Source organism: Musa acuminata, chromosome BXJ2-2 (assembly GCF_036884655.1).
Source record: "Musa acuminata AAA Group cultivar baxijiao chromosome BXJ2-2, Cavendish_Baxijiao_AAA, whole genome shotgun sequence".
NCBI lineage: Eukaryota > Viridiplantae > Streptophyta > Magnoliopsida > Zingiberales > Musaceae > Musa > Musa acuminata.
The window spans coordinates 484,694-556,782 of record NC_088339.1 but is presented as its reverse complement, the minus strand read 5'-3'; the positions used below and the strand labels follow the sequence as shown (position 1 = coordinate 556,782).

General features: G+C 36.5%; 3 protein-coding genes and 1 long non-coding RNA gene across 5 annotated transcripts; 1 reads left to right on the top strand and 3 right to left on the bottom strand.

The window, feature by feature from the left end:
• Positions 1-28,326: 28,326 nt before the first annotated feature.
• Positions 28,327-37,983, bottom strand: LOC108952217 (uncharacterized). The gene is made up of 12 exons (XM_065094799.1): positions 37,731-37,983; positions 37,451-37,653; positions 37,223-37,340; positions 31,943-32,071; positions 31,750-31,818; positions 31,570-31,629; positions 31,319-31,442; positions 31,154-31,230; positions 30,247-30,310; positions 30,010-30,089; positions 29,111-29,162; positions 28,327-28,930 (listed from the first exon to the last, which is right to left on the bottom strand). The coding sequence occupies exons 1-12, from the start codon at positions 37,944-37,946 to the stop codon at positions 28,884-28,886; spliced, it is 1,239 nt and encodes a 412-aa protein (XP_064950871.1). The 5' UTR covers positions 37,947-37,983; the 3' UTR covers positions 28,327-28,883.
• A 6,833-nt stretch (positions 37,984-44,816) lies between these two features.
• On the bottom strand, positions 44,817-50,338 carry LOC135604877 (uncharacterized). 2 transcript variants are annotated; one of them, XR_010484255.1, is made up of 4 exons: positions 49,766-50,338; positions 49,206-49,291; positions 46,395-46,479; positions 44,817-45,947 (listed from the first exon to the last, which is right to left on the bottom strand). It is a non-coding gene; the product is annotated as an uncharacterized LOC135604877 (long non-coding RNA). The 2 variants fall into 2 exon arrangements; XR_010484254.1 differs by having other exon boundaries at positions 49,206-50,338.
• A 275-nt stretch (positions 50,339-50,613) lies between these two features.
• LOC135604732 (DNA repair protein UVH3-like) lies at positions 50,614-59,034 on the bottom strand. The gene is made up of 2 exons (XM_065094385.1): positions 58,994-59,034; positions 50,614-52,059 (listed from the first exon to the last, which is right to left on the bottom strand). The coding sequence occupies exons 1-2, from the start codon at positions 59,032-59,034 to the stop codon at positions 50,709-50,711; spliced, it is 1,392 nt and encodes a 463-aa protein (XP_064950457.1). The 3' UTR covers positions 50,614-50,708.
• Positions 59,035-64,446: 5,412 nt separating this feature from the next.
• On the top strand, positions 64,447-66,533 carry LOC135605103 (flavonoid 3',5'-hydroxylase-like). The gene is made up of 2 exons (XM_065094798.1): positions 64,447-65,348; positions 65,732-66,533. Exons 1-2 carry the CDS (start codon positions 64,461-64,463, stop codon positions 66,359-66,361), a joined length of 1,518 nt encoding a protein of 505 aa, XP_064950870.1. The 5' UTR covers positions 64,447-64,460; the 3' UTR covers positions 66,362-66,533.
• The last annotated feature ends 5,556 nt before the right edge of the window (positions 66,534-72,089 follow it).

Here is a 72,089-nt window from a genome sequence, read left to right as displayed (position 1 = left end):
TACGGATGTTTCGGAAGTGGATGCATTCAAGTTGCTAGTTGGAGAAGGGGTTTCATTTAAGTTTAAGGAATCAAAATTAACATCATCATCAAGATCATTTTTCTTAATTTCGGAAATCTCATTAAAAACAACATGAATGGATTCTTCAATAATTAAGGTTCTTTTATTGAAGATACGAAAAGCTTTAGAAACCGAAGAATAACCAAGAAAGATTCCTTCATCGGATTTAGGATCAAATTTTCCTAAGTTATCCTTTTCATTTAAGATAAAACACTTACACCCAAAGACTTTAAAATATGAAACATTGGGTTTTTTGTTATTCCACAACTCATAAGGAGTTTTGGTGAGTAAGGGTCTTACTAGTACTCTATTCAAAATATAGCATGCAGTGTTTACGGCTTCGGCCCAAAAGTATTTGGGTAGGCTGTGTTCATTCAACATGGTTCTTGCCATTTCTTGTAGATTTCGATTTTTTCTTTCTACTACCCCATTTTGTTGAGGATTTCTTGGAGTAGAGAAATTATGGTTATATCCATTGAGTTCACAGAATTCTTGGAAATCATGGTTTTGAAATTCTCCACCATGATCGCTTCTTATTGACGAAATCATAGAACCTTTCTCATTTTGAACAAGTTTACAAAACTTGGTAAAATATCTAAAGCATTCATTTTTTTGTTTTAAGAAGTAGGTCCATGTATATCTGCTATAGTCATCAACAATGACAAAGGCATATTTGCTACCTCCTAGACTTGATGAAGAGATTGGTCCAAACAAGTCCATATGGATCAATTGTAAGGGCCTAGAGGTGCTTATTTGATTTTTAGTCTTGAAACTACCCTTAATCTGTTTACCTAATTGGCAAGCATCACATACATTATCTTTGATGAACTTGATATGAGGAATTCCTCTTACAAGTTCTTTAGATGATATTTGAGTGATTAGTTTCATGCTAGCATGACCTAATCTCCTATGCCATAGCCAAGCATCTTCATTTAAAACTGAAAAACACATTTCATTACACAAGTCATTGATGTCAATAGTGTATACGTTATTTTGTTTTAATGCAATCATAGACATGTTTTTATGGGGTTTTTCAATAATACAAGCATTGGATTCGAATTTGACAATGTATCCTTTATCACATAATTGACTAATGCTCAAGAGGTTATGTTTTAAACCATCAACTAACAAGACATCTTCAATAAAAAAGTTGGATTTGTTACCTATGGTTCCTTTGCCAATTATTTTACCCTTGTTGTTGTCTCCGAAGGTAACATAGCCTTCATCTATGCTAGAGAGCTTAGAGAATTGAGATGGATCTCCGGTCATATGCCTTGAGCATCCACTATCAAGATACCATCTCTTGCTCCTAGCTTGGGATGGTGTGGGTTTCTACAAGAAAGGATAATTTTTAGGTACCCATTTGCTTTTGGGTGCCTCACAAATAGATCTATATTTTCTATCATGTTGCATAGAATTTGTCATGGTTCCTTTAGGAACCCAAATCAATTTGTTTGGACTTATATTCTTGAATGGACAACAATGTGTCTTGTGTCCAAATTTGCAACAAAAGTTGCATTTGTTTTGATGTTGAACATGTAAGATGGAGCCTTTTATGAAGGTGGTTGGATTTTGGTGAGAACTTCTCACGAATCCAATTCCACTTCTTTTGGGAACGTGACCCTTATTTGTAAGGATCATGTTCAATGACTTGCTACCAACCTCGAATTTTTTCAAGGTATCCTTGAGTAGCAGGTTTTCTTTTTGGAAAGTTTCTAAATCATGACATTTGGTACATGAATTTAAACTATTATGACTTTCAACTTTTAACTTGTCAAACTCACAAGTAAGACTATCATGCACCTTTTTCAGCAATTTATATTTTCTACTAATACTCTTGCATTCGTCAAATAAGTCATTGAAAGCATTTAATAATTCATCAAAAGATAAATCAGCATTTAATGAATTCGTTACCTCCTCTCCGATAGCCATTAAGGCGTAATGAGCAACTTGCTCGGTGTTGGACTCCTCTTCCTCAGATGCGCTCGAATCATCCCATGTTGCTTTGAGTGCTTTCTTCTTTGTTGTTTTCTTTTTGGCTTGGGGACAATCACTCTTGTAGTGTCCCGGCTTTTTGCACTCATAGCAAATAACTTGATCCTTCTTGGGTTCAAGTTTATTTTTAGTATCATTCTTAAACTTGTTTCTTTTAATGATTTTTTTAAATTTTCTAGTTAGAAGTGCCAAGTCGTCGTCACAGTCCTCATCACTTGAGTTTTCTCTCAAGTGATCTTCAGAAGTTTTGAGTGCCATATCCTTTCTGTTCTTTGGAAGGATGTCTTCTTGCTCTTCATGAGCTTTACAAGTCATTTCGTAGGTCATTAATGACCCGATTAATTCTTCAAGAGGGAAATTTCGCAGATCTTTTGCCTCTTGAATAGCCGTGACTTTAGGATCCCAACTCTTAGGAAGGGATCTTAGTATCTTATTAACAAGCTCAAAATCCGAAAAGCTCTTTCCGAGTCCTTTTAGATCGTTAACGACATCTGTGAAACGGGTAAACATGTCACCAATGGTTTCACTCGGTTTCATCCGAAAAAGTTCGAAAGAATGTAACAGCAAATTGATTTTTGACTCTTTTACTCTACTTGTGCCCTCATGGGTCACTTCGAGTGTGTGCCAAATATCAAATGCAGTTTCACAAGTTGAAACACGGTTGAACTCGTTTTTGTCAAGTGCACAAAATAAGGCATTCATAGCCTTTGCATTAAGAGCGAAAGCCTTCTTCTCCAATTCATTCCAATCGATCATTGGAAGAGAAGACTTTGAAAAACCGTTTTCGACAAGGTTCCACAGTTCAAAATCCATAGAAATAAGAAAGATCCTCATTCGGGTCTTCCAGTAGGTGTAGTCCGTCCCACTGAACATGGGTGGACGAGTAATAGAACGCCCCTCTTGGTTTCCGGCATATGCCATTTCTCTTTGGGTTTTAATCCGTTAGAGAGTTAACCTTGCTCTTATACCAATTGTTAGGATCGAGAGCACTAAGAGGGGGGGGTGAATTAGTGCAGCGGAAATCTTTTTGCGATTAAAAACAAAAGCTGCGTTCGTTCGATAAAAATCAGTTTTGAAGCAAAAGCCGACTCTAAGATAACTTATGATTAAGTGCAGTTTACGTCTAAACGTAGTTTACGTCTAAACACAATTTACGTTTAAATGCAGTTTGCGTCTAAACGCAGTTTTACGTCTAAACGCAGATTTACGTCTAAACGCAGATTTACGTCCAAACTCAGTTTACGTCTAAAACGCAGTTTTACGTCTAAACGCAGATTTACGTCTAAACGCAGATTTACGTCTAAACGCAGATTTACGTCTAAACTCAGATTTACGTCTAAACTTAGTTTACGTCTAAAACGTCTAAACACAGTTTGGATAGTTTTACGTCTAAACGCAATTTTACGTCTAGACGCAGTTTCAATGGAATCTAACTTAGAAACTCGTTCGTAAAAGCGCAGAAGACAGTTTTGCATAATCAAGGCGTAAACGTAAACTGCAATGTAAATATCGCACGAAAACACTGGTTTACGTCTGAAAACAGATTTGGAAGGATCAGCACTTAGAAACTTGTTCGTGAAGACGCAGAAGACAGTTTTGCAGAATCAAAACGTAAACGTAAACTATAATGTACGAAAACACCGATTTACGTCTGAATGCAGATTCTGAAAGAACAGCACTTAGAACTTGTTCGTAAAAGCACAGAAAGCAGTAGTTATGAAGGAGGTTTGCTGTAATGATAAAGTGCTCAAAATAAACGCAAACCAGAGATTTAGAGTGATTCGGTCAGTCTTGACCTACTCCACTTTTGGCTTCCTCCACCGACGAGGTCACCGACGTCAACTAGAGGCCTTCCTTCAATAGGCGAAGGCCAACTGCCCTTTTACAGTTTCTCTCCTTTTGACAGGCTCAGGAGACAACCTTTACAGACCTTTCTCTCCTCACTTTACAACTCAAGAACTTGAAGAACAGAAGGAGGAGACTTAAAGGCTTTACAACACTTTTGAGCTCTTAGAATCACAGAAAAGATCAAGATTTCGGTGTAGGTCTGTATCTTTTCAGTGCTGAATGGGTGGGGTATTTATAGGCCCCAACCCAATTCAAATTTCGAGCTCAAAACGATCAAATCCCGGAATTCCGGGATCAGGCGGTTGCACCTCTTGACTGGAGAGGTTGCACCGCCTGGCAGAGCTCGAAGACCGAGCACAGGCGGTGCCACCTCTTTGTCAGGGAGGTTGCACCGCCCAGTCTTGCTCGAAGACTGAGCTCAGGCGGTGCCACCTCTCTGTCAGGGAGGTTGCACCGCCCAGTCTTGCTCGAAGACTGAGCTCAGGTGGTGCCACCTCCCGGCTGGAGAGGTTGCACCGCCCAGTCTCGCTGGGAGGCTTAGCCCAGGCGGTGCCACCTCCTGGCCTAGGCGGTTGCACCTCCTGGTGCAATCAGGGTCCGAATGGTTAGTTCCATTCGGCCCAATTTCAGTCTTTCAGGGGCCCAATTGCCCCAAGATTAAGCCAAAGGGATCACCTCCCATTTTCTAACTTAATCAACCTGCTAACTACGATTAAATCTAAGACAATTTCTGCAGCTTTGCTTCGATGCGTCAATCGCTTCTTCTGGCGAGTTTCCGGCGAACTTCCGTCGATCATCCGATGAACCCTCGGTGATGCTCCTGCGGACTTCCGGCAAACTCCTGGACTTTGCGATGATCCACTTGGCAAGTTCCGACGAGCTTCGCTTGGCAAGCTTCTGGACTTCTCGGATCTGTTCTCGCAGAACCTCCGACGACCGTCCGAACTTCCGTCGAACTCTCGAACTTCCAATGTGATCATGAACTTGACTCCGGCGCAACTCCTGCTGCTTGTCTAACTTTCATCGTAGATAATTCTGCACACTTATCTCAACACATAGATTAGACAACAAATGACAATTGACTTCATCATCAAAATCCGAGATTCAACAATGAGAAGAGAGGAAAAACGATGGTAGATGGGAGAAGGTAGGAGGGGAGACAAGGAGAGAGGTAGAAGGGAGGAGAGGAGAAGAGATGAGAGACGATGCGAAGAGAAGGAAAGGAGATGGAAAGAGAAGAGGGGGGAGAAGAAGCGAAGAGAAAGAATGGAGATGAAAGAGAAGAGGGGGGAGAGGAGAAGAAAGAAGCAGAAAGAGAGGGTAGTAGAGGAAAAGAGAATCCATGCATATGGTGATTAGCAATGGTCGACGGCGTTGACAGCAGTTCATTGTGAGTGGCAGCAATGGCGAAGGCTCATCTCCTCAATGCTCCTACGGGCTACAGGAAAGAAGCATTGATCCATGACAAAGAATGGCCAACCAGAAGATTCGCAACACTCTCTCCTCGTGAGGGATCAGGGCTCACACTCGTCTCCTCGCTCCTTTTTTGGCACCGCATATCAATTCGCCTTTGAAGATGAGTGTTCTTATATCCTGGGTTGACTAGACAAACTTGACTTGACTCGTCCGATGCAACCGATCTTACATAGTTGACTCATAAGTCGAGTCGATTCCACCCAGTTATGTTGATCCGATCAGAATCGTCAGGCATGATCTGGAGTGTAAGATTGCATGATCCTACAACTCAAATTAAGTGTTTGACAACCTTGATTCTGAGGCAACTTTAGCATTTTCTTCTTCAACCAAAAAACAAAGTTTAGATTCTCATGATTTGAAGCTAGCACTAAAGATAATATTGTTAGCCAAAGAACTTTTTTTATAGATTTCAAATCCCCAACTTAAAAAGAATGGTGTGCAGCTTTGTGAAACTATCTGCTATATTCTATATACAGTCCAAGGAATCAAAATTTTCTTTATTACCTAACATATAATGAAACAACCTGGACATTGTTTAAGGATTAAACCAGATGAACAAAAAGGTAATATACAATTCTAGTGATACCTTATTATGAGTTATAAGTTCCCAAAAATCTTCAATTATCACTTCCCATGTATAACTAACACTATGAGTTATAAGTTTCTACCTAAGAATCTTCACTAAACCTTTTCATCTACTTGTCAAGTCAAAGTTTCCCATGAACTATGAACTCGAAGAATGTGACAAGATTAACACCTTTGACTAGACTTTTTTGACGTGGACCAGTCAGTTCAAATGTTCTCAACTCAAAAAAATGTCATTCATTACTATTTCTCTAACCTAGCTGTATGTGGTCCAACTCTGAAACAACCAAGCTAACAAGAAGTTTGTATTCATGCTGAATCTTGAACTAACTGGTTCAAGATGGAGGGATATGCCCATTCTTCCTCACATTTCTTGCATTTCAATGTAAGATATTTAAGAACCTAAAACTGAACATTTACTTCAGAGATAAAATATAACAGATAAAAATATCAGGGCAACCATAGGAGTATTGAAGCTCACGTGCTTATCAATAAAGATGTCTTTAATTGCCTCATTGCCGGTAGGTTTTTTATCATCATGACCCCTTGAAATTGACTCTTCAGATGCATCTTCCTGAGAAATTCTTTTTATTGCATCAGCACCATTATTGTTTTCTTTCAATGATATGTTTGAATGACTACCACTAACAAGTTTTCTTAATATAGCTGGATCTGGGGACTCAACCCATTGTCTAAATTTCTGGAGGCCATCTTCCTCAGAAAATGCTTGTATAACTTCAATTGCATTAACAATTCCAATCCCATTGCACTAGAAAGATTAAATGATTTAGATCTGCAAATACACAGCAATTCTATATTTCCAGTTAACTTGACAAAGCAATATATTAATCCTCAAAAACTATCTAAAGATAATCTAATAATCTCCAGAGATGTAGAACTGGCAAAGATCCAAAAGAAATTTGATTTCATTGATTCCAACAGAAAGCATAATACAATTAATATTTACCAATTACAGCCAAAAAAATGCATAACCAACAATTCATACTTATCAAACCACACACATCATTCTATTCACAGTTCATCTGGGCATTCACAAGATGCATTAGAACTTAAGGGACAGATTCACAAATCAATTGAATTATATGTTAGACAGATAATATAGCAAACGATCTTCTTAGTGGTTTCTCATCTCAACTATTAGAAAAGGAAAGCACACACCACCTCAATAAAGCAGATACGTTCAGTAATTTGCTTTTCCCTATCTTTGACGCAATAAGAGATTATTTAAGGGTAAACCTGAAGCGCATAAATAAGATTAGCTTTAAGTATTTATTTATGTCCACTAGGTCCTACTACGGGTTGACAACAGTTCAAAAACTAAAGGAGTGAAAATAAATTAGCACAGTTTCCTTTTCAGTGTTCATCAGTCCTATTTTTACATTTTTGCTCCTCCCAAGTTTGGATACTTTATAATCTACTTTTGGCGATGTATTATATGCCATGAAACAATTTTCATTCAAGATTAGAACCCAGGTATCTCCTAGATACTCTTTAATTTGAAAGATAAAATTATTAAATAGAATATAATATGAAAAAATAAAGTTTTAGATCATGACATCTTATAAAGTTTGCCCTTTGTTTTAAGCAGTGATTTAAAAAGCGTTAGACAACAAAAGGTGCCAAGGTCCAAAAATGCTCGAGGCGCTAGGCGCTCGCCCGAGCGAAGCAAGGCGCTCAAATTAAAAATATATAATATAATTAATAAATATAATTATTTAAATAAAAATATGATATTAAATTTAAAAACTTACAAAATCACAATATCACATTAACAAAAAAATCTCAAAATTCAAAACAATAACAATAATTTCAAATAAATAAAAAATTAGCAGTATTAAAATTAAAATAATATATTATTAATCTAATAAATAAAAAAATATTGTTACTAGTATACAGTATACAATATACAATATTGTTAATATACTATTAATAGTAAACTATCGAGTCGATGTGAGAAGAGGTAGTAGCGAGCCGCAGGAGCGGGAGCGGGAGAGGCGAGCGGTGACAGTGGTAGCGACGACAATGGCAGCAAGAAGCGGCAGCGGGAGCGGGAGCGGCGTGCAACGACAGTGGCAGCGGCAGCGGTAACAACGAGCAATGGGAGAGACGAGCGGTGATAGTGGCAGCGGCAGCGATAGTGGGAGCGAGAACGGCGAGCGACGATAGTGGCAACGATAGCAGCGAGCAGCTGTAGCAGTAGTAGTAGCAGCGAGCAGCTGCAGTAGCAGTAGTAGTAGCAGCGAGCTACTGCAGTAGTAGTAGTAGTAGCAGCAAGCAGCGGCAGCGGTAGCAGCGATCAGTGGGAGCGACGAGCGGTGACAGTGGCAACGGCAGGGACGAGCAAGGTTAGGGTAGGGGAAGTCGCGAGAGGGATGTTGGGAGGCAGATATCAATGCTTTAGTTGGTTCAATCAAACCAACTGAAGCATCGGAGACCGAACCAAATGTAAAACACTGGTTCGGTCGCTTGGTTTAACCCGAGCGCTCGCCCGAAGCGCCCAGCGCCTGGGCTCGGGCGAGCGCCTAGGCGACGCCTCTTTGAAGTGAGGCACCTGGACATGAAGCGAGGTGCTCGAGCCTCATCTCGCCTCGCTTGAGCGCCTATTGAAATCACTGGTTTTAAGGGAGGAAAATAGATCCAACCCATGGAGGAAAATAAAAGGATACTTAATAGTTTTGGGATACACTTGATAAAACACCTAAAAACTCTGATCTTATAATCATGGTTCGCCTTACCGGTCCGTACCAATGTGCCGACTAGCTACCAGTACCGTACATACCAAACCATATCGAATGTTCCAACACATGGTACATGAGGGCGTACTGATGTACCACCCATACCAGTCCCCTAACGAACCGATACATACTGCCTATATCGAGTGGTACACTATGGTACAATGAACCTTGCTTATAATCAAAGCCAATTGAATTCGATCAACAACACCAAATCTCATCATTAAGATTCACCTATAATCAACATGCATTACATGTGCTTAACGAGAACTACCAGTTGTCCATGTGTCCTTCACATGAACAATTAGTCCATCCAACGTTGCCCTAAGAATCATAATTGCCTGTGCACCAAAGTAACATATAAAATTCCTTAAGTGACTCCATGATGTTAAATTATCATCTTAAAATAAAGTAAAGAAGAATCTAAAGAACTAGCTACTTTGAAACAATTGTATTTGATGTAACCTTCCTGCTTTAATGGTACAGTTATATATTGCCAATACAAAGTTCTTTTAACTGACGACAAAATCATGTACAACCTCTTGATCCCATAATTCCACAACCATTCCATAACATAACTTCAAACTTGTTGTACAATTCAGACAATATAAGAAAAAAATAAGCAGCTGACTTGTTCTTTTACTCATTCACTAATCATTTTGTTAATTTATCTGAAACTGATTCTGTAGATCAAAGGTCCTTCCAGATGTTCCTTTATTTTCTTCAGGTATTGTGTCCCTTCAAGATTCTTCTAGGAAAATAACTGAAAACCAGCAATAAGATCATGTTGCCATCAATTTTCTTTCCCAACTAACATACTAAGAAAATATTTTGAGTGTTAAATGGTTTCGACAATATAGGCAACACTTCCCTTGCTAACATTAGATGTGTGTATGCAATAACAAATGGGATAAGGTTTTCCTAAAGAATGTTTAAAGTTGCCCTTCCACTATATAATGCAAGTTTATCCCGAACAAAAGCAAACCAAACCAACTATAGATACCACATTTTAAGTTACCCCAATTCAGAATTACCTATGCATGCAGGCTTTGTGCCTATGCTCTGTAGTCACATTTTGCCTAATGGCCTTTTTTTTAGTGTTTTGCACTTTGCCACAAGGTTAACTTCAGAGTGAAGAGAAATAAATATTCATAAAATAAAAAGATGAAAGTACACTCAAAAGAGCTTACATGCTGGTTTCAAATGGATTTAATTGACCTGTTTAGATTTCATGTAGTTCTTCGTACGGCACAATATAAGTAAAAAATTTGAGCTTTCTAGGCTTCTTGATGGCCTCATTGGTCCATTTTTCTTTGGAGCTCCTCACACCTTTTTATCTTCCACGAGAAGGCTTCGTCCTGCAAATTGTGCTCATCGTATAGTTTTAGTTTTAAAGGGGAGTAGCCTTCTCATAACATTGCACGCCTAAAAGAAGGGTTACAATCAAGGTCTACCATACCGAAGCGTACCGCCTTGTCACGGACTTAGCTGGTTTTGCCTAAGTCGTGCGGCACCCTTGCGTGTCCGTCTGTAAAGGTCAGCCTCCCCGAAGCCTCCCATGTCCCTTAGGACCCACAAAAGAGAGAACGGGTTAGAGAAAACGCCTCATTCGGGATCCACAAGCAAACATCTCCGAAAACACTTCATAGACAATACAAATTATAAACAGACTTTATAAGCTCTGAACAGTTGCACAATAAAGGGTAAAATGGTCCATTATAGATCAAAAATCTCTCACACGTGTCCATATGACACAACCTTTATTTACAAGCCTAAAGCGGCCACCAACCTAACTAAAATGGGACTATTAAGCCTTCGGCCATCCCTCTACATACTGTACAAAGCATGAACATACCCAAAGACACGGACATACATAAGTATTACATCAAACATCCTGTTTAGAAGTTTGTCCGTGACATTCTCCCCCACTTATTCCTTCGACGTCCTCGTCAAAGTCTTTGTCAACACTGCAACTCCTCGCCTTTGCTGAGTCTTCAATCTTCTGCTCCAGCCGCAGTGCGCCTCTTGGCTCCCAGCTGCTCTCCGCTGTTGTTTTTGAGTAGTCGAACCTTTGAGCTGCCATACTGCTTCAACTCACCAATGACTCTAACTCTGGTGTGGGGTTGGCTGAGTTGTGTTGATCCTTGTTGATTTCTGCAGATCCTCCAAATGAAGGAAAAGAACATCCTTACTGCGCTAGTCTCTTAAATGCCTCATGCTGCTTGAACTGGGTGGATGCTTGTTCGAGCTTTAACGAGCATCGTCTCGCAAACTTCTGAAGTTTTGGGTCCTTCCTCCACAAAATTTGCTCATTGACTCTTCTTTCACTTAGTTGTCACATCCAAGTAGGTTCGCATCACTTCCGCTTTCGATTGGCATTTCGTTGGGAAATGAAGCAGACAATCTACTCTCAGTAGCACTAATCACCGTTGGTGAGGATTTGACAACTATTATCTTCCATTATCTTCGAAGGGTCTTTGAACTTGTGCAGAGCTCCTTTGCTGGATAGATAAAAGAATTGGGGTACTCGGTTTCGCCCATTCTCTTAAGGGTTGAGAAGGCAAAAGTTACTTGACTTCGCCCGCCTCCTCGAGGTTGTACTCCATACATCGAGCTGGTTACTAGCCTTCGCCTGCCCTTTGCTCACACTTCTGAAGCACTTGAAGTGTTTGCACTCCTTGCGTTGAGTTAGTTACTGTGATTCACCTTCTCAATGCCATCGAACTTCTGGAATGCAGGAAGTTTTCACCCCAACTTGGAGTAATTCTCTCATAGGTTTGGTCACCTCTGGGATTGTACCATCTTCTCCATCATCCCTGTCGCCTACTCCACTGAGTAGCAAAGGTACAGCACCGCGTACTGCCTGCTTCGTTCCTTGGTTATGCACTCTTGCATCACCCGAAGTCTTTCACTTTCGGCTATCTTGATGAGAAGCTCGTTGACACCGGTCTTACGAAGTTCCTTGGCCTCTGCCCTTCAGCCTTATCTCGGTACTTCGAGTTTGCCTCTGCATGCTCCACCTCCTCGGCTCCTTTCATGACCAAGCGCTCTTCCTCCATGAGAGCAAGGGATCAATCACTTTCACAGAAGTCCCGCCTCTGCGGTACCATGGCGCTGCCATGCCCATGGCACTACTATCCGTCGCCTCGCATCTGCATCCCTTTTCTTCACAATCAGTAGATATGCCTCTGTGGCACTCCTCCGAGTCCACCTCCATTCTAACTGATGCTTGATTTTTGGGTAGCTAAGTCCCTCTGGACTCGTCGTCGCTTCCTCGCCCCTTTCGACCCCCTGCTTCAACACCTCTGTGTTCTCCAAGCAGCTCCCTTTGGTCGATGGAAAGACAGACTGCAACTCTCATGCATGGCCTCTGCCATCGCATTATAGGGTTTGCACCGATTTTGTTCTCCTTAGCTTCCTTGGTAACAACGTTCGCTTACTCGACCTTATCCTCTGACTTGCCAGGCTCCCTTAAGCGAATATGAGCTCTCGAGCAGTCCAACTCTCCAGCTGCTTCGATCATACCTCTATATGATCAAGTCCCTCCCATGGGACTCACTGATACTTACATTCAAACTTTTCCCTTGGTGGAACATAGCCCCCATATGCTGATGACCAAGGTTTTCATCCGATGCAAAATTCGATGCATGCACGAAAGACCCGCCTCTATGGTACCATGGCCTTCACTCCTTGAATCCATAGCCCTTATTGCCGTCATGTTGTTCACCGAAATGGAGCTTCCGGTAGCTCCCGATCATACCTCCATATGATCTAGTCCCTCACGGGACTAGATTGCGTGTATCGCGTTGCCACGAACTGTTCCACCATGATCCGTTGCACCATGTCGCCTTCTGGTGACATATTTATTGCATTCTGATCCTTGTGGGATGAACTCGAATTTTGAACCCTTCATGTGTGGCCTTTGCCAATATATCGCAGGGTCTCTTCCACCTTCGATTTTGTTCGCTCCTTTGGCAATCGACCTTCATCCACCCACTCTTGGGTCACACCTAGATGAAGCACCACTCTAGGACAGTCCATCGCCTAGTAGCTCCCGAAGTCCCCCGACTTCACTATAATTAGTGCACCATTGTATGGATCCTGGGCCTCTACCCCTACCAGCACAATCTTCGTTGTGCACCGCTTCCTTCATAGCAACTTGAATGGCAACACTGTGGCATATTCTTCAAGAGTACTCGCTTCTGCATCCTCTTGCCCCGTGTTAAGGCCTTCTGAACCCAACTTCACCTCCGCAAATTAAATCGCCTTAGTTCCTCCATCAAATGCTCCTTCGAGATAAGTTGCATGTGCCCAGAAGCTCCCTTCATCTTTGGCACCATACAAGATGAGCCCGCTCCGTCAGAATGAATGACCCATGGAACAACATGATCCTGCTCTTGCCTCTGCAAGAGTTCATGTCCTTGACCTCTGTCCAAGGAAAGTACTATGCCTCCTCTCCATGTTCCATCTTCTATACTGGCTCCCTTCATGCGGCTTGGGTACTTCACCAAGTTACACCCAAGTTGCTCCGCTCCTCATTTTTGCATTGAGTTGATGGTGGCCCTCGCGCCCACCATTCCACGGGTCAGCCCTCCCTTGAGTCTGATCTACATATCGACTCCAAGTGTGCCTTCATTTGTGTTGTTTTGGGCCGCTCCCTCACTTGATCTCGCAATGCATCCACCAATGCATTCTCTCGAGCGAGATCATGCGATGACTCCTCACCGCTTGCTCGGTCCCTTGAGCTTCGTGGAGTTGTTGTTTGTTGAGGTACTCCTCCTCAACGTGTGAGGTCCGTCCCACATGATTCTCTCTATGGAGAGCCGGGACTTATTCCTCCTGGATAACTGTCCCATTAGAGCAACATCTCTCTTCGTTTCGGAGACCACCATCCCCTTGGACTACTCCGATCCGTTGAACAAACTGTGTATTGTTCTGCCTCTTGTAAACGCACTTGCTAGATTGCGACTCCACGTCAATATAGTCCCCGCTGCACCACTCAAGGCCTAGCAACATGCTGAACTCGTTGCACACTTCAGCCTCCTACGGACGTATCCTTCATATGCCGAAGAGAAAGTTTCAATGCTCCATGGCGCCAAGTTTCGGTCGCCTTGGGATGGCCACGAACATTCCATCGTCCGTATACAAGCCCATGCATTAGTACCAAATTCTTCAAGCTAGCAATTCCCCTCACCTCTGTGAGCTTTGCATAACTCTTTTGGTCGTTGAGCAACTCATTCCACCTTGCATGGTTTCATCCTTTACCAAGTGCCTCGCTTGCCTTGTGCACCATCAAGTATAGTTGTCAACGTTGAGCCGTAGCTCAAACTCAGCCATCCCAACCTTTGTGCGCTCTGCATTCTTCCAAGCTTATCTGTTCTCGTGGTGCCTCTTGCGCGAAGGGTTGGCCATTCCTATGAATGCCAATCTCAGATGCCCGCTCCTCCGAGTGACTCCTTTTCCCTATATCTCCATGCCAGTTTTCCCCTAAACGGTCGCGCGTGTGCTGACTGCCCTCAACACAGCCCGCTAGGTCCCCCACGTTTGCATGCTAAGTGTTTCTATGAGTGCTTGTCCAGCTCTGATACCATCTGTCACGGACTTAGCTGGTTTTGCCTAAGTCGTGCGGCACCCTTGCGTGTCCGTCCGCAAAGGTCAGCCTCCCCGAAGCCTCCCATGTCCCTTAGGACCCACAAAAGAGAGAACGGGTTAGAGAAAATGCCACATTCGGGATCCACAAGCAAACATCTCCGAAAACACTTTATTGACAATGCAAATTACAAACAGACTTTACAAGCTCTGAACAGTTGCACAACAAAGGGCAAAATGATCCATTATAGACCGAAAATCTCTCATACGTGTCCACATGACATAACCTTTATTTACAAGCCTAAAGCGGCCACCAACCTAACTAAAATGGGACTATTAAGCCTTCGGTCGTTCCTCTACATGCTGTACAAAGCATGAACATACCAAAAGACATGGACATACATAAGTATTACATCAAACATCCTGTTTAAAGGTTTGTCCGTGACAGCCCGGTACGGGCGCTGGTCCGACAGGTTATCGGTACGCAGACCACCCGGTACCGCTATAGTGCTACAGTACTATACTGTAGCATTGCTACAGTATGAAAAAAAAATAAAAAATTATTCGGTACACCAGGGTGTACCGCTCGGTACGCCTTGATGTACCGCCCGGTACACCGGTACTGTACCGTACCGAGCCCAGGTCGAAACGTCGGTACGGTATGATACAGCGAACCTTGGTTACAATAAAACCTAAATTTCATAGAAATGAGAAGCAATAATGTGCTTGATTGCATTAGCATGGTAATACACAATCACAAGGAACACTCGAGCAATCAGACAGAAAAAAAAAAAATCAAGGAAAAATGTGATCAGCTATCAATCTTATTGGCAATAAGACAATTGGATTTGCTGCATGATACAAGGACATATTTATGTGTATTGCATACTTACATGCATGCTCAACCTTTAAGACGGGGACATTTAGAAGGCTGATGATATTAACCCATTGCGGACAACCTGGCTTGGATGACAGATTTGGAATATTTCTTCCTGTTACACAAGTTTCTCAAGAATGTTAGGCAAAGCATGTAGCCGAAAACAACCAACAGAGAACAAATTGTAAAGACAAGAATTAACCATTGAAATATGATAGACCAATGCAACAAACTGTGGGGCAGTTCATTGTCTGGTGAAATTCCTACTTACTTCAACCACGAGAGAATGCTTTCAGCTAGAAACCGATCTCAAAGATGTCAGATTTGCTGTTCTGACATGGAAATATTAAAAAGGAAAAAAGGAAAACAGCTACCTTTGTACGGTAACAATCTAAACAATTTGGTGCAGCTATACGTCTCTAACAGCTGATTCCCAGATCGCTACTCTCCCCAGTGATTAGAGTTGCATAGTTTAAAGAGTGTGAAATCATCTCAATGAATCACAGTTTTAGAAACTCGGTCTGTCTAGACTTGTATATCATATGCTTCTGTAAAAGAAGGCAGCCCATGCTTCTGCTTTAAACTAAATCCCTAGATTATCATGATAAAACTGAAAGGTAGTGTTTTCATAGATACTCTCTCCTTTCCAATGTCGGTGCATACTTTAAAAAGTCAAACCACCTACCAAGTTCAAAATTTTCATGTAGTTGGCCTTCTTCGAGCAAGATTCAGGCTGAAGAGATATTAGCCTCTAGGAAGTTGCCTCGTACCGCCATCTCTTCTACCACGCCATGTATACCAGGAGTATCTCATCCTCATGGGATACATCTGTCTGAAACTTATTCCAACAAAGAAAATTCTCGCCTCATCCACCACCTTCCACCAGAAAATTCACTTCCCCATTTCTCACTGACCAAAATTCACTGCCAGTCACCTCCTCGAGCATTTGGAAGCAAAGAAACAAAATAATAGTCTTCTAATATAATGATGCAAAATTTGACCAGAGATCTGCATGATTTGATCATCACAAATCTAAGCTATTCAAGGAAATATAAAGGAAACCCTCAACATGTTCTCAATCTTATTTCTCAAGATTCCTTCACCTGAGGAGGATTTCACTCTTTCTTCTCCATCATTATCATCACTCCTTGCAACCTTTTACAATCACAAAGAACTAAAGTTTTAATAAGCGATTTATCTTGTTAGGATATCACAAAAGGTAATACTTTCAGATGTTTTATCCAATGATTTAAATTCTGGGGACACTTGAGGTTCCTGCTGGCCACCATTACAAGTCATTACATAGCATGCCAAACAGCACAGCTGTCATGCTATCGAAATAGAAAAATAAAATATACATCCTAGCACTAAATCACCAAAATAAGAAACACGTACTCTCTAAGCCCACATCCCACTTTCCATGATAAAACTTCCTCTTTGACATCCTTTTGAAGATTGTGTGGTAAATACAGGTAGCAACCATTCTTTATCCCCTGCATGACCCCAGCCCCTGATAAATTCAGAGCAACAACTGATTCTACCCATGCAACACAGCCAAAGTGCATTGAAGTGTGCAACCCCAGAACCATAAAGAAAAATGTTGCCTCCTTTTAAAGTATGAATTTACCAGTTTGATCTAGTTCTTTCATTGGCGTGGAAACTCAAAATAGGGGTTTAGTTTTTTGTTTCCTCAGCCGAACATGTTTCAGGCAAAATGTTGTGTTCCACCTAGAACTTAAATCCTTTTTTTTCTCTAGCACTGCCAACATCATTTGAAATTAGCAATACTATATAAGATAATTATATCATCTTCTTTTATTTCTAACAAACACCTATCTAAAACTAACACTGGTTTCCTATTAAGATGGATTGCCATGCCAGTTGTTGCAGCCGAACTGTGCATATGGGATTAAGCACAAGCACTCATGTTTCAGTTAGATAATCCCAGCCAATCCATGCCAGTCCTTGAAGAATGTAGTTAACATAGAAAACACAATAACAATTTGTTCATACCTAGGAATAATACTTAAACCAAACAAATATATGTAAATGAACTTTTGAATACATATTCTCCTCCTTAGGAAGCTATTGTAATTTCCTAATATTTGCCTCAAACAACGAGCCAATTAAGAATATGACAATGAGAAAGTTATTAAAGCTACATATCAATTGAAACTCTTATCAATTTCCCACTCTATCTTTAGTACCACTCTATGTCAAAGTGCCACAGATTTACTCCTGAATACTAATTGCTGCACTTCTACTGCAATTCAGACAGGCTTGTAGAGAAATTGTCAGCAATCTTATGAACTAAGGCACCATCTTATCAGAATTCAATATAAAAATACACAAGGTTACATTGTAGACACAACTATATTGAAAACATTCTTAAAACAAATGGTTTAACGCTCCTACTACATAAAAAAAACATGTTCCATACCTACAACTTCACATTACATGAATTGAAGTCATTGTACCTTATTGGCTTCAGTAACTAGTAGGACTAGTATAGTATCTGTAAACTAGGTTATTGGCTACAATAACTAGTAAGACCAGTATGGTATCAACAAACTAGGCGAGAAACTGACCTATGCCATCTTGTATTACCAGAAGAAAAAAAATCAAACAATAAATACCAATTGGTACCAATCTATATGGTCCTGTACCACGCCTTGATCAGGCTGGTAAACACCAATTCAAACCAATTGGTACATCCAAAATTAAATTCCCTGTCATAGTATGTGTGGAATAAATTTTACAGGGCAAGGAATTTACCTTTCTGAATCTTTATCTTTAGGTGCCAATGTCAAGCACAATACTTAAGCAAGTAGAAAGTACAGCTTATACCCTAGTGCCAAGTGAATCAATGAGGAACTCTAATATGCCAATTAGATTTTTTTTTATCTTTATGGCAAAGCTGAAATTCAATGTCTAGTTAACTCCACAAGATGTTAGAAAAAACTAACTAAATTTTGGGCTATACCCGGTTACAGATATCTACCAGTGTTTATCTTCCTACTTCTTAAAACAAGCTAAATTTAGGATCAATGTTGGTAATTATGAATAAATTGTTACAATAATTTGGTCATTACAATCAAATTTTGTAGTAACTCACTTGCGAAGTAAAGGCAAATCTGGCTTTCCTCACATTAAAGGCTCTGTTAATTCATCAACTTGTGGTGAAGTGTATGCACTAATGACCATTTCACTAGGAAAAGATGGAGGGATATGCCAATTCTTGCTCACATTTCTCTGCATTTCAATGTAAGATATTTAAGAACCTAAAATTGAACATTTACTTCAGAGATAAAATATAACTGATAAAAATATCAGGGCAACCACAGGAGGATTGAAGCTCACATGGTTTGCAATGAAGATGTCTTTAATTGCCTCATTGCCAGTAGGTCTTTTATCATCATGACCCCTTGAAACAGACTCTTCAGATGCATCGACCTGAGAACTTCTTTTTATTGCATCAGCACCATTATTGTTTTCTTTCAATGATCTGTTTGAATGACTACCAGTAACAAGTTTTCCTAATATAGTTGGATCTGGGGACTCAACCCTTTGTCTAAATTTCTGGAGGCCATCTTCCTCAGAAAATGCATGTATAACTTCAATTACATTAACAATTCCAATCCCACTGCACTACAAAGATTAAATGATTTAGATCTACAAATACATAGCAATTCTACATTTCCAGTTAACTTGACAAAGCAACATATTAATCCTAAGAAAATATCTAAAGATAATCTAATAATTTCCAACAGAAAGCAGAATACAATTAATATTTACCAATTACCGCCAAAAAAATGCATAACCAACAATTCATACTTGTCAAATCACACACATCATTCTATTCACAATTCACAAGATGCATTAGAACTTAAGGGACAGATTCACAAATCAATTGAATTATATGTCAGATAGATAAGATAGCAAACGATCTTCTCAGCGGTTTCTCATCTCAGCTATTAGAAAACGAAAGCGCACACAACCTCAATAAAGCAGATATGTTCAGTAATTTGCTTTTCCCTATCTTTGATGCCATAAGAGATTATTTAAGGGTAAACCTAAAGTGGATATGTAAGATTAGCTTTAAGTATTTATTTATGTCCACTAGGTCCTACTATGTGTTGACAATAGTTGAAAAACTAAAGAACCTACTATGTGTTGACAATAGTTAAAAAACTAAAGAAGTGAAAATAAATTAGCACAGTTTCCTTTTCAGTGTTCGTCAATCCTATTTTTACAATTTTGCTCCTCCTAAGTTCGGATACTTTATAATCTGCGCTTGGAGATGTATTATATTCTATGGAGTAATTTTCATTCAAGATTAGAACCCAAGTATATCCCAGCTACTCTTTAATTTGAAAGATAAAATTAATAAATAGAACGTAGTATAGAAGAACAAAGTTCTAGATCATGACATCTTATAAAGTTTGTCCTTTGTTTTAAGAGGGGACAAATAGATCCAACCCAGGGTCGCATATACAATGCATCTTATGTTTGTCTTACAGAAATTTCTGGTATAAAAGGATACTTATTAGTTTCGGGATACACTTGATAAAACACCCAAAAACTCTGATCTTATAATCATGGCTCGCCTTACCGGTCCATACCGGTGTGCCGACCAGCTACCAGTACTGTACATACCGAACCATACCGAACATACCAACACATGGTACATAAGGGTGTACTGATATACCACCCATACCAATCCCCTATCGGACTAGTACATACTGCCTGTATGTAACGGTACACTATGGTACAACGAACCTTACTTATAATCAAAGCCAACTGAATTCATCCAGCAACACCAAGCCTCGTGAATATGATTTACTTATAATCAACATGTGGTAATGTGCTTAATAAGAACTACCAGCTGTCCATGTGTCTTTCACATGAACAATTAGATCATCCAACGTTGCCCTAAGAATCATAATTCCCTATACACCAAAGGAACATATAAAATTTCTTAAGTGACTCTATGATGTTAGGTTATCATCTTAAAATAAAGTAAAGAAGAATCAAGAGAACTAGCTATTTTGAAACAATTGTATTTGATGTAACCTTCCGGCTTTAATGGTACAGTTATAAAGGTCCAACCTAATAGTTTAGGACTTCAGAATAGCACAGGACAATTGATTAAAAAGAGGATGGATGCAAGAAAACAGATGAGTATATTGCCAATAGAAAGTTCTTTTAACCGACGACAAAATCATGTACAATCTCTGATCCCATAATTCCACAACCATTGATTCCATAACATAACTTCAAACTCGTTGTATAATTCAGACAATATAAGAAAAAAATAAGCAGCTGATTTGTTCTTTTACTTGTTCACTAATCATTTTGTTAATTTCTTTGAAACTAATTCTGAAAGAAAAGATCAGCAAATCAAAGGTCCTTCCAGATGTTCCTTTATTTTCTTCAGGTATTGTGTCCCTTCAGGATTCTTTCAGGAAAAGAACTGAAAACTAGTAATAAGATCATGTTGCCATCAATTTTCTTTCCAAACTAACATACTAAGAAAATATTTTGAGTGTTAAATGGTTTGGATAATATAGGCAACACTTCCCTTGCCAACATTAGATGTGTATGCAACAACAAATGGGATAAGGTTTTCCCAAAGAATGTTTGAAGTTGCCCTTCCACTATATAATGCAAGTTTATCCAGAACAAAAGAAAACCAAACCAACTATAGATACCACATTTTAAGTTACCCCAATTCAGAATTACCTACGCATGCAGGCTTTGTGCTTGTGCTCTGTAGTCACATTTTGCCGAATGGCTTTTTTTTTTAGTGTTTTGCACTATGCCACATGGTAACTTCAGAATCAAGAGATTACAAGTGATGCCTGCCTCTCACACTTCCTCCCAATGGCTTAAGGTTTAACTTGCATCAGAAGCAAACCCCTGATGGATGTTTATTCTTCTTTCCTTTTTTCCTTTTTTGCTTTCCTGTTCAAGGCTTCAAGCATTAAGCTAATTGTGCCAGCCAGCACAATACAACATAAACCATTGCCAGAACCATTCGACGATGCCCATTTTGCTGTAACTTGAATTTTGAATAGTAAGTACATATAGCACGCACCCATCTATATCTGATTAAAAAATTAATCAAAATTTTGGTATAAAATCAGAACCTATCGAACCTAATCACACTATGTAAATTAAAAAACATGACTGGATTGATGTCCTACTTCCATACAAATTGCATCCTTCAAGTGAAAGTATTGGAGCTTGTGAATATCTCTTTACCCTGTCCTCCCCCTCATTCAAATCAAGCCCACGTGTCAAGCATGACGCAAAGGCACGTTTTGCATGCCTATGCTTAATGAACTCATGCACTTGATGGTTCATCAAAATTGTTGTACTGGTTAGTTTGCTGGAAGTTAATCATAACATTTACTTATTTTCCATTAGCACAGTTTGACAATCTCATTTTACTCTGTTGATTCCTTCAAGTTGTTTTATATAATGTATCAAACCCCGTTCAAAGGTACCATCACTTTTTCGGAATAAGATTCATAGAAGGCACATACTTTTGTATCCATGTAATCCAAAAATATGTGGATCTACAAAAAGAATTTAAGTTTTTACTAAGTAATTAGTAGTTTTGAACCTCTGATACCGGATCATCCCCAAAACCATTGTACCCGAATTCAAACTCATCATATATAATTAACCTTTAGTCAGGCAAACACAATAGGTTATTAGGAGCTTGTTTGATATTATAAGAACGAAAGATATATAAATGTCAAATTATGGCTTACGAGTCTCAAAAATGGACTAAAAGTGAAAATTCCAAAGCACTTCATCCATGTATAATTAAATGATAAATAAGTGATGCTCAAGTGATCAATTTTTAGGAAGAAATGAGAATTGCTTAAAAACAATTGCATGAAGAGACTTAATCACTTGATTAATACATTCAGTCCCAAAAATCATTAATAATTCTCTGAAGCCCGTTTTAATTTACAAACTTGACCGATTCACTCCCTTTACCTAGAAATACAAAGCAAAAGAAAAAAAACGTCCACATACTAGTCATAGAGCTTTCAAATCTAATAATCACATAAAAAAGGAAATTAGGTTCAATTGGTAAAACAACTATTAAGCATTGAAATATTTTTAGGTTACATATAATTATCAGAATATATAGAGACATTTTGGAGTTATAAAGGTTCCTAGTGGGTAGCCAACTTAAACTGCTTAAGAAATGTAAATATCCACATACTATATTTAAGAGATTTAATTTATTTGATATAGGCAAGTTTTAGTTCATTTACTTTATTAACGAGAATAGCCATCTTCCACAAAGTAAATATTCAAAAAAATTACATCATAGCATATAAATCTACTCATTCATTCACAAAGTAAGAACTTGGGAAAACCCTTCATCATAGCTCGAGTAGAATTAACAAAATTTCTTCAGCTGTCAATAGAATTTGGTGACCTTTCCTTTATGGTAAAAATTATGTAGCCTTAATTAATGCTTAAGTATCATAGACATAGAGAACATTCATTGCAATATACACTAAATATTTAATATGTTATTATATTAATATATCAAATGCATGTGCAAGCCTACTGAAGGAATCATTGCAGCTTACCTAACTTCTTCAGTATAATCACTTCCAAGAAGCAATGCCATACGGATTAGTTTGTCTCGATCTAAGCCAAGCTCGCACTCAATATCCTAAGATAAGAGAAAGAAATATTTGCAAAATCACAAACCTATGGGATGTATTCGAGCATTCTTCTATTTGAGCATAACTACAACTCTACAAGAATGTGTTTCATGCACCAAACATCAAATAGAACAGGCTCTCCAACTACCAAAAGTAGCATAACTTGCTAATGACAAAGGCGAACACCATGAATAATTAAGTAGCTAAGAATTCAAGTGTATGTTCCTTGCCAATAGAGGACTAAAATTCAAAGGTACTTCTATGACGATTTGTTGCTGGTGCATGTTGGCACAGGCTGGGTACAATACAGTACAACATGAAACTTTCTGCTCCAGTCTGTGACAAGCATATTAGCCCTCCAAATTCTGCTGAGTATGTTGTACAGACAAAGTGAAACCTCAGGATTTTGACACACCCCTTCCTCCCAATCCACATCAGCTACTTCATAGTTGCTCTTAGCTAAAGACGAATGGTTTTTCTTCAAGTCACCTTTTGGACTTGCAGTTATATCAGCAAAACCATTTTGAATTTCAGAAATTTCCTTAACTAGACCTTCCTCCCAACTGCAATCAGATTCAGAATCATTTGTGCTCTTATCTGAATGAACACATTCCAAGGGTAAATTGGTTTTTTGGCCTCCAAAAATCAATTGCATGAATATATTATCATCATCCGTAGCTTTCTTCCCGCTGTCATCCTCTGAGAAGAAAATCACAATTGCATCTTCACTACCATGAATAGCAAGTTCATCCATGTAACCTCTCCTGTCTAGTGGGAGTGAACTACTTTTCTCAGTAAATGTTACACCTATTCCTTTATTACTTGCAACACTTGGGGAATGATTATTTCCAGAAAGACCTTCGGAGACACCAACAACTTTTTTGGTGTGGGAAGCCACCCGATCTGAGGAGTTATCTCCCCTTCTTTTCTCCTGCTCATACTTTTCCATCAGATCTAAATTCCTCTGTAAATCACGAGTCATGTGAATTCCTAATCCTTTAACTCTGCTAACTCGAACAAGACCATTCTCATCACAATATGTCTCAACATCAGGTCCAAAATCCTTTACACGTTTACTAACAGAAACCTCCTTAACCAATTTAGATTAACTACTAAGCAAGCTGCATTTTGCTGAATTTGAAGTGCTTTGTTTTGCCAATGAATAATGATCCCCATTTTCACTGTTCGGCTTACTATGTCATGAATAGGGTTCTAATAAGATCATCTCTATCAAAAACTCCCTATGAATTATGGAATAACAAAAAACCAAATGTTTCTTATTTTAATGTTTTCGGTTACAAATGCTTTATTTTGAATGAAAAGGATGCCTTAGGAAAATTTGATGCTAAATCCAATGAAGGCATCTTTTTTTGTTACTCTTCCGTTTCTAAGGCTTTTCGTATTTTTAACAAAAGAACCTTGGTTATAGAAGAGTCTATTCATATAGTTTTTAATGAAATTTTGAAGTTAAAAAAAAATGATTTTGATGATGATCTTGGTTTTGATAATTTGAATTTAAATGAACCCCCTCCTCAAATAGCAACTTAGATGCATCTTCTTAATGGAGATCTAGAGGAAGAGGTTTATATGAAACAACTTGAATGTTTCTCCTTTAGTGTTGGTGAGCACTTGGTTTGCAAGCTTAGGAAGTCTATATACGGCTTAAAACAAGCCTCCCGCCAATGGTATTTTAAATTTCATGAAGTGATTTCTTCATTCGGATTTGTTGAAAATCTCATGGATCAATGCATATACCAGAAGGTTAGTGGGAGTAAAATATGTTTCCTTGTTTTATACGTAGATGATATTTTGCTTGCAACCAATGATAAGGATTTGCTGCATGAGGTGAAACAATTTCTTTCTAAAAATTTTGACATGAAGGATATGGGTGAAGCATCTTATGTCATTGGCATTAAGATCTATAGAGATAGACCTCGAGGCATTTTAGGTCTATCACAAGAAACCTATATTGATAAACTATTAGAAAGATTTCGGATGAAGGATTGTTCACCAAGTGTTGCTCCCATTGTGAAAGGTGATATGTTTAATTTGAACCAATGCCCAAAGAACAATTTTGAAAGGGAATCAATGAAAAACATCCCATATGCTTCTGTCGTAGGAAGCCTTATGTATGCTCAAATCTGTACTAGACATGATATTGCATTTATTGTGGGGATGCTAGGTCGATATCAGAGTAATCCAGGTATGGACCACTGGAGAGCTGCAAAGAAAGTGATGAGGTATCTACAAGAAACCAAAGATTACATGCTTATGTATAGACATACAGACAATCTGGATGTGATTGGTTACTCAGATTCAGACTTCGCCGGTTGTGTTGATTCTCGTAAATCAACATCATGATATATTTTTATGATGGCCGATAGAGCTATTTCTTGGAGAAGCGCTAAGCAGACCTTGACTGCTACTTCTACCATGGAAGCTGAGTTTGTCTCCTGCTTTGAGGCTACTTCACATGGTGTATGGCTTAAGAGTTTCATTTCTAGGCTTAGAATCATGGATTCTATTTCTAGGCCATTAAGAATTTTCTGTGACAATTCAGCTGCTGTCTTTATAGCTAAAAACAATAAAAGTGGAAGTCGAAGTAAACACATCGACATTAAGTATTTAGCCATAAGAGAACGTGTAAAAGAAAAGAAAGTGGTCACTGAGCACATTAGCACTGAATTGATGATTGCTGATCCTTTGACTAAAGGCATGCCACCTCTAAAATTCAAGGATCATGTAAAGAAAATGGGACTTAGTTCCACTTTGTAATGATATTGAAACTCTTATATATTGTGAAATTTTCTCATTTATGTGCACATTATTTTGAAAAAATATATTGTTGTTGGATCAAGAATAAACATAAGGTTTATTCATAAAGTAATATTACCACATTAAGATTAAGAAACTAAATACATCATGATACATGGATGATAATACTCGCTCTTAGAGGACTTATCGCTATGATTCATGTATTTATTTCTTAAGAAAGTTGTTCGAGAAAGATTAATTCAAATTATTAAGATAAACGTATGGACCAAGTGGAAGAATGTAACGCTTATTATTAAATATCTTATTTAATAATAACGTAATCGTTCTTATTAAGATTCATAATTCATTATCATGAATTTCTTCATTTATTATGGTTTAAATGATTTCAGTTTCTTATTCTTTATGCATGAAACCGTTATTATTAAATTAAATATTTAATATCATTAAGTTCTTCGTTATGGTCCAAACGTTACAAATTTGAATTAATTCTTGAACGTTATGAGTTGGTGATGATAAATGTTCTTGATGGGAGAACATCTATATATACATGAGGATTTTGGTCCCTTGGCTCAATCATCTCTTTGAAGCGAAAGGCTTTCCTACACCATCTAAAGCGAGAGTTCTGAGCCGAGAAGAACCAAAGTTCAAGAAGAAACCTCTGCAGAAATTCTTGACGACAATGGCTGGAGGTACGCTATTTCGTTTCCGCATTAGTTTTATTGTGTTTCTATTACAATGATTTAGAAACACAATTTGGCTTCATTAAAATTTCTTACATATCGTTCAACGATGGTCGTCGGAAGAACTCCGGGTGGACAATGTACGAATATCAGATGTGTTCATCCGGATTCGAGAGACGAGTTCTCTGTCACGTTAAGAGAAGCTCGCATCAGGCCATCTCCGGAGGCACCACCATCAAAACGGTTGAGTCCACCTTCACGGAGGCCGCGACAGACACGGTCACCGGCGACAGCTTCGTTGGGCGGAAGAGAAACAGAGAGGAATCTTCTACTCTCTCAGCAAAACCATCGACTCTCTCAAAGAAGCCATGCTGGGGGATGGTTGCACATTCCAGCACAGCATTGCAGTCCGACGTCTCACCACCTCCAACCGCGGTTGTCCAACATCCACCCCCGGAGAGTCATCTTTCCTCGGTCGTCTCCGTTGCACCGAACGAAGCCGGAGTCCCAGCCGCCTCTCCATCATCAACGGACGTTGGTGGAGGTGAGCTCGTGATAAGTGCGGAAGAACTCGAAGCATTCTTGGCTTCGTCTTCGTCGTTGGTAGATCAGAACTGCACCGATGATGCTTTCAACACCAGAGACGTTGAAGCTTCGTCGTCTCACCACCTCCAACCGCGGTTGTCCAACATCCACCCCCGGAGAGTCATCTTTCCTCCGTCGTCTCCGTTGCACCGAACGAAGCCGGAGTCCCAGCCGCCTCTCCATCATCAACGCCCGTGATAAGTGCGGAAGAACTCGAAGCATTCTTGGCTTCGTCGTGGGTCGATCAGAACTGCACCAGAGAGGTTGAAGCCATCCTGATCTCGGATGACACCGACACAGCCTCGACTACCATCCAGAAGGCCTCGCCGTCAGGCCTTGTCGATCTTCTCTTGATGCCCGATGACACTCGGATTGATTCGACCACGGTCGCAGAGGTTCCCTCCTCAGCGTCGTCAATAGACTTGGTTGCGTGTGAGCAGATGTATATCACCGACTTCTTCACGAGCCTGGAACAGGTCCATGACTTCTTGATGTCCGATGGCACCTTCACCTTCACTGCCTCGACCACGATCCCAGGGGCCTCGCTGGGACAATGCCCGCTGCAAGCCTCGTTGATGTATGGCACCAGCACTGATTCAACCACGATCGCAACGGCTTCGTCGTCGTCATCATCGATCGACATTGTTTGGTGTGAGCAGACGGACAACATAGATAATAATGTCCGATGACACCCCAATTGATTCGACTATGACCTCGTGGTTGAAGTTATAGCTTGCTTCTAAGAAAGCTTATACGGAAAATGATGTTTGTTCATGTATATCATAACAATGGAAGGGAAACAAAATTTTTGTTCTTGAAAATATTGACAATGACAAAGTTCAATTTTCATCCCAAGTTTTGTTGTTTCCTTCATATGAAGGGATCTATAAGAAATGGTACGAATGTTACATCATGTTCAAAGAGAAAGATTGAGATCATATGATATCAACAACTTCTCTCATCGTCAGACTTTGGACGATTGGTATCAGAGGCAAGGCAGAAAATTTGACCAATCATCTTTCGGAAACATGTTCTAACTTTTTGTTTCTGAATGAAGTCCACAGCAACAATAACAAACAACAAAGTCAACAATCCCAACAAAGCTGCAAGTCAATCCATCACTGAATACCAACCACAGGTGTGCACTTATACTATAGAAAGCCTTTAATCAGAACCATCACTTAAATTATCACTGAATCGATAAAGAATTACATGGTTAGAAGCATTTGGCAATGGCCAAAACAATTCTGAATTGTCAACTGATATGCAAAATATTAAACACACATCATGGAAGGAAATGCAATCTCTCCATAAGTCTTGTTGATATGATATGGTCGGCTTTCAATAGCGAGAAGAACGCCTGCATCATGTTAAATTCATTAGATGAATAAGAAATCAGAGTATCAACAACTAATAAGCCACCGTTAAGAAATACAAGACAATTGAGATAGAAGAACATACCATTCATCTTAGCACATGAAAAAATGATCAAATTGCATCTATTAACTAATATTCAGAATTTTGAATGAATTTAGACAATCAATCTGAGTCTACTATTCTAGCTTTGGAAGTTACAAACGAATTCAAAAAACTAATATCAAGTCTACAAAACAGTAAAAATTGTCGAAATAAGGGGTAACCATGTTGGGTACCAAAACAAATGATAAGAACAAATGACGCTCCTGAGAAGATTGGAACAAACTAAGATATGGGCCTAAAGACTCCCAATCTTCCTTCATGTTAATCTAGGACTAGTACAAGCACATAAATCAGAAGAACTTTGGCTTGTTACCTGCCGCAAGCTTATCAAGAAGAAATGTAATCCTAATTCCTTTTGCAAAGGTTGTAGCATTCAAATTAAATCTCTAGAGGCAGAACAGGAGGTTGGATTAACTCCTCTTCCTCCTTTGGGGCATGAATTGTAACATGATCTGGCAAAGGAGTCATGGGGCCCTGCTTTACTTTAAGATCCTAATCCAATATGATCTTTACTTTGATATCGAGGACACCCTGAGATTTTTAAAAACAAAAGGTCAGTTAAAATGGATTATTAAGCACTTGAATATATATTTCTCCAAGTATATCAATGTTTTTATTACTGTTTAGAAAGTAAATAAATTCATCCATCTAAATTTCAGCACAAACAAGGTTAGTGCAATAGAAAATTTGAAACATTTAGGTACAGCCTACCTGACAAGCATTTCAAGTTGAAGTTGTCAATAGGCAAGTATTTATATGAGCACTGCAAGGAAACCAAGCTCTATTAAAGCAATCATGCCGCACCAATAGTATATGCAAAAAAAAAGTGAATATTGATTAATACATATGCCATTGTGAAGTCTCACGAATTTATAATACCATGATTGCAGAACCCAGACTTATCCTCTTATGTGCAGCTATGCATAGTAACTGCCCGTTCACATGACAGGTTTTCATCTAACTTCCACGCATTGACATAGTGCTATGTTAGACAGTGGATGGATTTACTAATGCTTCTTGCAGCAAAATCCAAAACAAAAATAAATTTCACAACATACAGCATATTCTTGTCCCTGACAAGTGCATCACTCCTCAGACATAATAAGTTGTAGAACTAATGATGCCATGCTTTATTCAGGAATTTTAAAAAAATTAAATTTTAAAATATGTCCATAAGAATTAAAAAAACTATAGACTTTAACTTTCTACAAATCAGCATTTCTGATATGCATCAAGCAAGTACTAAGACAATCTTAGTGATCAAAGATATGATTCTCACTTCTGCATGATTATTTATGTACAGATAGGACCATGGGGGATTTACATTAACATTTACAAAGCAACAAACGTTTCAGGTGGCAACTTAGTATTTAATTTATCTAATTGTAAAACCTGTTCACCATTTTGTTGTATACAGTAACCAAAGCACATTAAAACAGACAGATATGCCTCTTTGTATCGCATGTAAATGCTTTATTTATAACGCGTGCTATAGCTTCTTTATATCAGAAACTAGTTGTTTTTTGACAACATTATTTCAAAACATCTGATCATGATTAGGGCTTAATTCTGAAGAAAAACAAGCATGGTTGACACATGAGTTCCCTTACCCGGTAGCCACCATCAAACATTGCACGAAATGCAACCGAAGAAGCAAGCAGAGCAATTATGTGTGCATAAAAGCACTTGCCTGGAAAAGAACAGATAATGAACATTTAGATATTTAGCACATAACTAATAGCTTCCTTTTAAATGAGGAATGTAGCATACATAATTTACTACAATTTTAAATGTGCTATGCAATTGTTTAAAGGAAAAAACTACATATGGTAAGAATAGTCAACAACCTTCAACTAGAAAGGTAACATCAGATAGCGTGGAGCTATTCACATACTGCTCGCCCAGGTACACCTACATGAACAACTTGATTAGTACTATTTCAGGTATATAACTCTGTTCTAGCATAGTAGACAGACTCGTCGGGCCTTTGCATTTGTCATGTATTTCTCTACGATAGCATGTACAAGTTTTCTTACGTAGCAAAACATATTTGTTCACATTGGATGCATATGAAGTCCCAACATCAAACATTCAGGATATTGATTATTCAGATATCAATTACGACATGTGATTCTTTTTTTTTTCGTCTTGAACAGTAATATACTAGTGTATCCATGTTCGTTTCAACTAAAATAGGATTGCTGATTTCAAACACAAGCGATCCACTTAAGAGGTCAAACCTGCAAAATTAATGCATCTTCTTCACTAATAAGAATACCCAGTAGTTCATTCCTTGTCGTAAAGCACATACTTTTGCCTCAATTTCTCCAATAATTTGTAACAATTAGATCCCAAATTCGCATCTCCTTTCTAGCATATGCTTGTTGCAGGATAAGTGATATTGTAGATAAGCAAACAATTTTCATTCTCCAATCAGAAAAAAGGTTTATACTGATCAAGTAATATTTATGTTTGATCAGTCTCAAGAGTCAAGACAGACAATTCAAAAAAAACATTGAGTTAAAAGACTAGCCAAAGCAATTACATAAGCACTTTCAAATTCCATGTAACTAGCTCCAAGAATTGAAAATCTGACCCTTTTATATGTTTTTGTATTTCTGTGAATATGGGACATGTTTTACTGCTAAAACTGCTTAGAAACAAAATTAAGGAATGCCTATTTTAGCAAACCTAAGATGAGGGGGATGGAGAAGTTGCATCAACAGAATAGAGAGTCAGGGATTTTTTAGCCACCTTGTAAAGAGCAACTGATGCATCTTGCTGTTGTTTTAGATTAGTCGATCCCAGTAGTTCGAGAAGAAGATCAAGTCCTACATTGAGAATATGTTACTTAATTTCCTTAGTTATAAAAAGGAGGAAAAGCAGAAGGATGTCATGGTTGCTGGACAGATACAGTACCATCATCATCAATGAAAATAGTTCTTTGATCCTCAGGTGAACATAAATGAGCAAGAGCCAAAGCTATACGTCTTTGGACAGCCTTCTCTCCAACTCGCATCAGATATAATAAATGCTTTAGTACCTGCAAGGGCAAAAGGCAAGAAACACCATGTCTACATCCATTAAACAGATCCACCAATTAAAAGTAAATCCTTATCGTTCTGAATATATACTGCAATAAGCCAAGAAATACAGCAAACAGAACGTACTGGCCCATTAATCTTCTCCTCTAATCTCTTCATTGTCTTTGCTACACGGTCCTTAGTTGCCTGTAATTGAAGTAATATTTTTCAATAAAACTTGGTTCAAAATATAAAACAAATCAAAACAAGATCAATATACACATATTAGGAAGCATGGATCTGGCAACATCAAAGTACTCAACATACCTGGATAATGAATTCACCATCTTGTAGCTTTTGAACACCTCCTACCTTGATAAAATCAGAGACATTATCCTAACAACAAAGACAAGAATACGAAGCCTGTGTCCAACCAATAGATCTCAATTTCACATTACAGCATTATGCAAAGAAATAGAATATGAAATCACAACAAAGGAATATTTTGATGTAGATTCACCTCATTCTCTGCAATACCATAAAGAGCAAATGCAGCAATATGTTGCAAACATCCATTTTTCGAGTCAAGAAGTTTAAGAAGAGGCACCAAACTGCCATTGTAGACAATACCGGCTTGGTCATGTGAGTCCTAGAGGGAAAATAAAAGGTCTTTGAGATAGAGCAAAAACGAGTCATTGTTCATCAGGAAAATGAAGCAAATCCAACCATATATAAGGAGAAAGAAACTAATATGCTGTATTTTGGCAGATGGATATTGATATTAACAAGAATATATTTTTTTTAAACTGAATTTTCCCCTTCTTTGGAAGTATATAATGAAAGGGTCCAAGCATACATGATAATCAAGCTAAGGGGAAAATGAGAAAAGAGCATACCGTGTTGTTCCTCATCTGGTGTCAGAATAGCCTAGTAAAAGACAGTTGAAATTTTAGATATCAGGGCACAAGTATGCTACAATTCAAGCAAGGAAGTGAGCTATAAGAGTCCAGTCCAAAAAAGCAAAAGCCCAGGACATGTATACATATCATTGGAATAAAAAACACAGATGGGAAAGAACTAAAATGAGAACTGCTTTGCTTGTTAAGAATAATGTTCCAACAATCACCAAACTGAAATTTTAAATTAATAAAATAGAGTAGTAACTACTAGAAGCAGCTGTTGTACAAAGCATATATGCTAGTGTACATACAGCATGCACAACTAGCATAGTATTGGGAAGTGTCCCAGCAAATACAACAATAATGAAAAAACCGTGAGTGTGTACCAACAAATAAATTCTCAAAATAGATAATATAAACTAGGTAAGCTTTTTTTTTCAAACATCACCCAAGCGCATCAGACCCTAGACTGTCAAAGAGAACAAAATGATAACACGTATAGAACTGATAGAAGTTACTATGGCAAGGGTTTGAACCCTCGGCCTATGGGAAAATGACTCACTACACACTACCAGGCTAGCTGGTTAGGTATTAAACTAGGTAAGTTTGAACATATTTTATGTATGAAAACATTTTTACACTTTTCCGACAGGTGTGATTCAGCAAATAACCACATGCTTTGTCAGCTAAGACCTTGCAAGATCAGCTTCAGGATTGGGATTGACTTTTGGGTAATATAATGGGGATTGGTATGATTAAATTCAGAACATTCAAGTTATGTACCACCATCATTTCCTGATCCAGTTAAAAACACGGATAACTACATAACCATGCTAGAATGAGAAAAAAAGTTGCGTAATCTAAGTGAATTTTCAGAAAATTGCCTAACCAACCGAAAATACTTGATGATGGATAAGATCTAGACAATGCAAATAAGAGTCTTTATCAAGCACACAGATCTTTGTTTCACCATCTTCATAAACTTCTTACAACATATCTTGCCACTTTAAACTTTGAAGCCAAATTTGGCTTTTACACCTTTATAAGCAAGTTGATAGTTCAGTCTAATGAGCTTCAGTAACTTCTGTTATTAGGAGGAAAGAACCATTTATACTTGAAGTTATGTATGTTTCCACAATTGTTGATTGTTATTGTTCTCAATGATTTTACAAGCACTAAGCGCCAAAATGAACCAAGGTCCCAAATCACTTAAGGTGCTAGGCGCTCGCCTAAACGCGCACTCAAGCAATGCGAGACACTCCAAAATATTAAAATATAAAAAATATATTTTATATATAGCAATGACTTCAACGGTGGAGGGAGATAGCACGAAGGCAACAATGATGGAGGGAGCTGCAATCAAAGGCAACAACATCGAATGTAGGGTTTCGAAGCAGGATCAAGTTGTACGAGAGAGAGGGGGGGGGGGGGGGGGGGGACCATTCAGTGTTAGAGCTCTTCTCTTTAGTTGGTTCGATTGAACCAATTTGCCAATTCAATCGAACCAAGCACGAACACAAGCCACCTTCACTCGGGTGCTCACCCGAGGCGCCCGACGCTTTGGCTCAAGCGAGCACCCAATCGATGCTTCAATGAATCACATTGCCCAGAAGTTGTGCAAGGCACTCAAGCCTCGCCTCGCCCGAGCACCCAGGCACCTATCAAAAACACTAATTGTTCTTAATTTTTTCTCTTTTTTGGGCTTCAGTAGATATTTGATTGGAGTTGAAATATTTTCAAAAAAGATTATGATTATGCAATGCTATTGTGAGTTCGCAAGGATTTGACTAATTGAATAGTTTTACATATTGGTTGGTTTTATTTCGACAACTTGATGCACACATATTAGAAACGTACATCCAAAGCTTTTTCTTAATTGTTGTTCTAGTTTGCGATTACTACGAGAGCTAGAGACATTATTACTGAAATTAGTCCAAACATATTGCACATGCAACACTGGTAACTTGCCATTTTTCCCAATTAGGAAATTCTAGGCATATGATTTTGTTTATTCTTTTTTGTCCATGTTTTCGTGTCAGTTTAACCCAAATATTAGTTAAGAATTGCAAATCCATATTGCAGGTTTTCATCTTTCATGGAGGTAAATTATAAATTGTGAATAGCAACTTTAGGGGCCATGCCCTCATAAGATCTTATTAGTGTATTCCAAACTGCAGCTCACGTGTCCTTTTATGAATGTAAAAGAAGTTGATGTTTCTTATAAATAATAATCTACTCAGAGAAATGCAAATTATTCACAGTTGAACCACATTTGCATGCAGATGATAGTCATATAGAAGAGCTTAGTGTGACAAGGTTGCAACATGGTCATTCATGTTTCCAAGTTCATTCTTTTCTTTTCTTTTATATGATTATTTACATGTTTCAATATGAGACTGAATAAGATCATTTTGAACCATGTATTTAAATTCTTCATAGAAGAGCTTAGTGTGACTAAAATTTGTAATGTTTTGCTTTCAAACTCATCGCTTGGTCATGTGAAAAGAAAACTGTGTTTTCATACAAGTCTACCATTCCTTGGTACAAAAGGGATTTGACAAAATTGCTTTATGGTTCAAAGCAAGGTAATCAAACTCACTTCCCTACCTAGGATCAAACAGGGGTTGCAAACTTGGAATCATAGGATAGGATCATAAGATCCTACAAATTATAAAAAATAAAAATAAATAATTTTAAGATACATACATATATTTAAAGAAATTTATAAATGAGTGTATTCCATACAGGAACATCTTAACATTGTTTAGCAAAGATTAGTTACATAAGTATGGTTACATATAAACGATTGGTTACATATATCACCATAACTAACAATGATAAATGGGTATGTAAATTGCCCTTGTTGCATATCCAAACAATTTCTAAATTCTTAATTTCTTATAAGTATGACTTTCCTATTATGTAAAGGAATATTGTGTTTGACATATAAGATATAATTTTGCAACCTCTATGTTACACGAACATTATTATTGCTTTGTAGAACTTCAATCCAAGAATTATGAATTGTACTTTTCAATTATATTAAAGATAATACCTCACGGTTTCAGTGTCATTATGATCAAACTATAACATATATCATTAGATAGGGGATGGATGGGAAGAGAATGTATAAGATGAGAAGAGAGCAAAAAGGATGGTAGATGGGAGAAGGTAGGAGGGGAGACATGAAGAGAGGTAGAAGGGAGGAGAGGAGAAGAGATGAGAGAAGATGTGAAGAGAAGGAAAGGAGATGGAAAGAGAAGAGGGGGGAGAAGATGCGAAGAGAAAGAATGGAGATGAAAGAGAAGAGGGGGGAGAGGAGAAGAGAAGGGGGAAGATGAGAGGAGAAGAAAGAAGCAGAGAACGAAAGAGAGGGTAGGAGAGGAAAAGAGAATCCATGCATATGGTGATTAGCAACAGTCGACGACGTTGACAGCAGTTCATTGTGAGTGGCAGCAATGGCTAAGGCTCGTCTCCTCATTGCTCCTACGGGCTGCAGGAGAGAAGCACTGATCCATGAAAATGAATAGCCAACCAGAAGATTCGCAACACTCTCATTGAGAGGGATCAGGGCTCACGCTCGTCTCCTCGCTCCTTTGTTGGCACCGCATATCAATTCACCTTTGAAGGTGAGCGTTTATATATCCTGGGTTGACTAGACAAACTCGACTTGACTCGTCCGAGTCAACTGATCTTACGTAGTCGACTCACAAGTCGAGTCGATTCCACCCATTTACGTTGATCCGATCTAAATCGTCAGGCCTGATCTGGGCTGTAAGATTGCATGATCCTACAACCCAAATTAAGAGTTTGACAACCTTGATTCTGAGGCAACTTTAACATTTTCTTCTTCAACCAAAAGACAATGTTTAGATTCTCATGATTTTAAGCTAGCACTAAAGACAATACTGTTAGCCAAAGAACTTTTTTATAGATTTCAAATCACCAACTTGAAAAGAATGGTGTGCAGCTTTGTAAAACTATCTGCTACATTCTATAAACAGTCCAAGGAATCAAAATTTTCTTTATTACCTAACATATAATGAAACAACCTGGATATTGTTTAACGATTAAACCAGATGAACAAGAAGGCAATATACAATTCTAGTGATACCTTAATAAACCAATCACTGGCTGTAAAGCTCCCGCACAAAGAACTTCTTTCTTTATGTTAGGGGATGAATGAACCAGATTCCCAATAACACCAACTTAAATACCAAGAACATATAATCTAAATATGATCTTGGAAAGAATCAATCACAACAAGCATAGTAAATGCAAATATCTTTAAGATTTAGAAAATGTATATTTATTATGACATATAAAAAAAGAAGGTAATAAATTGTATTTTTAATGAAAATCTAGCATGTATGATTAACCATATATTTTTAAAGCTGCATAAGGGTTACCACAGCCAATAACAGTTCCATTGGGTATTGCATAACCAGAAAATATACTCATGTTGCATGAGATAGTTCCAAGATTTCTTGTTAGCTGGTCACCATAAAAATGAGGTACATCCAGTTAACTAATAGCACTACCAGCCAAAATAAATAAGTGTTGCAACACGTCCCATATTAGTGTCATTTAACTAATAAACATGTAAGAAAGTAAGAAGATAAATGATAATACTCATAAGTTAGATCAACATTCCAACATTGCGTGAGACAGTGATTATTTACACATTCATGTTCATGTAATCATGAATGCGTTCATGTGGGATGTAATGGTTATTCGTTCATTTTAAATCAGTTTCTATCTGGGCAAATTCTAGAATTTACATTGCCACCAGAGAATGCAATTAGATGCAAAAAGTCAAAAAAAAAAAGAAACTAGCTACGTTTGCTTCATCTACAAAAAATATAGAGAAAAAATATGACTAGACTTCTAAACGAACTCACATAAATCATTTCTTCATTTTCATCATTGTCGTCCTCCGCTTCATCCAGACCACCCTCGGATGTAAGCACATTCTTATTGATCTCCATCTCTTCCTCCGCAGCAAGGGATGCGGCCAATCTTGATGCGACAGAACAATGTATTAGACATTAGTAACATAGCAAAAGGATTGTTTTGGGTCGTGACGGAGAAAGAAGAAGAGCGAAAACTACGGACATGACATTACTCACAGCTCATCTAGGTTTTCCTGGGAAGAAACCCCTGATTCCATATCACCACGAGGTAGAACGCTGCTTCCTTCAGCCCCAATTTCGTCATTCGAATCCAACACCTTTTTCCCCTTTGTGTCCTCGTCCGTAATCTGCTTCTCCTTCGATCCTTCCTTCTGCTTCTTGATCTCGGCTGCCAATTCTTCAAGCCTCTTCGCCTTGAGCTATATAGGTCAATGCATACAATCAGACAACTGAAAAGAGGACGGAGGGAGAGAGAGAGAGAGAGAGAGAGACAAACGCGGTTGAGGAGGAGCTTCTCGGCGGTCTTGCGGATCTTGGCACGGGGGCGATCGCGGTGGCGGCGACGGCCGGCGACCGTGCGGCGCTTGAGGGCGGGGGTGGCGCCGTCGAAGACGAAGACGGGTTTGGTGCGAAGGAAGAGGAGCTTGCAGATGCGGCGGAAGAAGCCGAGGAGGTGGGCGTTGCGCACCATCTCCCCCTTGTCGGCCCGCATCGCCTTCAGGATTTTCGATGGATTCAAATGCGTTACAGATCGAAATAAACGGACGTGATTCAATGATCGGGACTCGCGGTCGATCACGATGTCGTCTAATTAATTTGGGGGCTTCGGAATCCAAAATAAGAAACAGCTTACATTAACCAATTGGATTCGATTCAAGAATCACTATGTCCATCCGCGCGCCCATTATATATATATATATATATATATATATCCTCTCTCACTCTCACTGACTTTTACTTCCTACCTTAAGATTTTCCTATTATAAATAAATTTACAAACTAATTATATTTTACTAGAAAGAAAACGTCTCACTCCGATGGTTACACTTTCAGTCAATGAGACTTTTTTTTCCGGTTCAGATTTGTCAAAAAAATAAACATCCATGATAACATGAGAAGTTCTTTATAAAAAAAGAAAAGATGTAATCCAATGTGCTTAATGATATGATACGACTAAAGAGAACATGCCTCACGGTAGAACTGATGTATGCCTCGATAAGCTTTCCATTGATTTGGCATGTTCTCCTCATATAGATCAACCTATTTTGTACTTTTAAGATTTTAAAAATCAACATAGTTCGGATTTCAAGAATCGATCGAACTAATACACCAATATATTAGATAGTACACTGACGTATGCCATCTAATATCATAAAAAATATAAAGAAAATTAAATATATACTGATTGGTACTAACTGATATAGTTCGATACCAACCCATGGTTGGACTAGTACATACTAATTAGTATATGTTGGTTCAATCAATATTTAAAACCTTAAGATGAATAGCCTACTAGAACAATAACTTTTAATACAAAACTGAATGAAGTGATAAAGAAACTCACCTCACAACCTTTAGCACCACTTTCCATGACAAAGCACATGACACCTTGACAAGCCCTAATTAATAAAAAAATATCTAATATAAGAAATCATCAAAGAAAACAATGGATGCTTTCACAATCCTCACTATGAAAATCATGATAGGTATAAGCTATATAGGAACCACATTAGTACAATGTGATGGAATCCATTTATGTTATAAGAAATGAATAATTATTGGCAACAAGTCACCTAATAAATATATCAAATACCTAGAGAACACACTATTAAATAGTCATAAGATTAGAGTCTTAAGTCATGATGTCAGTGGGAGCAGCATGCAGAACTCTATTAATAATTCAAATACATATGTTTAACCTTACTGCAGATGTGAATAAGATAAGCTAATGAAGACTTTAATACTATAGGTGGGTATGAAGTCATGCAATCCACTATATTTTCCAAGAAAATACCATCATATTAAATGATAAGAGTATAGCCAAGCACCTTTAACACACAGTACAACACAATTAAAAGAGAGGCGTACAATTGTATGTGAGATGGTATCAAAGAACAAACTGAAACTATAGTCAGTCGTTTATGGATCCATCCCAGTGGTTGCCTGACCACTGTCGACTGAATGGCTTTCATTTTGTGCATTGTTGCTAAAGACCCCACAATTAGAATAGCAAAGGCCAAAAGAATACAACAAATGCATAATAAGAATGAAAGCTTACTTAATGTAAGGAATCACTTTACAACCAATTGCAGATAGATCATCTAGTCTCATAAACCCATATTTAAACAAAGGTTATGCAAGAAAGAACTAGAATGTCCTCGTAGTTGTCAAACTGATTCCACTGAAAATTTGCATGAATGCGGCACACTCACTTGTAAGTTCTTTCAAGCATCTCAGACAAATAATTCCAATAAAAAACCTTAACTTTTTCAAGCAAGATAGATAAAATCTAAATTACACTGCCATAGACAAAATGTCTAACGATGAGCTCACCTCTCATAAGCTTGTACCACACTATTTTTCAAAAAGTTAAATCTTTACTAGACCATAGAAATCGGCTCTAGTATCCTTCTCACCTTCTCAACATATAAAATTATGATACGAAGTCCAAATCGGGTATACCACCGAGGCTTAACATGGATTGGAGATCGGTACCAAGTACGTTCAGGATCCTGGTGGCTCTAATAATAATCATCGATGCTGACCTCAACACTGGAGTATCTGTCCACAGCTCAGTGGTTCTTGTGAGGACCTCACTAAGCTTCGCAAAAAACACAACATCTACAATAAACTAGAACATGAGAAAATAAAAGCCACAAAGCATTACAATAAGAAACAATCTAGGGAGATACTTAAGGTTAGGTTCATGAAACTTTGTGGGAGTGAAGATTGGTGTTCACTTCGATGGCCATCACAAAGCATTGAATGATGGCATTAAAAAAAGACACATCGAACTTTGACATATGAAATAAAAGATATTATTTAAAAGTAAAAATATTATCATATAAATGGATCTTAGTTCATTATTTTATAATGTTTAAATCAATTTTTAACTAGTTATTTTGAAAATGTATAATTTTAATTATATATTAATAATGCTAATATTTTTGTAATGTATAAAATTAAAATAATGAATGATTTAAGGGTTTCCACTAAATAAAAACCAAATAAAAAAGAATTAAATGTGTGTCAATAAACCATTTAATGATACTTTTATCATTTATGAAAAATTAACTGAATAGAAAAAAAATTAGATGCTCAATGCAAAAATATATAACAATGAGGATTATTCTAAGGAAATCTTACAATAAAATAAACATCTTTAGAGACAAAGGGGCTCGCAAATTTGATTAATTTGACTTCATAAAAAAACTTTAAAAAAACTAAAATTTTTTTATTTGAATATGATAAGGCATTTGATTTTAACCTTTAAAAAATATTTTTTCTCATCTTTTTTAATAATATATATACGCCCTTAATAATTTCATTCTATATCATGATAAAAATTTATCCAAAAATTAATCCAACTTAAATAAAACCAACTAAATCCATGATAATTAATAATTAAGTCAATTTCGATTCACATTTGTGTTGAAAAATATGTTAACCATCAATCTCCTTTCTTCCCTGTCTTCAAAGAATTCAAAGACATAGTAGTAACAAATAGGAAGAACAAAGAGTCATCTCCTTCATCATGTGGCACTAGAGATGTAAAAATAAAACAAAACAGAAAGAAAAGAAAGATATTTTGAGTTTTTCGCTCTCCTTAAGCATTTGAACTTAGCCAAGCCAAATTATTGTTATTGCAGAGTTTAAGCTCATCAGCATCCGGGGTGATCAAGAACTACATAGAGCAAGATGTGGCAAAGTAGCATAAGCAGCAGTTGCTACTGTCTCGAGTCGGTGTTTAACCTTGGTGATGTAGTCACTCGTAGCCTCCTCCTTTGACTTCCTTCCCTGTCAATTTTACTAGTATTAAATAAGAAATTAAATTTGTACAACAAGATATATATATATATATATATATATATATATATATATATATATATATATATAAGATTTGTCAAGTGGATTTTGTAAACCTGCAATAGCCTTCCAAGCATCCCAGTTGTCTCTGTCCCTCATATTGATTATACTAGATCTGCAAAGAGATAAAAGAAAAAAGTATCATAATTTTGTTTGGCAAAGACCGTAAATCACAAATAAGACGATATTAAGGAGCACATACAAGTATTCACTGGTCCAACAGTTGCTTACTAGTAAATCCCATACAGGATCAATTTGCTCTCGTCAGTAGTATTTTCAGATAAAGTTTTAGCTTTTGCAGCATATTAGATATCATCATCTAGTTAAGTTTTCACACATAAAGAAATATATTAACTTAGAATATACTATGAGGCACAATAACCAATACCATCAAGACATTCTTACAAGCAAACTCTTATAAACATAAATCAGAATCTAGAAAGTAGATAAAGATACAATCTTAATAGTTATAGACTACTTATAACAAAGGTTATATGCTAAGTAAAACTGAAAAAAATAGTCTCAATGATATAAATAAGAAGAAATGATAATTAATAACAATAACATAAAAAATAACCCCGAAGAAATGGGGAGCAGAAGACCAAGACTTCTTTTATTTTTTTTCTTTTCCTCTTCTGTGACATATTTTTTCTTTCCCTCCGAACATAAGTGTGCAATAGAGAATTATTTAAGAAAAGTTGTTTCTCTAGTTTCAACGCTACCATTATCGACTCCTAATAAGGATTGGTTAGGGTCTAACGTTTTAGTGTCTCTCACCATCGACTATAGCACTACCATAGCAAGTGCCCTATTCTCATCGTCAACTTCTAGTGTTGCCACTACCATCATGAATTTTCATTGTGACTATCGACTATCACTATTGCATCATCAAGTTTCAGTAAATATATGACATCCTATTTATCTAAGAAATACATGTTTTCAAACTTCTACCTCATTTTGATAAAAAAAAGTATTTTTAATTTAATATAAGGTAAATTATGATAAGTTAGGAAAATACTTATTATCAGGGAAATTTGTCACCAAGCTTATGAGGAGTGTTTGTGCACAAATATGCAAAGCAATCATTTTATGTCCCTCTCATCTTAGTTTAATCCAAGGTCTGTCGTACCAAAGTGTACCGTCCGTACTGGGCGGTACGTACCGGTCCAACAGGTTATCGGCACGCGACCGCCCGGTACCGCTACAGTACTACAGTATGAAAAAAAAAAAATTATTCGGTACACCCTGATGTATCGCCTGGTACACCGGTACCGTATCGTATCGAGCCCGGATCGAAACGTCGGTACGGTACGGTACAACGAACCTTGGTTTAATCAAATGTTGAACTAGCCGTTCTTGGTTGGTTTATTTTTCATGTTAAATATTTTGTTCAGAATAACCAACTCTAAGGTAAAGTAATAGTGCATAATAGTCAACACTCGGTAAACGGTACATTATATTTTGAGTTGCAAATCATATGAAATCTTCTTGAAATATTTGCATTGCAACCATATCATATGGACATGTACCAAACTTTTCTAGTTTAGAGATTTTAATATTCTGTCATTTTTTAATATTTTTTATTTCAAGCAAAATAGTATGGATCCATGCAATGTTGTTTCACATTTGAGCATCTAAATAGGTAAACAAGCCATGATTAAATTTTGGTCTATAAAAGTTAACTCTTGGTATTTGTTACCTTGTGTTGGAGTGAAATAAAAAACAAAGTATCGTATATTAAAATCTTCATGAAAAGTTTGCATTGTGCTCTTATAGACATGTATCATTTTTTTTCTAATTCAGAGTTTTTATTATTTATTTTTCTAATTTATTCAGCATCTTAACAATCTATTTTTTTTTTCTATTTTCTTCATTTTTTTATTTCAAGCAAAATAGCATGGACCCATGTAATGTTCTTTAATATTTGAGCATCTAAAGAGATAAACAATTCACAATAAAAACTTAGTTTAGAAAAATCAACTCTTGGTATACCAGACCTTGTTTTTGGGGTGAAATCAAAAACATAATATCGCATAGGAGGAGGAGTCCAAATTATTTGAAATCCTCATGTACCCATATGAACATGTATCATTTTTTTTAATTTAAAATTTTTACTATATATTTTTTTATTTATTTAGATCTTAAGAGTTTATCATTTATCCATTTTCTCTCTTTTTTTTTTAGCAAAATAGTATGGATCCATGTAATATTTTTTTAATATTTGAGCTTTTAAATAGGTTAATAACTCATAATAAAAAATTGGTCTAGAAAAGTAAACTCCTATTTATATGATACCTTGTTTTTGGGGTGAAATCAAAAATAGGGTATTGCATACAATAAGTCCAAATCATTTGAAATCTTTAAGAATGATTTGCATTGTACCTATGTGGAAATGTATTAGACTTTTTCTAATTTCAAAATTTTTTGCTTTATATTTTTTATTTATTTAGCATCTTAATAGTCTACCTTTTTTTATTTTCTTTCTAATTGTCTATTTCAAGCAAAATAATATGGACCAATATAATGTTCTTGATATTTGAGCATCTAAATATATGGATAACCTACGGTAAAAATTTGGTCCAGAAAAATAAACTTCTAGTATATGATACCCTGTTTTTTGAGGTGAAACTAAAAACAGGATATTGCTTATGGAAAGGAGTTCAAATCATTTGAAATGTTCAAGAAGTATTTGCATCGTACCCATATAATACTTTGATAATTTAGATATTTTATTCTTTATTTTTTTATTTTTTTGTTTATTACACGAACATATATCCTGCTAACTCAATCCCCTTTCGCTATATATATATATATATATATATATATATATATATATATATATATATATATATATATATATATGTTAGTATAATAATTTCATTTAAATTTCTGTATACGAAAGTAATTTGGAAATCGAGAGACTAACTGATGAACCAGTTTTGCGAATGTATTAAGCTTCTCGATTAAGTAGTCAACCAAAGAGCGAGAGAAAGTTGTCTGAAAACAAAAGTGAAAAAAAAATAAAGTCAAGCTAAATATTTATCTCACATGACTAACACATTGTTACGTCCCTTTATTTTAGCTTTTGAATAATATTTATTGAGTCGGTTTAGTTCAGTTACATACGGATAAAAGTTTATTTAATATTTAATTATTATTAAGAGAGATTTATTTAATATTTAATTATTATTAAGAGACTAAGTTCTGATGGACTCTAGATAGAACTCTATTAATAGTGATATAATATTTTTTTTAATCAATCAATGAAATATTATTCAGTATTATGATAAACCCTAAGAGATCGATCCACTCAACACGATCAAAGAGGCCAATCCCCTCAAAATAATCATCCCCTTTTTTATTTTTTATTTTTATTTTTTTACGATAAAACCTTAGGGTTTTATCACTTTGTATGAAAGTAGCGGTTGTCGTCGTTCTCGTTGTATCTCAAAAAAAAAAAAAAAAAAAAAAAAAAAAAGAGAAAGAGAGAGAAGAGGTTGGCAGCCGTCAGCCGCACCCTTGCTTCTCGGCACTGACCACCACTGCCTCTTCTCCACCGTCGGCGCTGCTTCCCAGTCAACGACCACAGCTGTCGTTGCTCCCCGGCCAACGCCCACTGTCGCCGCTACGCCCCGGCCAGCAACCTTCTCTCCTCGCTTCCCCATCTCGCTCGAGCAAGAAGGCCGCGACCGCTGTTTCGTAGCTAGCGGACCACCCCTCGTAGCCACTCATCGGCGACGCTGCCCTAGCCACAACACCGCTGCCGGCCACTGCCGGTCGTGATCATTCGACATCGCCAACGGCTTCCCCTACGGTGTGGCAGAAATAGAGTATCCTCTGCTGCCGCAGCCGTCGGTCTCCCCTGCCGCTACGAGCGCCGGTTGCATGGTAACACACAATCACAAGGAACACTCGAGCAATCAGACAGGAAAAAAAAAATCAAGGAAAAATGTGATCAGCTATCAATCTTATTGGCAATAAGACAATTGGATTTGCTGCATGATACAAGGACATATTTATGTGTATTGCATACTTACATGCATGCTCAACCTTTTGTTGACAACAGTAGAGAGGAAAACTTGATGTAAGTATGCATATGTGTATTGCATACTTACATGCATGCTCAATTGAACATTGGCATTATAATCATCACCATCATCAGTAGAATCAGAGTCTGCCTTTATTGGACTGCTTCTACCTCTGCCCTGTCCCCTTCCTCTTGCTCCTCTTCCCCTTCCCCTTCCCCTTCCTCTTCTCCCTTTAACTGTCCTATTCAGACTCAGAACGCTAGTATCATCTATATCATCTTTTACCAGTACAAGTGACTCTCCAGCCAGATCCTCTGAATAAATAAATTCTTTCTCAGTCTTCTGCCCTCTCCATTGTCTCGGAACTTTCTTACCCCTTTTAGAGTTACCACCAGTAGAGTTCTCAGGTTTATATTCCTCTCCTGTAGAGAGTCCCGTGCATCGTTTTTTCCTAGAACTGAGCCCTTCTTTGACAAGTTCATTAGTCAAATCAGATGACAAAGTGCCTGTAATTCCTTTCAAAGCCTTCTTAATTCATTGACTACATGCTTTTGTAACCTCTCATTGAATGTATAAAATGCCTCCAGCCGCAGCTGCGTCTGTATCAAGAACAAGAGAATGAAAGTTGGATTAAGAACTTCCGAGTTCAGCCCAACATCTTAAGCAGATAAAATGGAACATATGGCAACAATCGTTAGGGGGCATGCCTTAAATCAGAAACAACTAAATGAGAAAGGTAAATACAAATTAGCTGTCAAATATCTGAGGATGATGTGATGAAACTAAGCAAAATTATCATAATGAAATAGAAAAAAAGCAAACATTGTTTGCAATGACAACATTGCTTATGAGAAATGACAAAAACGTGACAAGTAACTGAAAACAAAAAGGCAAAGAAAGAACTAAGCTTTCAACTATGAAGCTAAGGCAGGCGAGCGGAAAAATTATAAGTTGAATTAAATCGTACACATCAAAACTAGAACAAATAATTTAAAGGTGATTCAACTATAACTATTCCACAAGATGAAGGTAAGTACTGAATAAACCTCGTGTTTGTTCTACTCCTTTAAAACAGGTACAAGTAATTCATCAGCCTTCTGGGTAGTCCATCCAAACTTTTCCCAACACAACCTACAGACATTTACAAAGGTGAGTGGGATAAATATAGAAAATGATTTTTGAGGCAAAAGGAACAAATGCTTTAGTGTAAGTAGGATATAATCTAGTAGCCTTAATACTTATCATACAATGTTGTTAAAATCACATATAACTGTTGAGATTAGCTATTCTCAATGTTTCTAACATATCAACATCAATGATATAGAAAACTTAGAAGTTTTAGAAGAAGAAAGATAGCATAAATTTGGAAAGCAAAGTCAACATGGACTTGATTGAAATTCATCCTCCACCTTTAGCTATGGGATTTTTCAGCATGAATATCTGTTTTCATTTCTCTTTTCTCCTTTCTTCTGCCTTTTCCCTAATACAAATTCTTGTTCATTAGTCTCAAACACCAAAACAGCTACCTTTGTATGGTAACAATCTAAACAATTTGGTGCAGCTATACCTCTCTAACAACTGATTCCCAGATCGCTACTCTCCCGAGTGATTAGAGTTGCATAATTTAAGGAGTGTGAAATCATCTCAATGAATCACAGTTTTAGAAACTCGATCTGTCTAGACTTGTATATCATCTGCTTCTGTAAATGAAGGCAGCCCATGCTTCCGCTTTAAACTAAATCCCTATATTATCATGATAAAACTGAAGGGTAGTGTTTTCGTAGATACTCTCTCCTTTCCAATGTCGATGCATACTTTAAAAACCCAAACCACCTACCAAGTTCAAAATTTTCATGTAGTTGGCCTTATTCGAGCAAGATTCAGGCTGAAGAGATATTAGCCTCTAGGAAGTTTCCTCGTACCACCTTCTCTTCTACCACACCATGTATACTAGGAGCATCTCATCCTCATGGGATACATCTATCTGAAACAACAAAGAAAATTCTCACCTCATCCACCACCTTCCACCAGAAAACTCACTTCCATTCATCACCGTTTGTCACTGACCAAATGAATGGAGACTATTGCCAGTCACCTCCTCAAGCATTTGGAAGCAAAGAAACAACATAATAATCTTCTAATATACTGATGCAAAATTTGACCAGAGATCTGCATGATTGATCATCACAAATCCAAGCTATTCAAGGAAATATAAAGGAAACCCTCAACATGTTCTCAATCTTATTTCTCAAGATTCCTTCACCTGAGGAGGATTTCACTCTTTCTTCTCCATCATTATCATCACTCCTTGCAACCTTTTACAATCACGAAGGACTAAAGTTTTAATAAGCGATTTATCTTGTTAGGATATCACAAAAGGTAATACTTTCATATGTTTTATTCAATGATTTAAATTCTGGGGACACTTGAGGTTCCTGCTGGCCACCATTACAAGTCATTACATGGCATGCCAAACAGCACAGCTGTCGTGCTATCGAAATAGAAAAACAAAATATACATCCTAGCACTAAATCACCAAAATAAGAAACCTGTACTCTCTAAGCCCACATCTCACTTTCCATGATAAAACTTCCTCTTTGACATCCTTTTGAAGATTATGTGTGGTAAATACAGGTAGCAACCATTCTTTATCCCCTGCATGACCACAACCCCTGATAAATTCAGAGCAACAGCTGATTCTACCCTTGCAACCCAGCCAAAGTGCATTCAAGTGTGCAACCCCAGAACCATAAAGAAAAGTGTTGCCTCCTTTTAATGTATGAATTTACCAGTTTGATCCAGTCACTATATTCTTATTTAAAAATAATAAGTTATCATTAATTAGGATTAAATACTTAAAAATGATTTTTTTTTATAAATTCTAATCATCTTTGGCATTTTTTTTAAAGAAAATTGGGATGTACTAATATTCAGACATATGGTACGTGGACACTGACATAGTAGCCTGTTTGATATTGTAACATCGAAAGATATATAGATGTCAAATTATGACTTACGAGTCTCAAAAATGGCCTAAAGGTGAAAATTCTAAATCATTTCATCCTTGCATAAATAAATGATAAATAAGTGGTGCTCAAGTGATCAATGTTTAGGAAGAAATGAGAAATGCTTAAAAACAATTGCATGAAGAGACTTAATCACTTGATTAATACATTCAGCCCCAAAAATCATTAACAATTCTCTGAAGCCCGTTTTAATTTACAAACTTGACCAATTCACTCCCTTAACCTAGAAATACAAAGCAGAAGAAAAAAAACGTCCACATACTAGTCATAGAGCTTTCAAATCTAATAATCACATAAAAAAGGAAATTAGGTTCAATTGTTAAAACAACTATTAAGCATTGAAATATTTTTAGATTATATATAATTATGAGAATATATAGGGACATTTTGGAGTTATAAAGGTTCCTAGTGGGTAGCCAACCTAAACTGCTTAAGAATTGTAAATATCCACAAACTATATTTAAGAGATTTAATTTATTTGATATAGGTAAGTTTTAGTTCATTTACTTAATTAACGAGAATAGCCATCTTCCACAAAGTAAATATTAAAAAAAATTACATCATAGCATATAAATCCACTTATTCATTCACAAAGTAAGAACTTAGGAAAACCCTTCATCATAGTTGGAGTAGAATTAACAAAATTTCTTCAGCTATCAATAGAATTTGGTGACCTTTCCTTTATGGTAAAAATTATGTAGCCTTAATTAATGCTTAAGTATCATAGACATAGAGAACATTCATTGCAATATGTACTAAATATTTAATATATTATTATATTAATATATCAAGTGCATGTGCAAGCCTACTGAAGGAATCATTGCAGCTTACCTAACTCCTTCAGTATAATCACTTCCAAGAAGCAATGCCATACGGATTAGTTTGTCTTGATCTAAGCCAAGCTCGCACTAAATATCCTGAGATAAGAGAAAGAAATATTTGCAAAATCACAAACCTATGGGATGTATTCGAGCATTCTTCTATTTGACCATAACTATAACTCTACAAGAATGTGTTTTATGCACCAAACATCAAATAGAACTGGCTCTACAATCTACCAAAAGAAGCATAACTTGCTAATGACAAAGGCAAACACCATGAATAATTAAGTAGCTAAGAATTCAAGTGTATGTTCCTTGCCAATAGAGGACTAAAATGACTGGGTACTTGTATGAAGATGTGTTGCTGGTGCATGTTGGAACAGACTGGGTACAATACAGTACATGGAACTTTCTGCTCCAGACTATGCCCAACATATTAGCCCTCAAAATTCTGCTGAGTATGTTGTACAGATGAAGTAGAACTAAAGCTTTTGAGATAATTAGAGGTATAAATTTACTTAAAATATGGAAACTACAAGCTATTGATTGATAAGTTAAAGGAACAGACACCTTCACGAAGTATGTCTCCACATATTTCCGATCATCGATTATGTACTTGTAGACACTTCGAGCTCCAAACAAGAAGACATAAGAATCATTAGTTACAACACCATCAACAAGGTTTGTCATTTCTATATAAGCACACTGAGCTTCTGTTCTGTAGGTGCAATAATAAAAGGCAAACCAAACATTTGAAACAGTTCCTACAATTTTTCAGAAAAGTAATGAGGAGCTGCATGTGTGCATTAACATTGCTTGCATCATATCTCAGGATTGAGCAGATAACAATTAAATACATCTTTTGCCAAGTGTATAGTATTGATGTTTACCAAAATTGTAGCTTTTATGCCAATGAAACTACCAAGGTGAGGGAAGAAGCTCCTAATAGAAACGTGAAGAACATGATAATTGAAGGGTCCTTTAATCTCTACTTTTAGTAAATGTTATCAGTTATGCTAGAAAACAAGTATAATATTCTAAGGATGATATTTTAAGCATAAAATTACATAAACTCGCAAAGAACACAGAATGTCAGAAACTATATAGGTTAGATTCTTAAAACTTTTTCTCCTAAAATACCAGAAAGGCCTGAGGAGCACCTGACACTCAGCATCTCGCTCGAGCATTCTTTACTCATTTCCAAGGTTCCCACGTTCTTGTCTAAGGAGAGAGATTTCTTTGTCCAAACTAGCTTCTGATACTTCCAATTTGATTGTTTAAGATCTGTGTACTATATCCAATATGATCAGATATAGTATTATCTTTCTCAGCAATATTCTGCTGTGATTTCATACTAGTGTCTATAATTTCTTCCATCAAGGAGCTATTTCCTAACAATGAATTATTATATCCTCTTTCAGGCGATACACTTGATCTAGATAGATGGCGACTGTCACGATTTGAGGAACCAACAACAACTTCAGATCCATCATCTGTAATCTTAGTGCTGGTATTAGGCCTTGATCTCACACAATTCCTCCATGGACATTCTTGAACAAGATTTAATTTGGACTTGATAACTAGCATCAAGAGATTGTTCCAACCAACTTGGGTGACCATCAGAAGGTTTGCTAGGTGGAATGTTGCCTCTTTGTGAAGTCATTACATTCTGTTCATCTTCTCTTCTACTTAGCAGAGATGATTCTCCATCCAAATCTAAACCAGATAAATTATATGAATCAAGATTATTCTTTGAAGAATCAGGGATCTGCAAATCATCCTCTTTGCAGCGATTATCCAACTGTCCATCATTACATGATGGACTTTCCTCAGCATCATTACCTAAATGAACACAAGTATTTGTCACCAGTTTGTGCAAAATAACCCCATCAGAGATTTGATCTTTCACTGATCTCATTAATTTTGTAACTGCTGAAGAATTGGTTGAAGAGTTTTGTTCCTTAAAATCTTCAGGGCTTCTCCTTATTGCTTCTTGTATATCAGCTTCTTCCTGAAGCATTCCTCTAGAAACATCTTTTACAGGTTTATCTAGAAATTGAGAACTTTTGTTAGGATTTTGACACACCCCTTCCTCCCAATCCACATCAGCTACTTCATAGCTGCTCTCAGCTAAAGACGATTGGTTTTTGTTCAAGTCACTTTTCGGACTTGCAGTTATATCAGCAAAACTATTTGGAATTTCAGAAATTTCCTTAACTAGACCTTCCTCCCAACTGCAATCAGATTCAGATTCATTTGTGCTCTTATCTGAATGAACACATTCCAAGGATAAATTGGTTTTTTGGCCTCCAAAAATCAATTGCATGAATATATTATCATCATCCGTAGCTTTCTTCCCGCTGTCATCCTCTGAGAAGGAAATCACAATTGCATCTTCACTACCATGAATAGCAAGTTCATCCATGTAACCTCTCCTGTCTAGTGGGAGTGAACTACTTTTCTCAGTAAATGTTACACCTATTCCTTCATTACTTGCAACACTTGGGGAATGATTATTTCCAGAAAGACCTTCGGAGACATCAACAACTTTTTTGGTGTGGGAAGCCACCCGATCTGAGGAGTTATCTCCCCTTCTTTTCTCCTGCTCATACTTTTCCATCAGATCTAAATTCCTCTGTAAATCACGAGTCATGCGAATTCCTAATCCTTTAACTCTGCTAACTCGAACAAGACCATTCTCATCACAATATGTCTCAACATCAGGTCCAAAATCCTTTACACGTTTACTAACAGAAACCTCCTTAACCAATTTAGGTTGACTACTAAGCAAGCTGCATTTTGCTGAATTTGAAGTGCTTTGTTTTGCCAATGAATAATGATCCCCATTTTCACTGTTCGGCTTACTATGTCATGAATAGGGTTCTAATAAGACCATCTCTATCAAAAACTCCTTATGAATTATGAAATAATAAAAACCAAATGTTTCTTATTTTAATGTTTTCGGTTACAAATGCTTTATTTTGAATGAAAAGGATGCCTTAGGAAAATTTGATGCTAAATCCGATGAAGGCATCTTTTTTTGTTACTCTTCCGTTTCTAAGGCTTTTCGTATTTTTAACAAAAGAACCTTAGTTATAGAAAAGTCTATTCATATAGTTTTTAATGAAATTTTTGAGTTAAAAAAAAATGATTTTGATGATGATCTTGGTTTTGATAATTTGAATTTAAATGAACCCCCTCCTCAAATAGCAACTTAGATGCATCTTCTTCTGAAATTTCCTTACCCAAGGAATGGAAGTATGTAGATGCTCATCCAAAGGAGCTAATTATAGGAGAAACATCAAAAGGGGTTCAAATTCGTTCCTCTTTCAAGAATTTTTGTGCTAACACCACCTTCCTTTCTCAAATCGAACCTAAATGCATTGACGAGGCCTTAAAAGATGATTCATGGGTTATTGCAATGCAAGAGGAATTGAACCAATTTGAGAAGAATAAGATATGAAAGCTTGTTCCTAGACCTGTGACCATTTAGTCATTGGTACTAAATGGGTCTTTAGAAACAAGCAAGATGAATGCGATATCGTGGTTAGAAATAAGGCTAGACTAGTGGCCAAAGGTTTCAACCAAGAAGAAGGAATCGACTACGAAGAGACCTTCGCTCCTGTGGCAAGATTAGGAGCCATTAGGATGCTCCTTGCCTATGCTAGTAGTAATGATTTTAAACTATTTCAAATAGATGTCAAAAGTGCTTTCTTGAATGGTTTTATTTCCGAAGAAGCGTAGAACAACCTCCCATATTTGAAAATTCTCTTTTTCCTAATCATGTATTTAAATTGACTAAGGCTCTCTATGGCTTAAAACAAGCTCCTAGAGCTTGGTATGAAAGGCTTAGTTCTTTTCTTATTTTAAATAATTTTACAAAACGCAAGGTTGATACTACATTATTTATCAAATATTTTGAAAATAATTTTCTTATTGTTCAAATTTATGTTGACGATATTATTTTTGGTTCTTCGGATGAATCACTATGTGAATCATTTGGCAAATGTATGGGTCATGAATTTGAAATGAGCTTAATGAGAGAATTAACCTTCTTTTTAATATTACAAATTAAACAACTTAGTAATGGTATATTTTTTAATCAATCTAAATATATATTAGAATTGTTAAAATGATTTAACATGGATGGTTCAAAAGCTATAAACACTCCTATGAGTACTTTTACTAAATTAGACATGGATGAAAGTGGTGAAAGCTTTGATAAAAAACATATAGGGGAATGATTAATAGTTTATTTTACCTCACCACAATTAGACCGGATATCGTATTTAGTGTAGGATTTTGTGTTCGGTTTCAAGCTAATCCTAAACTATCTTATCTTAAAAGTGTTAAAAGAATCCTTAGATATCTTAAAGGAACTCTTAATTTAGGATTATGGTATCCAAAATCTGATAATTTTGATTTAATAGTTGATGCATATGCCGATTTTGACGGATGTAGGATAGATAAAAAAAACACATTTGGAACATGTCAATTTTTAGGACATGCACTTGTTTCTTGGACTTCCAAGAAATAAAATTTGGTTGCACTATCTACGGTGGAAGCCGAATACATAGCTGCAAGTGCATGCTGTGCACAAGTTGTTTGGATGAAAAATACGTTGGAAGGCTATGAAATTTACTTAAAGAACATTCTCATAAAATGTGATAATACAAGTGCTATTTGTCTAACCAAAAATCCAACTCAAAACTCTAGAACTAAGCATATTGACATTAGGCATCACTTTATACGAGATCATGTCAATAATAATAATGTCATTCTAGAATTTATTAATACAAAACATCAATTAGCGGATATTTTTACAAAAGCCTTAAATGAAGATCAATTTGACTTTATTAGAAGGGAATTAGGCATGTTGAATTGTACTTGTGAATGAGCTTGATTGTATATATTTTTTGGAAATTTTTCATTATCTTTTCGGTTTTCGTGGATTTGACTTCTTTCTTATTATTGTAAACCTCTATGCTACCTTGACATGCGTTTGACATTATCCTAGTATATGATGTTTGATGTTTCTTTCTAAAATTTTGTCAACATTTTGATGGCTCCTTCATGTTATTTTGGATGATTTGATGTCTTCCTTGAATGATCAATATTAATGCCAAGTTGAAGCTTTGTCAATTTTACCATCTCCTTTTCAAGATTTTTTTTCTTATGAGATGATTTTATGAATGGCTTCAATGATCACGAGTTTTATGCTTAAAATCTATCTCCTTTTTGTTAATGACAAAGGGGGAGAAGAATGTGCAAAAGATTGATGACTTGTGCAAAATATGAATTGCAAAAGCTTGTGTAATGCAAATGTCTTATATGCATCGACACCATGACTTATATGAATTGCAAAAGCTTGTGTAATGAAAATGTCTTATATGCATCGCAAATGTGATAGCATGACTTATATGAATTGCAAAAGCTTATGTAATGCAAATGTCTTATATGCATCGCAAATGTGATAGCATAACTTATATGAATTGTAAAAGCTAATATGTTGCGTAATGCAAATGTCTTATATGCATCGCAAAAATGTCTTATATGCATCGCAAAACTGTTTGAGAATATCGCAATATGAAAGTTTTTAGATTGGTTGTCGTTTCATCTCATGATCATATGAAATCATACCTTACATTTATATCATAAGATTTATGTTGAAAGTTCATATCTCTTGTCGAAATGATAATTATCTTTTGTCATTTGACATGAAAATAATTTTCATAGCTTAAAATTGAGGAATACGAAGTTTCGTATTTGCTCATGCTTATAGAAAATAACGATAAGTTCAACGGATAGAACTTATCGGTTTAGGCTTGAATTCAAAGAAATTGAATTCAAGAGTTTTTATCTTCTCATTATATGACATGTAGATAGGGGGAGTTATGTTTAACTCCATCATCAATTGATTGTCATCATCAAAAAGGGGGAGATTGTTGAATCTCATATTTTGATGATGAAATCAATTGATGGGTTAATTGATCTAATCCATATTATTGAGTTAAGTGTGCAGGATTAACTATGATAGCTTGAAGACATAAAGCAAGTCTACCAGAGTCAAGTTCGATGGGTGTTCGAGAGTCTACCGAAAGTTCGAAGATTTGTTGGAGATGCTACTGGAACCAACCGAGAAGAAATCGGGGACTTGTCGAAGTTTTCGGAAGTCTGCCGAAGAGATCGTTGGAGGTTCGCGGAGATCACCGAGAAGGCTCCACTACTCGCTGAACTCGCCACAAGATCGGGAGCTTGTTGGGAGTCCGTCGGAAGAAATCCGAGGGTGTATCGGAAGTCCGTCGGAAGATCGTCGAAAAGCTCACCGGAAGGAGACTCGACGTTTGCTGGTTAAAAACTTACTTAGGACTATGTTTTCAATTGCGTAGTTTGTATGTAATTAGGGTTAGGATTAAGGGATAATCCTATATCCTGGTTATGGGCCAACTGGGCCCGAATATGACTTGGTTTGGACCATATATGAAGCCCAACCAGTGACATATGGTCGGGCGGTGGAACCACCGAACTAGGCGATGGCACCACCCAGAACTCGAAGGATCGGGCGGTAGTACCGTTAGACTGGGCAGTGGCATTGCCAAGCACTTGAGAGGTCCGACTGTGGCACCGCCAGTACACTGTCAGTATCAAACATTGACAGGCAGTGGCACTGCCACTAACAAGCGGTGGCACCGCCATCATCGGGAACCCAAGAGAATTAAAAATTTGGAGCCCAAATTTGAATCCTCTTAGGGTCTATAAATACCCCTCAATTCTCAGTAGAGAACACAACTTTTTGAGAAGCAATAGATTGAGACAAAAGCCTTTGTAAAGGTTTTAGCAAGCCTTATTTTCAATTGCTTGAGTGTTCATCTCCTTCCTTTTCGTTGAAAATTTGTAAGAGTGTGAACCACTTGTAAAAGTTGTAAGAGGGGTATTTGTCCTTCTCCTTTAAAGCGATTTGCTAGTGGAAGTTGGGAGCCTCATCGAAGAAGGCTTCGCAAGTGGATGTAGGTCATTTGACTGAACCACTTTAAATTGGTGTGTTCCTTGAATGTGTGAGTACTTACCTTTCTAAAATTGTTATTTACACTACAGCAAGCTTTTGTTTTCATCTTCTCACTTTACTCAAGTTATTGTCGAATTGAAATCTCCTCGTATTTATAAATTCAGTTTCGGTTTCAAACTTACAAGTTTTAATCCGCTGCACTGATTCACCCCCCCCCCCCCCAACCATCTTATGACCACATGCTTTAAGAGTGATATTTTTAAATCGCGTCAAGTCCTTAACCTACATGCTTTCATGGATTCATCATCTATCATCGTTGAACCCACCGCCTTCACTCAAGCCCAAAAATCTCCGCATTAGCATACAACCATGTGTGAGGAATATAATGCCCTCCTCCATAACTCAACATGAGATCTAATACCCTTTCATCATTCATAAAATATCATCGAGTGTAAGTGGGTCTTTCGAATTAAGCAGAACCCAAATGGCTCTGTTGCCCGATATAAGGCATGCCTCGTCACCAAACGGTTTCATCAACGACCTAGAGTTGATTTCACTGAGACGTTTAGTCCCATTGTTAAGCCCACTACAATCCAGCTTATCTTAAGTCTGGCCACCACTAAAGGCTGGTAATTATGATAATTGGATGTTAATAATACCTTTTTATAGGGGTCTCTAACCGAAGATGTTTTTATGCAAAAACCTCCTAGTTTCACTCATCCTCAGTATCCAAAGCATGTTTACAAACTTCGGAAAGCTATTTATGGATTTCGTTAGGCTCCAAGAGCTTGCTACACTGAACTTAGCTCCTTTTTTACTTCTGTTAGCTTTCTCAACTCCAAATCTGACACCTCGTTATTTCTACGACACCATCATAGAGACACAATATATATTCTGGTATATGTGGATGACATTATTATCACAGGCAACAATCCCGTCAAAATCCAAGCGTTTATCAAACAGTTAGCAGATCGATTCTCACTTAAAGATCTAGAACCCTTGAACTACTTTATGGGCATCAAAGCTACATTCATATCTTCAGGTCTCTTTTTATCACAACGAAAGTACATTCAAGATTTATTATTAAAGACAAACATGCAGGATGCAAATGCGGTTATAACTCCTCTCTCTACTAATGGTTCTCTCAAATTATCTAATGGAAGTCCTACTATGGAACTCACTTCATACCGCCAAATTGTTGGCCCTTTACAGTACTTAGCTCTCACCCGTCCAGACATCTCCTTTGCAATCAACAAATTATTATAGTTTATGCAAAGGTCAAACGAATTCTGCGATATCTTAAAGGGACCCTCAATCATGGTATCTTTCTTCGAAAACACTCTTTATATCATCTTCATGCCTTTGCCGATGCTGATTGGGTAGGCAACTTTGATGATAGAACATCCACATCAGGGTATATTGTCTTCCTTGGCACTAATCCAATCAGTTGGAGTTATAAGAAGTAAAAGACAATCGCATGGTCTATAACTGAAGTTGAATACCGTGTCATTGCCCACTACCACTATAGAACTCAATTGGATCACAAATCTACTCCAGGAACTCAACATCAATTCCACTCCTACAATATATTATGATAATATCGGAGCTATCTATCTATGCGCTAATCCGGTGTTCCACTCCCGCATGAAACATATTGCTATTGACTTCCACTTTGTACGAGATCAAGTTGTCCGCTATCAACTTTATGTTTCTCATGTCCATATGGCTGATCAATTAGCTAACTCACTTACGAAGCCTCTCGCTCGTAAACTTTTTGTATTGCATCAATCCAAGATTGGTCTCCTTAATAGGAGCACCATCTTGTAGGGGCATGAAAGCAGATAAGATTTTCCTAACTGTATAAGAAAATCTTTCTACTCTATCAAGAAAAATCCTTTCTCTCAGCTTATATAAATAGAAAGAGAATATGTTAGATAGCTTCTTCAATAATTCTTCCTTCTATCTCATCTAACATAATACACTCCTTTTTTTGTTTTTTCTTCCTCTCTTTCTTCGAACCCAATGGCTTCCCCTTTCTCTATCTCTCTCTCTCTCTACTACTACTACTACTATCATTGCTTGGTATAGTGATGCTTGCGATTCCACTTGGTTAATGATGCTATATCACTATCATGTATTCTGCATGACCGAGTATCCATTGATATATACATCATATTGTTCTAGCATCAGTACCTTTCACCTACTCCTACATTATGCTTATTTGGTCCTTAATTAGAGGTGGGATCGCTTAGCTAATTATGATGCGTGTTCTCAAAGATCTATTGACTTGACTGAATTCTAAGCTGAGTTCTGACTTCTTGCTATTGTTATTGACCAGTTAGGTGCATGCCAGCATAAGTGCTCTCTTCATCAACTGGATCTATTGCTTGAATAATCCTTTAGTTTATTTGTAGCTTGTTTAATCGGTTTACACAAACTTAAGTTGACTTGGTTGTAAATTTTTTTTTTGTGTCTTTTTTCAGCTCTTGCCAAGTCAAAGCATGTTGTTCTTTGGTGAGATATTCATAGCTTCCCAATCAAAAAAAGACAATATTGAGTTTATATCTTATAATTATATGTTTAGCATCTATATTCTTCCAAAATTAAAAAAAAAAACATAAATGTCGACATTATGATTAATATGGCATCAATTATTTGACTCAGTTGAAACTCAAAATACTCAGCATTTTAAGTACATTAATATCTTTAACTCAGATCAACTAATAATAACTGAAGTTAACCATGGTTAAGCTAACTTTAATAAATGGACACATTTAAAAGTGGTAAGCTACTTGCTGCGGTCAATAACCCTTCCAACTTTGCTAATTTCCATCCCGTCTTTTGTTGCACCATCCTCCTAAAATGTATCACAAAAACAACTAGAATTGATTGAAGGTAGTCTCAGGCAAACCCTTCACAAGCTTCTTTCTTGACTTTCAAACAAGTGTGCTTAAAAGACTATACTTGGAAACGTTTCCAATTAGGTTAAGTGGGAGTCCATCAATTAATAGCTTCAAGTTCAATGCTTTCTTGAATAAACCAGTAAATGGTTCTTCAACCTGCTACATTTTTGGGAACAAGAATTGACAATGCCACCATGCAACTTACACCCATAAAATGTTTGCCAGGAGACTCTCCAAGCATCTAAAATGCAGGAAAAGTAAGTTACTTGTCTTTTGATGATGATTTGTGAGATGTACAAGAAAGAAGAGATAAAAATTAAGCTTTCTTGTAAAATACGACCATGGTGGACAGAGTTTAATGTAGCAATATAATTACCTTGGAGTTCAACATTTCTCCTCAACTGTTTAGATCTGAGAATTGCCGGTAGCGTGTCGAGAAGATTACAAATAAATCAGACACAAACTATTTAGATCCTTGAAATTTGCTTGTGGTTTGCTACTAGTTAAGTCTATTTTGTTTCAACGTTTGTTCTTCTAAAGAGAATTGAGTCTCCAGGAATTGTCTTTGAATTGATTCCATACTAATAAAAAATGCTGGTCTTGTCACCAATGAAGAAATGTGTAGACCTCTTTATCAGTGGAATCAATTTGCCATGGTCAAACGGTGCGTACAAATGAGGGTACGATGGAGAAGAATTTGAAGCCAAGTGTTGGGATTGGCAGAAATCCCACCCTTAATCTCCAACATGACCATATATATATATATATATATATATATATATGAGAGTATAAACTTACAGGTAGAAGAAATGTGTTAGGATCGTTAAGTAATTTATTTTTTTTAGGTAAGTATCCTAGGAGGATAAGGAATGCTAATGAAGGAATGATCCTTAAATTAGAGTTTTATTTTGTTTTATAAATATCTTATAAAAAGTAGTAGGTTGTGGACTAAACTCAATATATGCATTGAACATTTGGCTCTGATACCATGCCAAAAGTTTATTAATGATAAATTTAAGTCAAGCTCAATATATATTACTCGACTCTCAATGTTTACCATGTGAAATTATTCCTTTAATCATCTTTTTAATCTCTTCTCATACATAAATATTTTTTAACAAATATATCAATCATAATCATCAAATCTTTTATAACGTACAATCGAGAAATTCATCAATCCCTAGCCAACCGAACTCTTTCCAAGATCACAAAGGCTTCAACATCATCCCTAGCACACACCACATAAACTGATATGATAATGGCTGTATCAAATACTGTCAAGTGGACATGCAGAAGTCGAACCACAGTTTCTAAATGTTACTGAAATCGCATACGAAATAAACATTAACAATCAGGTTTAGAGATGGTTAGGTAAACCGAGCTATATAATACGTTGATTACTTGGTCATATCCTCCAGAAGGAATGCTACAGTTTTTATTATAAAACTTGGCCAACACAAATCACAACCATTGACTAATATCAATTATTAGTCACCAAGAAGATAGGCATCCAATGTCGATTCATATTACCAAAGCAATACCAATTCAGCATACGTTGATCAACATATAATCAATTACACAAAAGAAAAGTTGCAATAATGTTGAGACGCTTAGAGTCTCTCTCTTTCTTTCTTTCTTTCTTTGTCTTCAAGTAATCTATAAAATATAGTGATTAGAGTTTCTTGACTTTGAAGTGTTAGCAAAAAGACCGGAGTATCAAATCTTTTGTGGGGTCGCTTTAGAGAAACTAGCAATGTATTTCCTTGGTAATCACTTTATCTTCTGTCAACTCTTAACAAGTCTATGCGTGTTGCCTACGTAATCCTTCACATAATCTCTTTTGTAGTTCTTCTCCATTGTAGTTTTTGAGTCTCTCTCTCTCTCTCTCTCTCTCTCTCTCTCTCTCTTTATTTGTATTCACATGATTTGTAAAAGATGCTTGTGAGAACCACTTTACTTGAAATGTTAAAAGCAAAATTACCCAAGTAAAATAGCATGTTGAATCGCTCAAGAGAAACTAGCAATCGTCTTAGTTTTTGTCAACTCTTACCAACTACATGCATGTTGTCCTTTGGTGATGGCAATTCATAGCTAGTTTAATGTGTGAACTTCTTTGAAAGCTTTGTACTTGATCACGTATCTCGAATATTATTTATTCTTGTCAACGCTATCTTATTGACCGAATCCAATTTTACGTATTGATTATAAGGAAATGAAGATTGCACAGTAAGCCATTTAAAATGCCAATTTTGAAATTAGTGATCACCTAATCAAAATTTTGTTGATGTGTTTTGTTTGACGTCAAAATTGTTGTGGGAATGCAGTTTGATGTTCCCATTAATTCAAAAATAATTTGACTAGACATGTGGTTCTTCACCTTCTTGTCTCCATGCTAGTTCTTCGTGGGTATCTCTCAGCAGTCATACGCACCTCGTTTTTGTAATGTATTAGTCAATATGTTTGCTTCATGTATATATTTACTCAGACAATGTCAAGTAAAAACAAGAAAGACAATTTTGTAGATAAATTCAACTTTGTTATTTGAAAATTGGATAGGTAACGAACGCTTATTGTACTGACAGTAGTTGTTCTCTACAGCAGTCTTGAGAAGAAATAGTGCTATTCTAACTTGTCGTGAGGTGGTGTTCCAATAGTGAAAAGTCTTGTGTAATTACATAAAATTAGATGAGTAAAGTTTTGATATTTTTGCTTCTATTTTTTGTATCTCTCTTCTAGATAAGTGATCTTAAATGTTTCGTTAACATGATATCAAAATGGAACTGATCATGTTAACTATAGAAACAGAAAATATAGACACTAATAGGACTCTCATCCTGTAAATTTTGACCATTACGAATCAAATCGCATCCTCATCACTTATCATTTAAAAATCAACAAATATACAATAAAAATTTAAAATATAATCTTTTATTCACTATATCTTTAAAATACTAACGACCCTCTTTTGTCAACAAGTAGAGGATAAAAAATACAAAATATAAATTTTCATATCTTTAAAATACTAATAACTATCTTTTTGTCAACAAGTCAAGGAGAAGATATGTAAAATATATTTTTTTATTCAACATATCTCTTTTTTTTTGGGGGTAAAGAAAAGTGGTGAAGACATGACATGATCCTAAATCCTTGCTTCCAACTGTCAAAACTTTTAGCAGTTAAGATAGCTAACATGTATTTTAAAATTTTATTAAATAATATTTAATATCCTTAATCTTTAATATGTGTGTCGAGCACACCATCACCACCACTAGATGAATCTTTAAGGTATTATTCAACATATGGTATACATTATAGTTTTAGAATTATTCATTTTTGTCAAGTATAACATATAAAAAAAATGAGTGAAACAATTTATTATTTTTTGTCATGTTCAACTATCCAAATTTGAGTTTTTGTTAAGACATTTAAGTTGGTTAGTTTATTATTATACAAGTGATAGATCTTAAACTATTTGAGTCAATACTTAACAAGTCTCATTTTATATAATATTTTTATAATTTTAATAAAAATCTAAATTTGATACGAGAAATCTTTTACTCGGACCAACACAACTTGCCAACTTGTAATGCAAAACAAAGTTTAGGTTCCAAAATGTAAAATTGATCATCTAAATTCAACAGGACAAGAGGCTAATAGCCCCTAAAAAAAAGAATCTTCAAGTTTCTTGCTTTACATATAATTCTTTGGATGTCACACTGCAAATCCTTTGAAAAATTCATGTGGATAATGTTTCCTCCAAAGTGATGATGTGGTTGATACAGAGTGGCATGGGTAGTTGGCAGTCTTATTAGTGGGGGATTAGTTGATGAGGTATCTATCATTTGTATAATTATTATTTGATAAACAATAATAAATATCATATTCAATAAATTTCTGATTAATTATAGTTATCTGTTATTAATTGTATGTCAAGATTTATATAACACAAACTGATTTCTCCAATGGACTGCACTAAAGTCAATTAAGTGGGATCGAGCTCATGAGCTTTTTAAATTGTAGTCTTAATTTATCTCCAAGTATTGTATTTATTGGTGAACATTAAAATATATATAATCTCAATAAAGGATACAGTGTTGAAAATAATTTAAAATGATATTGATGAATCATACAATTTAATAGATAGCTATTTTAATATGATCAGATCAATAAAAATAGGGAGATATAGGAAAAGTTTTACTAGACATAATATAAAAAAAAAACATGGAATTTTTACAAGAATTAATTAATTCAAGGAGAGATATAGAAAAACTTAAAACTTTTATGAAAAACAACTAAAAGAAACTTGATTTAGCTGAATCTTTGGTCAATGAAGGATCTAAAGAAAAAGTTATCCTTCTAAGTAGAAAAATCACTCAAAAACAAAACAGTGGCGTCACCTTTTGTTGAGTTAGAAAGCGGAAAAGTCATCCTTATGATTTTGTCTATGCATTTTTTGTAGCTTTGAATCGACATAATTGATAAAGTGAAACGAACAAAGTTATGAGAAGTTTATCAGTTAGAATATTCTCTCTATAAACAAAACATAAAATCTTGGTAATATATCTTTTGGATTTGGAAATGTCAGCACCAATGTTAAGAAATGGGCTGTTGGTAACTGTTGAGTATGATGCTGACCACAGCGGAGACTCTTCCTTATAACTTCCATTATCACGTGTAGAAATTGATTACACATCAAGCGTAAGATAAATTTGACCAACTCTATGAGAACACTGTACATTTTGTGCACTGTGTATATTTTGTGTTGCTGTCTTAGTTTGGTTGAATCCATCTTCCATAGCTTGTCATTTGTAATCTTTATATCATTTTATTTAAGCCATCATGCAAAAAAAAGACCAAACTAAATGCAACAGCATAGTCCACAAAGTCAACCAAAAAAAAAAAACACATAATGATGGACTAAGCAGTCTCTCTCTCTCTAACTCACTTTTGAACCAAAATAATTCATCTTTAACAGTAAAAAATCAAAATTAATCGAACATCAATCCAATCCAAAAGAGTATAGTATTTTCTTTGTTTTCACTGTCTTTTGTATGATGTAAAACATTATAATCTGAAGGTGATTAAAATTATTAAAGTTCAATATTACCTTTTTCTGAAATTTTATGTCCTGTAGCTTTCTAGCAACCACATAATGTATGCTGGAATCAATTTCTCATGCTACAATTTGTGGGTTGTGGGTTTCAATCAAACTACTGTTTCCGACGACAGGTGTCGCTGAGACCACCAAACATGACATCGGCCCTTCCATAGGCTATTCTTTGCCGTGCTTAGCTCTCTGTCTATATATACACTAACCCACTTCTAATACCATCGTCTGCGCACCACAACCATCTCGATGGCTCTCGACATCGTTCTCATCGCCGGCATCCTCTTGGGAGTCGTCGTCCACCTCCTCCTCCGCCGGAGGTTCCAGTCCATCCGTCGCCTCCGGCTCCCCCCTGGCCCTTCGGGCGTTCCAATCCTCGGCGCGTTGCCGCAGATCGGTCCGATGCCCCACGCCTCTCTCGCTAACCTCGCCTTGCGCTATGGCCCCATCATGTACCTCAGGATGGGCACTACGGGGGTCGTAGTTGCGTCCTCCGCTGGCGCCTCCCGCTCCTTTCTCAAGGCGCTCGACCTTCAGTTCGCCAACCGCCCCTCGCCCATCAGCGGGAAGGACGTCACCTACGACGGCCAGGACTTCGTGTTCGCCAACTACGGGCCTCGGTGGAAGCTCCTCCGCAAGCTCGCTAACCTCCACTTTCTCGGCAGCAAGGCACTGACCGAGTGGGCCCCGGTTCGCTGCGACGAAATCGGTCGCATGCTCCGCGCCATGCTCGAGTCCAGCCGGAACTCGCGGCCAGTGATGGTGTCGGAGGCAATGGTGTGCGCCAGCGCCAACATCATCGGGCAGGTAATGCTGTCGCGGCGGGTGTTTGAGTCGCAGGGAGAGGAATCAAACCAGTTCAAGGACGCTATCACAGAGCTGCTAGCTTGGTCGGGGAAGTTCAGCATCGGCGACTTTGTGCCGGCGATCGCGTGGATGGACCTGCAGGGAGTGCAGCGGCAGCTTCGCCGGGTGCATGTGAAGTTAGACGCTCTGATCACGTCGCTCATGGCGGAGCACGAAGCTACGGCGCACGAGCGCGAGGGGAGGCCGGACGTGCTGGATCTTGTGATGGCCAACAGGGTTGACGCTGATGGGGTGTCGCTTTCTGATGTCAACATGAAGGGATTTATCTCTGTGAGCTCTCTTTCCCTCTCTCTCCTTCCCCCCTCTTCTTCGCTACGGACAGCCAATTAACGACGGACGCAAAATCTCTAGTCATCGTTATCATTTGACCAAGAGTGATGGTAAATATCCTGTCAGAACAGGTGTTGGATCCTGCAACCAAACCAGCACTAGATATACATATGGATAGAGAGCCACAAAACGTAAGCAGATGTGCTCCGCAGGAATTCCTACGTTGTCTGCTCGATTATGGCACCATTATTTGAGTCACATAAGATTCTCCCAGGAGGGGAAATGATATTACCCTAACGCGTACTTTATTGGAGGCTTTCCTGTTTTATAAGTTCATCATGCATGTTTGCTACCACGCCAACACCAACTTCTTCTCCTTGCAGGATATGTTTATTGCCGGAACCGATACATCATCCATCATAATCGAATGGGCCCTCGCAGAAATGCTAAGGAACCCAACCATCCTGCAGCGAGCTCAAGATGAGATGGACCAAGTAATCGGGAAGAACCGTAGGCTTGAAGAGTCTGACATGCCAAACCTTCCCTACTTACGAGCCATCTGCAAAGAGGCTTTACGACTGCACCCTTCCACGCCGCTCAGCGTCCCACACTACACCTTCGAGGCATGCGAGGTGGACGGCTACCACATCCCCCCAAACACACGGCTCATCGTCAACGTATGGGCCATCGGGAGAGACGCCGACGTGTGGGAGCATCCCCTGGAGTTCAAGCCGGAGAGGTTCTTAAGCGGTAGAAACGCCAAGATTGAGCCACTGGGGAACGACTTCGAGCTGATACCTTTCGGAGCCGGGAGAAGGATTTGCGTGGGACTGCATGCAGGACTCATCATGCTTCAATACGGGCTCGGGTCTTTGTTGCACTCATTTCATTGGAAGCTTGCCGATGACGTCGAGGAGCTCGACATGAAGGAGAAATTTGGCGCCGTGCTTCCTAAGGCAGTGCCTCTCAAGGCTGTAGTTAAACCACGGCTCCTCGAAATTGCCTATATGTGATGTGTGTGGGTTAAACATGTATAATATGCATTAGGTATATTATACACAGCCTAAAAAATAAGGTAGGATGATGTACGCATATAGGTGAATTGACACAGAAGGTTATTGTCATGATGTCATTAGTAAAGGAAGTGCTTCAGAATAAAAACTTTTGGCCGATGTATTTTTATCATGTTACGATCAAATTAAAAGAACAGTTGTGAAGTTTTCTGTATTTCCCCTTGTAGAGATTTATTATGAAGATATGTCTGATTAGAGTTATATCCCATCAAATTCAACTTAGGAGAGGAATTTTTTATAGCTTTGCTAGAGGCATATCTTGAACACGTACAACATTGTGGTCGATCATGCCTTGGAATATAAAGAATTTAGTCCAGCATGACTTATCGGTGATGCACCCATTTGTTTGGATCATCATATTGGAAACTTATGAGTAAAGAATTTATCCCAACACATAATAGATTTTTTCAAGATGAAATATCTATTTTCAAACTAGGATAAGAATCAGAACTTTATCTCCACAAATATTTGATTTAAAAAATATATAAATAAAGATGCCGACTAATTTAACTAGTAAAAACTTTGATAGTTTATTATAAGGTTCTAAGCCAAATTTTATCTTCGTCACTTATCATTTACACTATATATATATATATATATATATATATATATATATATATATATATATATATATATATATATATATATATATATATATACCATGTAGGCCTCTTAAGAATGAAAAGATTGACTCCAAATTTGACTTTTCTAATTAACTTTTTAACAATTGAGAATTTAAACTCTATACATAAAGATTTTTGGATTTTTCGAACAGCATCACCAACTTTGTGTTAGTATTATATTTGGATAATTTTTTTAAAAAATCCCCTATATTTTTTACAATTTTACTGAGATCGTCTCTGTTTCTATCCTAACAAGTTTGTTATTTGTCACCTTCTTACTATTTCCAATCTATTAAAAATAATAAACTATAATTTTTACTATTTATAGTCCTTCAATTTTCAAAGAGGAGGAGGGGTAGAGGGAGGTAGAGGGGAAGAAAGAAAATGTATTTATGTCAATTTGCAGTGGGATATCTTTGGAATTTTAAATTTTTTAAAATAAATTTATAAATAGCAAAGAGAGGATTGTAAATATAAGTCATATTTTCCTAAATAGATATCCTATTTTTAAATTTGATAAAAATACCCTTAACTACCCGTTTGTCCTTTTCCTAACTAGACATTAGATCGATCCTAAATTAATAACAGTCAATAAAACAAATAATTATAATATATTTTTATTTAATTTTTAAAATATAAATAATAATCAAGCTAATTTTAAAAATTATTAAAAATAAGATAAACGACACATTATTGAATATTAAAAATATTATATAAATGATATTATTTATATATTTTAGATGAATAAAATTAAAGTCATTAAATAAATCAATAGATGATAAATAATGATTCTAAAATTTTTAAATTTTTAAAATTTCATAAAACCTTGCAAATAACTTAAAAAGGCCTAAATCATTAATTTTTTGTTTTTAAGTTATTAAAATATGTTTTTATTAATTTTAGTCATTTAGAAATCTAAAATTATATTTAATTTTACCAAATTCAAGGTGAATTTACCCCTCTTCTAGGATAAAAACCACTTTCTTAAGGGTCCTTATTTAAAAATAGTGTAACTCATATTCCATCTTTTTAAACAACTCTTAAATTTTCAGAAAACCTTCCAAATAACGTACAACAGCCTAAATGTTCATTTTTCATTTTTTGAGCCATTAAAATAAATATATTTATTTATTTCAACTCTTTAAAATATGAAAGTTGTTTTTTTTAATTTTATCCAATTTAAGATTAATTTAATATAACCTTGGTCCAAAAATCACTTGAATATAATTATATAAGTTTTTCGAGGTTATAAAGACACCAAAATGTTTTTCAAAACTTAATTTACATTGTTGAGGTTGCATTATTTTTAGCCCTATTAAAAAATATTGTAACTCGCATCCAATATGCTACAAAAATACTCCAATTTTCAAGGAAAACTGGTAAATAATTTACAAAGGCCTAAATGATTTTTTTTTATTTTTTGAACCATTAAAATATTTATATTATTATATATTCAGTTATTTTAAAAAATTAAAATTATGCTTATTTTAATTTTACACAATTTAATTGAATTTATCATAACTTTAGTCCAAAAGCCAACTGAATATAATTATATATATTTTTATGGGTTTTAAAGAAAATAAACAAAATTTCAAAACCTGAGTTATATTGTTTTTAAATGATGTTCCATTGTTTTTGGACCCTATTCAAAGATAGTGTAAATCATATCTAATATATTTAAAAAAATTCTCAAATTTTCAAGCAAAGACTTAAATGATATATATTTTTTCTATGTTTGAGTCATTAAAATAGGTATTTTATATTTATTTTAGTCCTACAAAATATAAAATTATATTGTTTAAATTTTACACAATTTAAGATGAATTTGCTATAACTTTGGTTCCAAAATCTCTTGACTATAATTATAGAAGGTCTTTTGATATTTTAAAAACACTAAAAATAATTTTTAAAACCTGAGCTACACTATTTTTGAATGAGGTTATAGTATTTTTAGGACCTTTTACAATAAATAGTTTACCTCATTAAAAAAACAGTATAGTTTATTTCCAAACTATTATAAAAATTCTAAAATTTTAGGAAAACTTGTAAATAACTTTCAAAGACCGAAACGACCATTTTTCTTATTTTTGATACATTAAAATATATATTTTTATTTATTTTAAACCTTTAAAATATGAAATTAGGTCCTCTTTAAAAATTTCCAATTTAAGCAAAATTACACCCTATTTTAATTTTTATTTAATTTTATCAAAAATAATTAGATTAGTAACCAAAATTAACTACATAAATTTCATCAAGAGTAAATATTCAATGGTTAAATATATATACAGTATTCCAAGTCAAAAACAATTGAATTCCAAAAACATGTTTATGAATAGATTATTTATATTGTAAATAAGTTCATTAAGTTATATTACAAGTAGGTCCTTTAATCTTTTGATGTATGATTTTGAATTGTTTTATATGAAATCAAGTAAAACCATTGGAGATATGTATATCCGTTTTATGAAAATTGTCAATGGTTTAAAAGCACTTGGCAAATATTTTTCAAATCTTGAACTTATTAATAAAGTTTTATGATCTTTTTCTAAAAATTAAGATTCGAAAGTAACTGCAATACAAGAGGCAAAAGACTTAAACAAGTTTCCACTTGAAGAATTTATCGAGTCTTTAATGCTCTAAGTTGTATAACACAAAATGAACATGAGAACTATCTTTCAAAGAATAGGAAGGATTTGGTACTTCGAACAATAGAATACACTTGAGTGATAATTCAAGTAATGATGATGATGACTTTGAACTTCTCACTATAAAATTTAAAAAGTTCATAATGTTGAATCTCGAATTTTAATGATGAAACCAATTGATAGTGTTTATGATTTGATCTATGTTTTGAGTGACATAGGAAGCTTCGATCAATGAGAGAAAATTAAAGCAGGAAGAATCATATTGGGCCAGAGAAAAACATGTCAGAAGATTGAATGTTGAGTCGAAGGATCGGTCGATGTATCGATAGAAGATTTCAGGCCATGGGTTCGAGCATCAGGCCAAGAAGAGTGAAAATTACAGCAAAGAAATCAGAGTTACAGAGGTTAATTGACCGATTAGGCAATATGTCGCAAGAGAGGATGATGCACCGAATAATCGGACGAAGCGTCGATAAACCAATGACATACTAGACAACACTTAATTCAAGCTATGTAATAATTGTCTAGATCAAAGTGGGTTTTAAGTGTGTAGGATTAACTATGATAGCAAGGTATAAAACAAAATGAAGTCCCGGAATCAAAAACGAGATTTCGTTGGGAGTTCGAGAGTTCGTCGAAAGTTCTGTCGGAATTGACTGAGAAGTCTAGGAGCTTGCTAAAGAAGCTCATTGGAACTCGCCAAGAAATCATCATGAAGTCCAAGATCTTGCCGGGAGTCCATCGAAATATTACCGAGAGATCGTCGGAAGTTCGCTAGAAGATCGCCAAAAGCTCGCTAGAAGAAACCTAGACTTATGGACTTATTAAGCTTAGTAAATGTCTTAAAATTTGTAGTTAGTACATAATTGGGTTGGAATTAGGTTAACTCAATTAGGGGTCAATTAGGCCCAAGTTTGGGCTATGTTGGGTCAAGTGCAAGGCCCAAACAGTGACCCAACAGGTGAAATCGTCATGGCACAATCTCCGAGACTGTGTCAAGTGGTGGTACTGCCAGGCTGGGTGGTGGTACCACCCAATGGTAGTGTTAGGCGGTGGTACTATCCAAATACAATCTTCCAAGCGGTGGTATCGCCCAATGTCAGTGCTACAGGCAATGGTACCGCCCAGCATAGGCGGTAGTACCGCTAGGACCTAAGAAACCCGAGATGAGACTCTTTTAGGCTTTAAATTTGAATTCACTTGAGGCCTATAAATACCCCTCTCATCCCTAGTTAAAATACACAAGAATTGAGAACAAAAAAAGTAGAAAAGCGCTGTTGTAATCTCGTGAGAACTCCTTTTAAGCTCAAAGTATTAGTTTTGTTTGAGAGATAGGTAAGGGGGGTTGTAAAGGTTCTCTCTTGAACTTGTCAAAAGGAGAATCGAGTTGTAAGGGTAGTGATCTTCGCTAATTAAAAGAAGATCGTTAGTAGTTGCTAGTGGCCTCAACAGAAGAGGAATCAGTGGAGTGGATGTAGGTCATGACGATCGAACCACTATAAAACTCGGTTTGCATTTCTATTTATGCAAGTTACCTTTACTACAAACTGCCTTCCTTACTTTGATTTCACTATGCTTACAAACGAGATTTGAAGTTATCTTTCCAAGATCGGTTTTTATTATATGAAGTTTTTCAAACCGGCGATTTTTATCCGCTGCACTAATTCACCCCCTCTCTTAGTGCCGACTCGATTCTAACAGTTTGTATCAGAGCTATGTTATTTCTCATTTGGTTTAACACCTAAGAGAAATGGCTCTTTTCGGATTTCAAGAGGGTTTTTCTATCATTCATCCTCCTATGTATAATGGGATGGACTACATTTATAGGAAAACTCGGATGAGAGTTTTCTTGCTTTCATTGAATCTCAATATATGGAATATTATTAAAAATGGATTTCAAAAGTCTTCTCTTCCAATGAATGATGGGAATAATTTAGAGAAGAAGACTTTCTCTTTAAATGCAAAAGCTATGAATGCTTTATTTTACGCTTTAGATAAAAATAAGTTTAATCATATTTCGACTTGTGAAACGATTTTTGAGATTTAGTATACTCTTGAAATCACACATGAAGGCACTAGTAGAGTTAAAGACTCTAAAATAAATATTTTGATACATGATTTTGAACTATTTTGAATGAAACCAAGTAAGACTATTGGAGACATATACACCCATTTTACATATGTCGTTAATAGTCTAAAAGCTCTTGGTAAAAGTTTTTCGAATCTTGAACTTGTGAATAAAGTTTTACGATCACTTTCTAAAAATTAGAATTCGAAAGTAACGACTATTCAAGAATAAAAAAACTTAAACTATTTCCCTCTTGAAGAACTTATCGGGTCATTAATGACCTATGAAATGACATTCAAGGCACATGATAAACATGAGAATAACCTTTT

Excerpts from the sequence above, each read along its gene's own strand:
- LOC108952217 (XM_065094799.1), bottom strand. The coding sequence starts at position 37,946 with ATGCGGGCCGACAAGGGGGAGATGGTGCGCAACGCCCACCTCCTCGGC. Across the intron at positions 31,630-31,749 it reads ATGGTGAATTCATTATCCAG|GCAACTAAGGACCGTGTAGC; the intron begins GTATGTTGAGTA and ends CTTCAATTACAG. Across the intron at positions 31,443-31,569 it reads AGGAGAAGATTAATGGGCCA|GTACTAAAGCATTTATTATA; the intron begins GTACGTTCTGTT and ends TTGCCCTTGCAG.
- LOC135604732 (XM_065094385.1), bottom strand. The coding sequence starts at position 59,034 with ATGGAAATTAGCAAAGTTGGAAGGGTTATTGACCGCAGCAA. Across the intron at positions 52,060-58,993 it reads AGGGTTATTGACCGCAGCAA|TAAGCCGAACAGTGAAAATG; the intron begins GTAGCTTACCAC and ends TTCATGACATAG.
- LOC135605103 (XM_065094798.1), top strand. The coding sequence starts at position 64,461 with ATGGCTCTCGACATCGTTCTCATCGCCGGCATCCTCTTGGGAGTCGTC. Across the intron at positions 65,349-65,731 it reads ACATGAAGGGATTTATCTCT|GATATGTTTATTGCCGGAAC; the intron begins GTGAGCTCTCTT and ends TTCTCCTTGCAG.